The sequence below is a fragment of the Notolepis coatsorum genome, assembly GCF_963971535.1.
Source record: "Notolepis coatsorum genome assembly, chromosome: 6".
Taxonomy (NCBI): domain Eukaryota; kingdom Metazoa; phylum Chordata; class Actinopteri; order Aulopiformes; family Paralepididae; genus Notolepis; species Notolepis coatsorum.
The window spans coordinates 138,268,055-138,340,143 of NC_140170.1; the positions used below are offsets into that span (position 1 = coordinate 138,268,055).

The 72,089-nt window shown below is 43.2% G+C and overlaps 1 protein-coding gene across 1 annotated transcript; it reads right to left on the minus strand.

Annotated features, from left to right (window-relative positions):
* Window positions 1-14,307: 14,307 nt before the first annotated feature.
* On the minus strand, window positions 14,308-51,261 carry LOC311230043 (ubiquitin-conjugating enzyme E2 variant 1-like). The gene is made up of 4 exons (XM_084316179.1): window positions 51,174-51,261; window positions 47,555-47,700; window positions 36,225-36,350; window positions 14,308-16,170 (listed from the first exon to the last, which is right to left on the minus strand). Exons 1-4 carry the CDS (start codon window positions 51,193-51,195, stop codon window positions 16,024-16,026), a joined length of 441 nt encoding a protein of 146 aa, XP_084172305.1. The 5' UTR covers window positions 51,196-51,261; the 3' UTR covers window positions 14,308-16,023.
* Between the last annotated feature and the right edge of the window lie 20,828 nt (window positions 51,262-72,089).

A 72,089-nucleotide genomic window follows, 5' to 3' on the forward strand; every position in this document is an offset into this window, starting at 1 on the left:
GTGGTGCTTTGGAGAGAGGGAGCTGCTTAGCATTAATCCATCAAACATCCCCGGGGACACACATCAAATTACCACGAGCCGTCTGTGCATCCCCCCTCCCTGCACGAGCACCCACGCACGCACTCACATACACACACACACACACACGCTCTCATGCACAACCCAGTCACCCCCCCCTTTCTCCTCCTCCTCCTTTCACCCCCTCATCTCTCTGCTCACAGAGAAAGGGAGCAGACAATAGCAGTGCCAAAGCACGTGGGTGACACTACACACAACATCTTGTCCTCCATTGTCTTCTAATGAAGTAGTGAACACACTTTGCGCTACCCCGAAACAGCACAGCACCCCCCACCCCCACCTTGTGCTGCTTTTCACCATATTTCATCATCATCCATGGAATCCAGCTCATTACCGAAATGTAATGTCATGTTAAGCCGCGCTAACGTGGCCCAATTATGTAAATAAGAAAATGTATTTCTCTGTATATGTCAACGTACAGTGTACGTCATATGTAGGGCAAGGAGACGGTGTGTTACATGTTTCATTCTTAACGCGTTCTTTGTTTGTCTCAGTTGTAAACGTTGTGATTAATCCTTACGCACGGACTGCCTCGGAGGTTTTATACATTTCTGCATCGTTTCATGTGTTGTTGTTTATTTAATAGCTTCAAACACTGATTTCTCTCTCATCTTCGTTGCGTTTCAGTGTTCCGGCCGCGGTGGCTCAAGACTGCCATCTTTCATCGGCATCCCCTGCATGTTTCTGGCATTTTTACACCCCTCTTTAGAAACCCCAACCCCCCACCGCAGAATGCTCCTCTGGTAACAATAGTCTCCACACTGACTTCCGGCCCATCGGGCTGTGACATTTTGACCCCTGCGTATCACCGGGGTCACAGGGTCAAACCCTGGTGAGATGCAGTTTAAACCCAGGCCTGGAATGGCTCACTTATACAGATGGTCGCGGGGTACAGTTTGACTGGATCATAAAAAAACAAGAAACAATTATAATCTTACCGACAGATGTATAGGGGGATTCTCCATCAGCATGTCATTCTGAAGATAAATCCCCCCACTCATCTAGTCTCTATTCAAAACAACACAAATACATTGATATCACAAAGATTGTGAAAGTGTAAAGGAAATATAGCTCAATATAAGTTGATGTGATGCATCATGATGTGATATTAGTTACAATCAATGTGTTAGCAGCCTATTAATCTGAGAATCCTAGAAGCTCTTGCTAACCTATAAATCCTGCCCTACAAAGGCAAACAGCAGTAACTAACACATGCGTTTATTCATGATATTGCCTCTTATGGCAAGTTATTTACAGTATTTGTGTATTAGATATCTTGGCCCCATCTCATTCCATGAGTGTTATAAAGGAACATGTCAACATTATGGGAAATGTATAATGAAATTGACCTCTTCACTAGAGTCAGACAAGAAGATAGATACCAATTTCCTCTCTGTGCATTCAGAAGAAATCTATCCCCTTGCAAGCTAGCCTAGCTTAGCATAAATGAATGGAAGTGGATACGGACAACTAGCCTAGCGTATAACTCCGGTAGAAGTGTTTTTGGCCAAGAACTAGGCTAGCTGTATCTACTTCCATTCATTTGTGCTAAGCTAGGCTAGCTTGCAGCCTGATAGCTTTCTACTGAATGCACAGAGAGGAAATTGGTATCTATCTTCTTGTCTGACTCTGGAGAAGATGGGTAAGCACATTTCACATAATGTTGGTGTGTTCCTTTAAATTAGCAGTAACTGCAAAAACAGGAGAAAAACTACAGAAAACTGCAGTTTCAGAAGTTATTATTAGTGAAGGTGAAATGTCATCGCTATGGTTCAGATTTCATATCAACAACAATGAAATCAATGTAATACTGCTAACTACATGATATACTTCTCTACCAACAATACTTTTTGCAGGAGAGGTAACGTAATAAACTTTGAAGTAATTTCTCTCAGTTTCACTCCTGGCCCAGTTACTACTGTCTGCCTTTGTAGGACAGCGCACACATCAAATAAAAGCAGCTGCTTCTCTGTTCAGTCAGAACATAGATCTTTCCCAGGGAGTCAGCAACATTACAGAATACATACGCTCCATTGACATCACAGACAGCCAGTATTATAGCCCTGAAAACCAATAAGATGTTGTAACACCTGAAATACCATACAAAATCATTACGATGTCACTGAATGTCTGTAGGAATTAATTCCAATGCGCTCCAGTTTGATCTTCCAATATTCATCACTCAGTATTTTATTATTATTGTTTTTTATGTAATCTGTATGAATATGCTATGTTCAAGATATAATCCTGTACTCCATATTATAATATTGGGTAAAGATTTTAATTAATTGGACATTCAGAACATATGCATTACTCATTACTCATCTGAATGCATTATGCTTGTGAAATAACAGGGTCATAAATCATAATATTATGTATTTGAAATCTTTACTCTAGTCAAATTAAAGAAAATTATTATTGCTGAATCACAATATCGATTTTCAAAGATACAATGTTAAGAATATCTGTATTATTGTATATTGTGTATTGTGATGCCATCATATTGGGAGTCTTTTGGCAATTCCCACCCCTAATTACAATCAGGAGTACACACAATAAATGACCATGGATCAAAATTGGCTGCCTTACATGAGAATGTAGTCATTCTGGTCCCTATCAAAAACATTGGCTAATATGCATTACTGACATTGATTCGAAGAATACCGCATGGTATAACTGACTGATTAAACGCATAGTAAGTAGCCCTTATATGTAAACCAGACTCGCTATTTAGGCCTGTTTAGCTGTGATAAGTGAGATAATTTGTGCTAATCACATCCATGATTTGAGAGCCCTCTGAAAAACAAACGCAGCTCCCTTTCACCGTGGCGTCTTTTCAGTGCTTCCACTAAAGTCTCTCCCTCCCCAGAACCTGACAAAGAGGCAGCTGCAAGCCAGTGAATGAGAGTGATTGTCTTTGTTTCTTTTAATCAGCAGTTAGTTGAGCGAGAATAAGGAGAAATTCCCCCTCTTCAATCTGTGTGTTTCTTCAGAAGGAGTATAATTGTGGAGTTGACAGTAGGGAGGGATATACCGTTATATCGGTAGACAATCCATATCGGCTGATTATGGGCTTTAAAAGGTACAACCGGTATCAGCTGATCTGAGCTTTAAAATTTTAAAGCACAACCAGAATCGGCTGATGTGGGCTTTAAAAAATAGAATCGTTATCGATCCGATAACATTTGGTCAGATTTGTCATTCTTGTGACCTTTACACTGGCAGAGTTGAATGTGCTTCCAAGTGAACAAAGGAATAACACTGACAAGGACCTGAGTTTAAAGAACAAATAGATTTCACTTCCTTTCTTCTTTGACATCGTTGTGTCTTATATCTGTTACAAGGAGAGTGACACCACTTCATTATCTATCAGTATTGGCCTAAAAGAAAGCCCTATAAGTGATCCTTGAGTAGCCTACTTGAGAGAGGACTCACAATGTGTGTTCCAACACACATCACATCTATATTTCTTGCACACCTAGCTTGTGTGTGTGTGTGTGTGTGTGTGTGTGTGTGTGTGTGTGTGTGTGTGTGTGTGTGTGTGTGTGTGTGTGTGTGTGTGTGTGTGTGCGTGTGCGCGTGTGTGTGTGTGTAAATGGGCTTATGAATGACCCACCACAGATTTGTATCGTGGCAGACCCAAACGACAAAAATAAACAAAAAAACCTCCAAGTCAATTTGGAGGCGACTGCTTAAGCTCCCGAACAGGCAGCCGTGTCCACAGACCGTCATGTCAGTCTGCGCTGAGGAGGGGGGACGGGAGGTCGGCGGAGGAGATGAGAAAAGATGAGACGTCAGGTGTTGTGACTGACAGAGGACGGAGTGGGACTATGAGGGCGGGCATACAGGGATGCAGAAGTGGGGGAGGTTTGTCCAACTACAGTTTAATCTAGTCAGGCCTCAGTCCTGATAAAAGGGATTGTGTCCATCTCTCTCCCTTCCATTTTGGGGGTCATCAATCAAACGTGTCACTCGCTTCCCCTCCTCTCTCCCCATGCGTGGTGGTGGTGGTGTGCATGCCGTCCGTCCACAGGGTCTCCGGGGAGCAGCCAGGCGCGAGCTGCAGATGCCGTTCGAGATGGAAAGACCAGAATGATGATGATGAAGGGGGTAAAATGGTGGGCGGTGGATCACATGCCGGATGGTAGATGATGCTGTGAGACAACACAATAGGACAACAGGTGTACAGTACAGCACTGGTGTGAATTTCCTTAAATGAAATGAAATAAATCAGCAGAAGTACCGTACAGAAAACCACTCTCCCACTCAGAGAGTTGGACGACGTTCTGCTGTGTTTTTCCTCATGTGTTTCAGAGGCTGTGACATACAGGCGTAGAGACAGAGGTGTTTAGCAGGCTGTGACGTACAGGCGTAGAGACAGAGGTGTTTAGCAGGCTGTGACGTACAGGCGTAGAGACAGAGGTGTTTAGCAGGCTGTGACGTACAGGCGTAGAGACAGGTGTTTCAGAGACTGTGATGTACAGGCGTAGAGACAGAGGTGTTTCAGAGACTGTGATGTACAGGCGTAGAGACAGAGGTGTTTCAGAGACTGTGATGTACAGGCGTAGAGACAGAGGTGTTTAGCAGGCTGTGACGTACAGGCGTAGAGACAGAGGTGTTTAGCAGGCTGTGGCATACAGGCGTAGAGACAGAGGTGTTTAGCAGGCTGTGATGTACAGGCGTAGAGACAGAGGTGTTTAGCAGGCTGTGGCATACAGGCGTAGAGACAGAGGTGTTTAGCAGGCTGTGATGTACAGGCGTAGAGACAGAGTTGTTTAGCAGGCTGTGACGTACAGGCATAGAGACAGAGTTGTTTAGCAGGCTGTGACGTACAGGCATAGAGACAGAGTTGTTTAGCAGGCTGTGACGTACAGGCATAGAGACAGAGTTGTTTAGCAGGCTGTGACGTACAGGCGTAGAGACAGGTGTTTAGCAGGCTGTGACGTACAGGTGTAGAGACAGAGGTGTTAAGCAGGCTGTGGCATACAGGCATAGAGACAGAGTTGTTTAGCAGGTTGTGACATACAGGCGTAGAGACAGAGGTGTTTAGCAGGCTGTGACGTACAGGCGTAGAGACAGAGTTGTTTAGCAGGCTGTGACGTACAGGCGTAGAGACAGAGTTGTTTAGCAGGCTGTGATGTACAGGCGTAGAGACAGGTGTTTAGCAGGCTGTGACGTACAGGTGTAGAGACAGAGGTGTTAAGCAGGCTGTGGCATACAGGCATAGAGACAGAGTTGTTTAGCAGGTTGTGACATACAGGCGTAGAGACAGAGGTGTTTAGCAGGCTGTGATGTACAGGCGTAGAGACAGAGGTGTTTAGCAGGCTGTGATGTACAGGCGTAGAGACAGAGGTGTTTAGCAGGCTGTGATGTACAGGCGTAGAGACAGAGGTGTTTAGCAGGCTGTGACATACAGGCGTAGAGACAGAGGTGTTTCAGAGACTGTGATGTACAGGCGTAGAGACAGAGGTGTTTCAGAGACTGTGATGTACAGGCGTAGAGACAGAGGTGTTTCAGAGACTGTGATGTACAGGCATAGACAGAGGTGTTTCAGAGACTGTGATGTACAGGCGTAGAGACAGAGGTGTTTCAGAGACTGTGATGTACAGGCGTAGAGACAGAGGTGTTTCAGAGACTGTGATGTACAGGCGTAGAGACAGAGGTGTTTAGCAGGCTGTGACGTACAGGCGTAGAGACAGAGGTGTTTAGCAGGCTGTGACGTACAGGCGTAGAGGCAGAGGTGTTTCAGAGACTGTGACGTACAGGCGTAGAGACAGAGGTGTTTAGCAGGCTGTGGCATACAGGCGTAGAGACAGAGGTGTTTAGCAGGCTGTGATGTACAGGCGTAGAGACAGAGTTGTTTAGCAGGCTGTGACGTACAGGCATAGAGACAGAGTTGTTTAGCAGGCTGTGACGTACAGGCGTAGAGACAGAGGTGTTTAGCAGGCTGTGATGTACAGGCGTAGAGACAGGTATTTAGCAGGCTGTGACGTACAGGTGTAGAGACAGAGGTGTTAAGCAGGCTGTGGCATACAGGCATAGAGACAGAGTTGTTTAGCAGGTTGTGACATACAGGCATAGAGACAGAGGTGTTTAGCAGGCTGTGACGTACAGGCGTAGAGACAGAGTTGTTTAGCAGGCTGTGACGTACATGCGTAGAGACAGAGTTGTTTAGCAGGCTGTGATGTACAGGCGTAGAGACAGGTGTTTAGCAGGCTGTGACGTACAGGTGTAGAGACAGAGGTGTTAAGCAGGCTGTGGCATACAGGCATAGAGACAGAGTTGTTTAGCAGGTTGAGACATACAGGCGTAGAGACAGAGGTGTTTAGCAGGCTGTGATGTACAGGCGTAGAGACAGAGGTGTTTAGCAGGCTGTGATGTACAGGCGTAGCGACAGAGGTGTTTAGCAGGCTGTGATGTACAGGCGTAGAGACAGAGGTGTTTAGCAGGCTGTGATGTACAGGCGTAGAGACAGAGGTGTTTAGCAGGCTGTGATGTACAGGCGTAGCGACAGAGGTGTTTAGCAGGTTGTGATGTACAGGCGTAGAGACAGAGTTGTTTAGCAGGCTGTGACGTACAGGCGTAGAGGCAGAGTTGTTTAGCAGGCTGTGACGTACAGGCGTAGAGACAGAGGTGTTTAGCAGGCTGTGACGTACAGGCGTAGAGGCAGAGTTGTTTAGCAGGCTGTGACGTACAGGCGTAGAGACAGAGGTGTTTAGCAGGCTGTGACATACAGGCGTAGAGACAGCTCTGCGTAGGAGTTTCTGCAAACAAAACCCATGACGGTGAAAAAGGTATATGAATCCTTTGCTTTCAAGTATAAGTCGAGCGTAAGTGAAAGTAAAACAATCTGCCAGTCACAACTCTACTTGAGGAAAAACACAAATGTATTTGATATTGAATGTATGTCAAATGTAAAATTAAACATCATAACATGAATGTAAAATCGCACATTTTACATGACATCCTTGTATCTCATTATGAGCATCCACAGTGCTTGTTATACATTGACCTCTAGAGGTTATGTGGTGCGTTTGCCCTTGCTGACTCTATAACTTCCTGTTAAAGAGGAACATCACTCAAAGACAGTCTAAAACAGTTCAATCAATATGTGTGAACATGAGCTACTCTCTCTCCCAAAGCCAGAAACCAGAGAACTTGTGACGTCATCAAGTACAGTATATAAGTTTGGAGCTGCTCCATTGACTAAATGGGAGACTTTGTGGACCCACAGAACCTTTGTTTTATTTGTTATATCTACATGAGCTTTATTCTATAGTAGTGGTCTCAGTGCTGAAACAGAAAATGAACTCAGAACGTTCCCCTGGGTGCTCTCAGTGACATCTATCAAATATTTCCCAATGCATTGTCTATGGAGCAGCTTCAGACTTTACACCTGATGACATCACAAGTTAGAATTTTAGCACTTTTGGATTCAGGAGAGTTACTCATGTTCACTAATGTTTTTGTACCATCTTAGACCAGATGAAGAACGTGTATGAATTCTGAAATTCAAGGGTGTAGTTCCCCTTTAAAGTTAGCAGGCTCATTTCATCAACACATCACATGTTTTGTATGCAAAACATTTTCCTTAAATGTAGGACATTTCCTTTGACATGTAATGGAGTAGAAGTATACAGTTTCTTAAAATGGAAATACTAAAATATTGCTAAATGGTCTCCAAACCATACAATACATACAGTACCCCAAAAAAGCTCTAAGTTACTCTCCCTCTTTGCAAAAAGCAGTACTATCATCATACATTCATTATAGTATTAATAAATTTAAAAAACATAGACTAGGCCTAATACATAGGCTATTCTAAGCATGGAACATTTGTGATACATTCTCTGCTCTGTAGAAAGTGATCACACCGTGTTGTGCCTGGCGGTGCATTAGGGGAATAACCCTGTTCGGCTAAAAGTCCCAGTCCTGGTGTCCTTGGCACCTGATATTGATAAAGACCTCCACTGCACCGAGTGAATTAACTTCCCTGGGACACTTGCCTTGGACTTCGTCCCACCAATAATGCCGCATATTTTGGACCCGGGGCGTCCATCACTCAACCATCCTTATTCAATATACAATCAACTGATGGTGTCACACGGGGTGACATTGCCTCCACAAGTGTCATTCTGTGGCCTTGAGAGCACTTACACTAAATGGCTCTTTGCCAAATAGCCCTTCAGCACCGGCCAGTTCAATTGCACTGTCAAAGGGGGAATTACCTGCCGAGGGGGCCCCACATGGAGGAGCTCTACACTGAAAAGGACACCAGGAATCGTTTGGCTAATGTCCGCATTGAAGGGGGGGAAACGAAGGAGTGGAGAGTAATCGCTACATCTGCATTAGAGGGAAAAGGGTAAAAACGAGAGAAAGGGTCGTCAATTCAGTCTAATTGAGAGGCACGTGGCGAGCAGGACGGAGAGAAGGTGGGGGGGGCACTGAAGGGGAGGTTACAATGGGTGTGATAGGGGCCAGCTGTAAAGCTGTGACTACGCGCCGTGTGCTTGTAGTGGAGTGGAGTTGGATTGGGTTGGAGGGTGTGTGTGTGGGGAAGGGGGGGGGGGCACAGGGGAGAAGGTTGAGGGAGGGGGGGGGTCTCACCCCTTACAGTCTTTTGTCTCCTGGCCATCTGCTTGGGTTTCGTCATAGAATTATATAGAATTATATAGTGTGTGAGGAGGGATGGTGGTGGTGATGGTGGATGGGGGTCAGAGAATGGGAGAGGGGCTACATTCCGTCACCTTGCAGCCATGCGCGTCTCAGCTGGGCCTCCCCTGAGCTCAGGCCTGGAGACGGCAGACTCTGTGACAGGGAGGGAGATTTACAGTCCCCCAGTGACCCCCGCTGAAATTACTCTCTATTTACCCGACCACTCACTTTGGTTCATCAGCCATTTTGTTTCTGAATGGAAGGTAGGAAATACTTAAAGGGGCACTTCACCGGAAAAACAATGGTGGCTTATTTTGCACATAACCTCACACGTATCCCAAAACTAAACCGCTTTTCTATATATTCATTTTCTTTAAGTTATTGAGAGTTAAGAGTTTGAACAAGTCCTCCGGTGATGTCATCAGAGGACACTGAACCCTTTGTGTTGTGTAAATTACAACTCAATGAAATGATGTACAAATAGCAATAGGGATTGCAATAGGGATTGCTATTTTTCATGTCTATGATTTCATTGAGCTGTAATTAACAAAACACAAGGATTCAGTGTCCTCCGATGGCATCACTGAAGGACATATTCAAAATCATTAACTTGCAATAACTGTCAGACTAAATTAATGTTGCAAAACTGTTTAGTTTGGGGATATGTGGGAGATTATGTGCAAAATAAAACAACATTGTTTTTCCGATGAAGTGCCCCTTTAAATGTTGGCTAAACTGCCAGCTGGCTGGTTAGGGGGACACTGCTGTGACTATAACTTTTTTGGGAGATTTGTGAAGTGCTATCAATGCAAATAATTGATTATGACAGGAAGAGAACATGATCTAAATTCTACTACTGTTGAAATGTATTATATAAGAGATTAACATATCTCCTGTTATATCAAGAATTTGTAAGTAAGCATGCCCAGAATGTTAAAAACCATGTGCAAAGAATGTCTCATTTAGCTAATTGGCACCCTCACCACGGGTCTCTCTTTGACAAAATGTGTGTGTGAAAGTGTGTGTGAGTGGTATTGACCCCACGAGCAGATGGGACCATCCAAACGGCTCCTCTCCGGCCTGTACGCACACAGGGTGGAGCAGGAGAATGGGTGTGGGAGTGTGTGTGTCAGCAACCATCTGACACCTCCCTCGACCCGTCCGCACTCCTCCTGCAGTTTACATCTGAATGCAACAAATGGAGTGCAATCAGGCGATGGAGTTAATTATTGAGATGGTGCGTGACTACAGATGCCTCATATGATAATCAGGAGTTTGGTCTGTGTGGATAATGAACACATCAAGTTCATTCTAAAACTCAAGGCCTACAGCCTATGTCCATTTTGGGGTTGAAATGATCCCATGCTCAATAAGATGATTGCATCCATTTCTTCATAACCATAAGTACTAATGAATCGAATAATAACCTCAACAATATTCCATAGTGACCTGTTTTTCTGAGGCAAATATAACTGTAATAATCATAATTGAAAACCAAAATGTTCATCTAATCTACCAAAACGCAACAAAGGATGTTGAAATGGGTGGGTGGGGGTGCTGAGAGTTATCAAATGTAGGCTACTACTCAGTAAAGCACTGGGCCCTTGTTACGCAGAGCAGGGCAGGTGGGTCAGAGGAGGAACAGAGGTTGTTCACAATTATGCCGATTGAGTGACCAGGTTCTGTCATTCCTTTCACTGTATGATACAGTGAGGCTAATGGAGAACTGATCCATCACAGAAGATACAATTACAGTGATGGAGGGCTTGTCCATTTATTTTGCCACACACATTGCTGTCTGTGTGTGAGACAAGGGGGGACTGGGGACAGAATTCGTACTGTATGTATTCTGAAGACACTAGAGTTCTAATAACACTAGGGGGCATTGGGGACAGCGTTCCCTACCATAAATTATGTACTCTGAAGACAGTCCTAGTTAATGACTCTAAGGGGGATTAGAGTCTATTGCTACTATGTATGCATAATATATATGCTTATTACATGTATTTACTCTCTAACCCCTGTCCCTGTCTCTCTGTGAGTGGTTGTCTCGAGTGATGATGTGTTGATATACAGGTATACAGCCAGCCCTGGTCCCGCTCTGTTGGGCCTGTGAAGGTGGCGTGATGGTCAAGGTGGTGCAATCTTCCCTGCGCCGTCCTTGGTGTGGCTAACACTGTCGACAGCAACTACCACAGGCACGATGCCCTCTACATTGCCCTCAGTTGTCCTATGTTTTTATTCTTAGCTCTATTTATAAAAAAAAAAATCTTATGTTCCTTAGATACTATGTAGCCTATAGTATGTATATATATGTGCTTCATTACATGTATATATACATTCATTGCAATTATTCGCCTGTACTATTCTCAATCCATCCATCATCCATTGCGACACTATATTATCACAATATCCTGTTGGGGGATCCCCTTTGAACTGCCCATCTGAGGTTTCTCTCCTCCACGCCGCCTGTGGTGCTTTTCTTCCTAATGCTAGGTTTTTAGTGAGTCGTTCCTTATCTTCATTGGGGAAAGTCTGGGAGTGTCGCATATTTGGATTTCATGGTAATTTTTTGTTTTTGATCTATTGTGATTCTTGACTTGTACAGCCCATGGGGGCTATTCCATGTGATCTCGGGCTATACAAATACATTTGATTTATGGAGATTTCCTACCATAATAATGTACTCTGAAGACAGTCCTAGTTAATGACACTAGGGGGGACTGGGGACAGAGTTCCTACTGCATGTACTATGAAGACAGTCCCAAGTTAATGGGGACTGGGGACAGAGTTCCTATTATGTAATATGAAGACAGTCCTAGTTAATGACACTAGGGGGGACTGGGGACAGAGTTCCTACCATAATGTACTCTGAAGACAGTCCTAGTTAATGACACTAGGGGGGACTGGGGACAGAGTTCCTACCATATGTAATATGAAGACAGTCATAGTTAATGACACTAGGGACAGAGTTCCTACCATATGTAATATGAAGACAGTCCTAGTTAATGACACTAGGGACAGAGTTCCTACCATATGTAATATGAAGACAGTCCTAGTTAATGACACTAGGGGGGACTGGGGACAGAGTTCCTACCATAATGTACTCTGAAGACAGTCCTAGTTAATGACACTAGGGGGGACTGGGGACAGAGTTCCTACCATATGTAATATGAAGACAGTCCTAGTTAATGACACTAGGGGGGACTGGAGACAGAGTTCCTACCATATGTAATATGAACAGTCCTAGTTAATGACACTAGGGGGGACTGGGGAGAGTTCCTACCATATGTAATATGAAGACAGTCCTAGTTAATGACACTAGGGGGGACTGGGGACAGAGTTCCTACCATATGTAATATGAAGACAGTCCTAGTTAATGACACTAGGGGGGACTGGGGACAGAGTTAGCACCTTTTCACTGCCTATCCCTAGATTCTGAGCCCTAAATGCATTCATAGATGCCACCGGTTTTAAGAATTCACATTTGCTCTTCATGTGCCCCAGGACAGGTCAGTTAGTATTTGTGAATTCAGTCACACTGCTCTCTCCTAAAGTTAGACATCAGAGAGAAGCCTGCAATTGGTGATGTAAAATATGAGGCTGATCATAATGAATGGGGCTGTTTTTATGAGGTCAGAAAATGTTTGCATGAGATCTTACACCCAAATGAGGTTTATATTCTAGCATTGCTAGGTCTGAACCAGAATTTGGGAGTAAGAGATCACATGATTTGACATACCAGTTACATCACTGATTGGATGGTTCTCCACTGAGATCTGATTTCTAGCTTTAGTAGAGATCGGTGCGGGGCACAGGAAGTTACTTTAAATAACCGATACAGATTATTTATTCGATCCGTTACAGTACAGGCCACGTTAATATGGGCTCACTGCACAAATATGATTTAGTTAGAATCTATTCCAAGTAAAAAAATACAGTAAATTTAAACACTTTGCTTTTTGTCATGTTACAAGTTTCTCTTGGTATCAGACTAGACTCGTCTCCTTGTGTCGATACCTTGTTCTATCCTGGTATTGGCCCGATAACCAGTATTGGTATCAGTGCATTCCTAAACCATAATAGGCATTTGCTCAATACAAGTCTATAGTCTAGCAGCTCAAGTTAAAGGCCAGTGTTCCAAATGTAAATTGGGGAGCTCCACCGCCATGTTTTCATTCTCTAGTTGAATGATACTCAGCTCTCAATACAAGGACAAAATGTTAAATGAGCTTTTAATTATATTTGCTGTAATTTGGGGCTGTAAAATATTTGTTGGTAATGTTTGTAAACATTTGAGCAAAATAGATGTATATTCTGTTTGTTATTGGGTAAAAATTCCCATCTAGATTATACTCTTCCAAGAATGTACCGGTATGTGAATAACCCCACATTGATATATAAGTATTTTTAAAGAAAATTGGAACCATTGCAAATGTTTATGTCACCGATTGCCAAATGAACACCATTGCTTTTAAGGCCAGATGAAAGAACATTCAACGGCACTGAATCTAGCTTATTTCTGGCTCTCCTTGGGAGATGGAGACTAAGGGGCACCCAGCTGTCTTCCTTTGTGATGGATCTGCTGAGCTCCCTCAGGCGCAGGTCGCGTGCCTGGCTGCCTTTGTCCCGTCTCCCAGTAGAGAAGGGCTGGCGAGTCGAGGCAGAAGGAAACAGCAACAGCTGTTAAATGTGGACGAGAGCGCTGGTTTTCCCCATAGAGCTGCACCTTGCAGCCACTCTAGAGACGGGACAAGAGCAGTCCTGCTACCGGGCAGATAGGTCTTCCTGTGCCAGCTCACTTCATCACTGAAGGCACTTCCAAAAATGTATGGATGGGGGGGGGGGGGGGGGGGGGTCTTCTCTTTACTCCCTCCAAACATCCGTAGTGCTACATCCCTGCACCCTTTCAAATCCCAACTCAAAACTCACCTCTTCACCAAATTTATAAATGACTGCTTGATTACCCTCTTTTCTTTTTTACTTTGTTCCTCTGATCCCCTTCCCCTAGCTGCCCCCTACTGTTAAGCACCTTGAGTCTCCTGAAAGGCGCTATATAAATCCAAGATACTATTATTATTACTCGCTCAATTCACTCAGTGAAAATGTGACACACCAAACTAGTGAATGGGGTTAATGTTGCAGCCTGAGAAACCCTGAAATACTTATTTTCATGCACGTTAGAAGACATTGGAACCGGCTCCGAGGCCAGGGGTTATACCCAATCTAGCAGTTACTGCCAACACCCTCAACACCGTCTGCTGATTTGACAGAAGATACCAATATGTCGATATTCAAGGTACTGGTAAAAGAAATTAACTTTGCATTTCATCAGAACACATTCCGCTACATTGTAGACTGAGGTGTAGAATTTAATAATTTAAGACATTTAGATTGTATTCAATATTAACTCTGAGGAGACAAGGGGCATTAGTCTAGTTTTCCTGTTCATTATCCAGTATAGTTAATTGTTGATCTAATCCTTTTGGGAAAACTTCAGTCAGTAACACATTGCGTCAGTGGGTGGGTGGGAGGGGGCAACGAGTCAGTCACAAGAATCACGAGTCAAACATGCAAAAGTAATGACGTTTTAATTCAAATAAAACCATGCACAGGTCACCATCACCCCAACTAGATTCACACCCATTATAAAATAAACATCTAAAGCCATACATTGCATTCAGTGGGCATTCACTGTACGAGGGATGACCCCAGGGAGTTTAACACAGGTCAACCCTAAGATAAACCAAACAAAAACAAAGAAAAACCACATGAGCTCCTTTACTCCTCAACACAGGCCACAGGACAGTGGGGTTCCTGAACAGGTGCCAAGCACACAAGTTGAGCATTTTGAGAGAGAAAAAAATGAAAATTTAAAACACGCTCTTTGAAGAGAAACCATGAGGATTTTAAAACCCCCTCCCTCCCTCCCTCCCCAACCGGTTTGCTTTCTAATAATCAATCGCCATCAACAGAGCGCTATAAATCATATGGCACACAGAGGGACAAGTTTTGAGAACAGGAGTGATGTGCCGGAAGTGCCCCGTTTATACGTACATACGCCGCTGAATTGTCTAGTAGTAGTAGTAGTAGTAGTATTAAGTAGTACTTTATTCTCTATGTACCGTACAATGCGCTCATTTTAAAGAAGGCCCAGCTAATTCACATCGTCGGGATCGAGGGAAAAACCTGGTTACTCGATTTTGAGACCAACGCAGATGGGAGTCAAAAAGAAAGCTGAAGCGTTTGTTTTTCCAGGAGATTTGGTTTTGGAATACTTAGCGGTTGTGATGACTCTTCACACCTCGTAATTTGGGGACAATGAATGAGTGCTTTTTGACAAATTGTGAGCTGAATAAGTTTAAAGGTGCTGTGAGTGCTATTCCTTTGTTAAAATCTGTGTTAAATAGCTCTACATTCCGACAGCCATCACTGATATAGCGTGTTGGTCAGTAACAAGGGTCTCCCAGTCCCTCTGCTCTGCAGTAAACAGAAAATAAATTTTCTGGTACCCCGTTCCCACTTTATCCAATCAGGAGCGAGAACTCCACAAGTTGGGTGTGGGGAGCAGAAAAAAATACGGCAACTTGAGGCGAGATATAGGATATGCAATTGCTGAATGTTAATTAATATTTGATCTGCAATGCCTAGTTTTGACAGGAAGTTAGCCAAAAACGCCAATATCACTTACAGCACCTTTAACATCCGTATTTAAACGAGTGGGGGGCCATATGTTGCTCCTCGCTAGGATGCATGTACAGTACAGAGTTCTCGCCACCGGCCGTGGGGTTTGCAGAATCCAGCACACGCATACAGGAGGTACACTTAATAAGATCATTTATGTTATTTTACAATCTGGCTGTAGAACACAAGATAATAATAATAATAAAAAGAAAAAAGAAATATTAGTTTAAGATGTACAGTATTCTTTTGTACGGTAATGTCTGGTCTGCACGGTGAGCGTCGAGGGGGGCAAGTTGGGAGGGGGCGAGGTACAGGTGGCAGTTCACCTGTGCGTCCATCTCTGTCCAATGAGAAGCTCTCTCTAGAGAGAGGAAGTGACGTAGGACAGAGGGTGGGCGGGGCCTAGGGCTGCGCGTGAAAAGGGGAATTTTCAAGAGTCTTTGATAATAAGGGGCACACTGCGGTGTGTGTGTGTGTGTGTGTGCGTGCGTGTGTAGTTTGAAAATAGCAAGAATCAGCACATGTATTTATGATAATGGACGTGCATGGATATGGATGTGTATGTGTGTGTGTGTGTTGGTGAGGGATAGCAGCAGGGGCGGGGCCTCAGTTGCTATACACCTGGTTCTCTGGAGGCTGAGGGAGCTTCTGGTTCTCTTTAATCATCATTAGCCGTCTGAGCTCCTGAAGGACCACGCGGATACTGTACGTATTCTGCCACTTGGCCAACGCTCCCACTGCCCGCGTGTCCACCTGGGAGGGAGGGAGGGGAGGGGGGGAGGGGAGAGCAAGGAGGGGAGGGGTGTGAGAATCAAATCACTGCCAGCTGTCATTGTAGAGATATCAGTGCTGGCATCCTTTCATCCAAGATGCTTTTATTATTTAAATTTTTTTTAGATGCAAAGCAAACTCATAGACCGGCAACGTCAGTAACTCACTCCATCACTCACTTTCCACAGCTCATTCGTTCACTCCCGACTCGCGGTTAGCAACTCTGCCCCTAGTGGCGGCACATTGGGGTTATTTCAATATCCAACATCCAACTAACTCCAGTTGAAGACATTTAGCTGGTGCTCTGGGCAATGCAGTAGATTGAAGCGATAAATTCTTCATCTCCCGTCCGTCTGCTCACAGAACGATGGTATGGTACATGCCTACCTGTACCAGGATGCACTGCACACAGGCTTGACCCAGTGGCTTGAACACATCCGACTGGCAACACGGCCGGTAAACTAGTTACAGCCTTTCACAGCTCACCTGGGCTGGGGGCATGGAACCCTCTCGCTCATTAAAATGTAATCATCCTTATACATCACGTTAATTTCTTCATTCCTCTTTCAAAAGAAAACATCATTCAGATCCTTCTTTGCCAGACAGTAGTCCCAACATTATGACAAGGGGGACAATTTAGAAGAGTCAGCGGGCCATCGAGAAGAAGAGCCTTTCCCACAGGAACAACTGGAGAGCTCAGTCGAGCAAGTGGAAGAATCGTTTGGCAACACCGTTTGTAAACTAGTTAAAGGCTCTCTCGCTCAGCTAAGGCATGACAACTCTTGAGAGCCCTCATTAAAATGTAATCATCGTATATCACGTTAATTTCACCGGGAGGGGTAGATATGGTGTGTGTGAGAGAGAGAGACAGACGAAGATAGGGATGGGAGGCTCAACTTTATTTGCAGGAGGGCCACTTTGAAAAATGTATTGTATGTTGGGGGGTCGAGCCTAGTGACACATTGTATGCATGCTGCGACACTTTCTTTTAGGGGTGTCCGATATTATCGGCCGATATTGGCATTAAAATGTGATATCGGAAATGATCGGTATTCGGTTTTCAATTTATTATTATTATTTTTTTTACATTTATTTAACCTTTATTTACCCAGGCAAGCAAGTAAGAACAAATTCAGATTTGATTTATTGTCAAAAGTATGCATAATGTTGTGTTAATTCCACGACAAGAGATATGTAAGGGATAATGTATAGCTACGAGGTCATTGTCGCAAAATAATTGACCGACAGAGTTTAAAATACCGAGGCGCCTCGCCGACAATGACCAAGTATAGCTATACATTATCCCGCTTATTACATGGCTAACTTACTAACAATATACCTAATTCATTTAATCATTTTACACCATCGACTAGACGAGATCAAATGCAGACGCAGTTCTGTTCTGTCGCTCCCGCTGTCATCGCCGGCAGCTTGCACTGATTAGTGCAGCTATGCGGGCTTGATTACTCCAGCTGCGAAAAACAATAATCACCGGTGGTTATCGAAAAATAATTCACCGCTGTCGGGGGCTATTGACCAATCACAATCAAGCATTTCGGCGAATGTTAAAACGCCATGTAATAAGTAATGTTAATTAGTTACCTAAAATTATTCCTTTTTTTGGGGGGGAAACCCTGCATATATCGGTATCTGTTGATATCGGTATCGGAAATTAAGAGTTGGACAATATCGGTATAAAAGCCAATATCGAACATCCCTAATTTTTTTTTTTTTTTATCTTTCTTTCAAATTGTGACTTTATGGTTCAATATATGAACAAGGATATTTCAATTGCAATATCAGCTTTACATGTACGTAAAAATTAAAATAAAAAAATCCCATCTTTGTACAGAACTGCATGGTTCTAGCATACATTATGTTTGTAGCTGAACACTTATTGTTCCAATGAGTTGTTGAGTTGAGTTTATTTGATCTTGAACAATCAACCATATAAAAAACACAATAAAATGTATAAACTAAAGACATAAAATAAAAAAAATTAAAATGAAATCTTACATTCTTCATTAACACTTTGAGTGCCAGCCACGAGAAATCTCGTTATTGCTTTTATTAGCGATATCCATTCATTTTTCATCAATCTAGCCTCACGTTACCATTAGGACCGTCTATGAGCTCGAACAGGGAAAATACTGCCCCCTATCGTCTCCCGGATGGTAATGCACCCATTGGATTGGACTCAATGAAAATGTGTTTAAAAAAAACGGATTCCACATTTTACTTCTCAGGCATGCAACCCGAGCCGATCGGATTCATTGTGGACCCTCAGAACAGCATGGAATATGTGTTTAGAGTACCTAACGTTGGATCAATAAACGCGATTGATATTTGGAATGGCGATAGGGAATTGGAATAATCTTTTTGCAGAACATCTGATGTGAGGTCTTGGTAACATATATCTCAACGTGTCTGTGTGTGTGTGTGTGTGTGTGTGTGTGTGCGTGTATGACGTTAGCGCTGACCAGGAAATAGATAGATTTTTCAGCCCGCTTCTCTAGCGTGCATAAGTACACATATACTATCGATAATCTAGCTGGGTTTTTTTTTTATCTACTTTTTCTCCCATCCCAATTTCGTATTATCTAATTCTACCCTCCCCTGTCTCGAAACGTTGTTAGACCATGCCTCCCACTGGTCAGCTGCAATGTGGACCAAGCCTTGCATCACGTGTCCCCTCCGGTACACGAGGAGGCAGCTGTCGCATCTTTTCACCTGTACAGCGCGATCTTTCAGCGGCGAGGAGTAACGTGTGGGAGGCTCACGCTGCCCCTGTTGCTTCCTGATTCTGCTGTACAGGCGCACCAACCGACCTGTAGGAGTCGCTGTCCACAACGTCCGATCCCCACCCACCGGCTTTCCCACCCCCTAATACTGCCAATTGTATTAGTATGAACGACCAGCCAAGCCGGAAGCAACGCAGAGAGCTGGGCTCGAACCCAGCATCTCCTACGTTAGTGGCGAGCGCCTTTCCCACTGCGCCACTTAGCCGCCCAATCTAGCGTTTATTTGAAAACGATTCATAAATAGGCAGAAAAATCACAACGTGTTACTGTTTTGTGTATTCCACTAAAGAGCTATTATCACGGAATCTTTTTTTTCTTCTGGACATTTTCAAAAACTTCAGTTTTTCAAAACGGTATAAAACGGAAATGTACAGATGAACAAACAATCAGTTTCATACATGTTGACTGCAAGCACATCATTGATAAGCGACAGGCGTATTAGACAGCCAGGGGAGGAATGGCGAGTATATGATTTTTTTTACCAGCCAAACAGATTTTTACCAGCCATAAATAAATCGCTAATTGTGATAATTACTTCTTTGTATGTCTTCGTCTAAATTGATTTTCAATCATAGTAATAATCACACCGTGTCTCTACTCTTTAAAATATTTATTACCATAAAACATTAATAAGTGTCTCTACTCTTCACAATATTAGCATAAAACATATTAATCACAGTCTCTACTCTTCAAAATATTAGGATATCACATACAGTATTAACATGAAAGAGGGAACTATTCTGGACTGGGTTGGGCTTAACTGGGCAGTGAAAGATGCTGGGTTGGGCAGGGAAAGTTGGGCTGGTCTAGGTTGGACTGGGTTGGGCTGGACGCTCTTAATTTCGATACCGATATCAACCGATACCGATATATGCAGGGTTTCCCCCCAAAAAAACTGAATAATTTCAGGTAATTAATAATTTCACTGGATGCATTCAAAAGGCTTTCTAAATGTAAGCATTATCTGTGCAAAATATGATAATTAAAAAAGTAAAAATTAACATTACATATCTCTTGTTGTTGAATTAAACCAACATGCATACTTTTGACAATAAATAAAATAAGAATTGGTTCTTACTTGCTTGCCTGGGTAAATAAAGGTTAAATAAATGTTATAAAAAAAAAAAAAAAAAAAAAAAATGTTTTCCCCGATACAGATATTTTCCGATATCACATTTTACTGCCGATATCGGCCGATAATATCGGTCGGCCGATAATATCGGACATCCCTAATAATTATATATATGCTCTACAGTGCGAGCATTTCCCTCGTATTGCCCCTAATAATATGTGTGTGCAAACCGGAAAAATCATTTACTTGCAGTGTGCGAGACAGACGAGTGATTGTGAAGATTACAAAACAGCTCCGCTGTTAATAGTTCAGATTGAAACTGGACTGGGTGGAATGTTTGTTCCAAGGAGGAGGGAGGCGGGGCCCGCTGCGTGTTACAGGCACTTGAGAGGTGCTGCGATTCCTGCGAACACAGAGAGCGCTCTGCTCTCATCAAGCATTACACTGCTATCTTAACGTTAGCAAGCTAAGCATCTGCATAGCGCGACCTGTGTTCTGTGTAACGTTAAGTAACTTGTGTTCGGCGGGGAAAGACCATTCCATTTGTAACACAACTCCAAAAGAATAACATCCAAATCCGATCCCGATGCGCATTTCCTTCATTCCACAGCGCTGAGCGCGCAACGTATTTCATTGATCGATCTGGCCAGAGCCTATACTCACAAACGTTGCGTGTGTGGGGTTTTTCATCAATTTGAAACAAGCTTCTTGACTGTTGGAATTAGGGATGTTAAAAATAAAATATCTAATAATATTATTCAATATTAGACATTCGTTGATCCAGAGGCAACCGGTTATTATATCAAGACAACACCACAACTTGCCCTCACTCAGGGACAATAATATTTAATCTATTTAGATAAGAGTATGTATGTATTATTTACAGATAATTGAAGGTACCTCAAAACATGAAACCAAGCCATGATGTCACACATCGTGTGCGTGTGTGTGTTACTTGAACAATTGTCACTGTGCTCCTAAATTTCTGTGTGCTCCTAAATTTGTATTTAGATTTTATTTATTAACATTTTATTTAGGAGCACATGTGCTCCTTGGGAAAAAGGTTAGCGTAGAGCCCTATATATGGAGACATTAACATTACGTTATCAAACATAGGGACGAAGACTGTAAAAAAAGTGTCAACAATGTTTTATAATATTTATGTTAATTTTCATTATAAAAATTTTGTGCCCCCGAAATACAAAAAAAAGCCCCCGAAAAGCAATTAAGGGGGGCAAAAAAAGCCCTTGAAAAAACATGTTAATTTCTAGCCCTGAATCAAAGTGTTAAATGAGTTTGGGAAGGAGCAGAAGGAAGCAAATGCTTATCTCAGTGTTTCCCACAGGATTTTGTGAGACTGTGGTGGGTGAACCTCTGAGCCTCTAGGGGGGTCTGGGGGCATGTTCCCCCGGAATTGTATTTTTTTTTGTACATTTTAAAGTTAAATGCATCAATCTGGTGCACTTTGAGCAAAATAAAGAGGCCAGATCTATGATGAACGTTGTGCTCAAAACACAAAATCGAATAGAGCAGTGCTTCCCCAATCCTCTCCTCGAAGCACCCCAGCCGTTCCATGTATTTGTTAAATTCCACCACCAGCACACCTGATTCAACTTAACAAGCCCTTTATTAGTTGAATCAGGTGTGCTGGTGGTGGAATTTAACAAATACATGGAATGGCTGGGGTGCCTCGGAGGAGAGGTTTGAGAACCACTGAACTAGAGCAGTGTTTCTCAACTGGTGGGTCGCGACCCAAAAGTGGGTCGCGGGGCCATTTTGAGTGGGTCGCGGATGTGTGTGTAAAAAATAAATAAATAAATAAAATAAAAATTTTTTTTTTTTTTTTTTTTTCTCACTACCTATCTTTGTGAAAGTGGCTTCTCAGCTCTGGTCCAGCTGAAGACAAAGCGGGGGAACAGATTGGACATTGAGCATGACCTCAGAGTTGCTTTGTCTACCATCACCCCAGACTTTGAGACTCTTGTCAGGAGCAAACATCATCCCCAGTTATCCCATTAGTTCCCTGCATGTTAAGCTAAGAAGTCTGCTAAGAAGGATATATTATTTATTATTATTATTATTATTATTATTATTATTATTATTATTATTATTATTTTATTTCATTGTGTTTTTAGCCCTTAGTTGCACTTTTGTTGCAACCCCAGTTATCCCATTAGTTCCCCCAAACGTAGGTCTGTTATGTTAAGCTAAGAAATCTGCTAAGAAGCATATTATTTATTATTATTTTATTTCATTGGGGTTTTAGCCCTTAGTTGCACTTTTGTTGCAACCCCAGTTATCCCATTAGTTCCCCCAAACGTAGGTCTGTTATGTTAAGCTAAGAAATCTGCTAAGAAGCATATTATTTATTATTATTTTATTTCATTGGGTTTTTAGCCCTAGTTGCACTTTTATTGCAATCCCAGTTATCCCATTAGTTCCCCCAAACTTAGGTCTGTTATGTTAAGCTAAGAAGTCTGCTAAGAAGCATAATTATTTATTATTATTATTTAATTTCATTGGGTTTTTAGCCCTAGTTGCACTTTTGTTGCAACCCCAGTTATCCCATTAGGGGCGACAGTGGCTCGGAGGTAGAGCAGTCGTCTGGCAATCCGGAGGTTCCCGGTTCGATTCCTGCTCCTCCCAGGCAGCGTGTCGATGTGTCCTTGAGCAAGACACTTAACCCCTAATTGCTCCCGATGAGCAGGTTGGCACCTTGCATGGTTGCCTCCGCCATCGGTGTGTGAATGGGTAACATGTGAGTAACAAATTGTAAAGCGCTTTGGATAAAAGCGCTATATAAAAAAGCAGCCATTTACCATTAGTTCCCCCAAACTTAGGTCTGTTATGATAAGCTAAGAAGCATATTATTTATTATTATTTTATTTCATTGGGTTTTAGCCCTAGTTGCACTTTTGTTGCAAACTCAGTTATCCCATTAGTTCTCCCAAATTTAGGTATGTTATGTTAAGCTAAGAAATCTGCTAAGAAGCATATATTATTTATTATTCTTTTATTTCATTGGGTTTTTAGCAATAGTTGCACTTTTGTTGCACTTTTTTGTGTTTATTTCATGTTTTGAAAGATTGCGTATTACTGCAAATATTTTCTTTTTACATAAATCATAGTGGTTCAAAATTTTGGGTCGCGACTTAATGACTAAGGAAAATGTTGGGTCCCGAGGCTAGACCAGTTGAGAACCACTGAACTAGAGCATACATTTGAGCAATCAAAGAAATGAAGCAAAAGTTACAGTTACCTGTGTTGAACTGGTTTATTTTTTAGAAAATAAAAAAGATATACTAGATTACTATACTGCCAATACTACTGATACATCCCTATTGGCAAACTCTATATTATAAATAAATAAAAAAAATCAGTTCATTATAAAACTGTGGCGGTCCGCCAGTCTACTCTAGGTAATTAATGGGAAACACTGCTTATCTAGTCCTGCCCCTTCCTCGTTTTTTGTACTCAATGAGTTTTCCTATATCTATTTTTGAACTGTACAATGTTGTTGCTCATTTTTGTTTCTTCATCTAAGCCATTCCACAGGATTACACCACAAACTGAAATGAGGTTTTTGTGGTGATCCATCATGTATGTAGAGGTTTTTGTGGTGATCTATCATGTGTGTAGAGGTTTTTGTGGTGATCTATCATGTGTGTAGAGGTTTTTGTGGTGATCCATCATTTATGTAGAGGTTTTTGTGGTGATCTATCATGTATGTAGGTGTTTTTGGTGATCTATCATGTATGTATGTATGTAGAAGTGATTGATTGAAAACTTTATTAACTCATTCTGCGCCGGAGCTTAACACTTTGAGTGCCAGCAGGGGGCGCACGATTTAGTGCTTGACTGCCAGCGCTGTAGTCAACGCATAAACTATATCTTAAATTATGGCTATGTGTCTAATACGCCCGTCGCTTATCAATGACTTGTTTGCAGTAAACAGTCTAAACAGATTTTTTTTATCTGTACATTTCCGTTTTATACCATTTTGAAAAAAGCATGTTTTTTTTAACTTCCAAAAAAAATTAAAATCTGCAGGAAACGCTCTTTAGTGGAATACACAAAAAAATTTCGGCCTATTTATGAATAGTTTTCAAATAAACGCTAGATTATCGATAGTATATGTGTACTTATGCACGCTAGAGAAGCGGGCTGAAAGATCGATTATCCATTTCCTGATCAGCACACACACACACGGGACACGCTGAGATATGTGAAAAAAACTCTGATTACCCCAAGACTGGTAAAATTGATTCCTTACCTCAGATCAGATGTTCTCCAAAAAGTTTATTCCAATTCCTGATCACCATTCCAAATATCGATTGCGTTTATTGATCCAACGCTGGGTACTGGAAACACATATTCCACGCTGTTCTGAGGGTGGGCAATGAATGGGATCGTCTCCGGTTACATGCCTGATAAGTAAAATGTGGATTCCGGAGTCTTTTTTTCCCATCCATTTCATTCAGTCCAATCCAATGGGTGCAATACCATCCGGAGAGACAATAGGGGGCGGTATTTTCCCTGTTCGAGCTCAAAGCCAGTCCCAATGGTAACGTGAGGCTAGATTGATGAAAAATGAATGAAAATCGCTCATTTAAAAAAGAACAATTAAAACGAATTTCTCATCGTTGACTCGTTGGCACTAAACGCATGGCATGAAATAATGAGATTTCTCGTGGCTGGCACTCAATGTGTTAATGAGCGATATAGGTCTAGAACGCCACCACTTTAATCAATGGGGGGACTGCGAGATTTGCGAGTGCTTAAAATATATCTTAAATTATAGCTATGGGTCTAATACACCCGTCGATTATCAGTAAGTTGCTTCCAGTCAACATGTACAAAACGGATTGTTTTTTCATCTGTACATTTCCGTTTTGAATATGAATATAGTTTGTGATTCTGAGTAATTCCAGGAAAAGACGCAATAATAGCCCTTTAGTGGAATACACTAAACACGGTCATTTTTCACCCGATTGTCGAATCTTCCTGAAATCAACGCTAGATCATTATTATTATCCTTCCTTGTGCAAGAATGAAAATAGCCGTGGACCGCAAGGCTCCCCCAGTCGCCTCCTGCACTCAACGGCACACAGAGACAGCGTCGATCGGGGTAGAAATAAATATCAGATCAACGATCAAATGTATATATAGTGTTCTTACCTTGTATCTGATGTAATGCAAAAGAAATTATCCAATTATCGGATTGACTTATTCTCTTTTGAATTCCACAATGTTTTTGAAAAAAGTGTGGCTAGCTAGTAGCTACCTAACCAGTGATAGAAGTTATGTTGTTGTAGTGATAGCCTCAACATGAGACAACGGATGGACAGTCGAATAGTTGTGTCGTCGTCACGTTGTTACAGCAAGCCTCTTCCGTGTTTTGGTATAGTTGTGTTCACACTTGAATCGTTCCGTGCCCGTAAACTCGTTCCCCAGACAACCTTTTCAAGTGGTCCCGGCCACGGAATGGTTATCCGTTCCCGGGGACGGAATGCAGCGTTCACACTACATAACTTTTGGGGCAATCGAAAACAGCCCCGGGGTCCCTAGTGTGAAAGCACCCGTAGTCAAGGACAGCCTTGATGTAGAGTTATGTCAGTGTTTCCCTTATATGCATTCAGCAGCAGCTGAATTTAAGATTAACATTCTTAAAACAAGATTAAATTGACCAAAATCAAGAAAGAAATAAGCACAATTCAAGATAATTCTACTCAATATTGGACTTATTATACCAAATACAAGATATTTTCACTTGATACGATTTATTTTTTTGCAGTGTACAAATATGCAGCTACCTGGGCCTCCAGAGCACTTCTAGTGTCAGCGGACACACCAAAAACATTGTAGCAAATTCACACGCACATGACTCCATGAACATGAACATGAATAACCTCAAACAACAATCTCGAACAATTCTAAGGTAGTTTTAAGTTATTTCTCCGGCAGCGTGCGCACGCACAAATATGAATTCCGGCAGCGTGCGTGCAGCACAGCACTGCTGTTGATTTTTTTTTCAGGGGAAACACTGCATGTATAGATGGTTTCATTGAGATTCTGTTGCTAGGGAACAGTTGGGAGTGGGACCCAAATGTCTTTCCCCTCAACTATTGCATCAGCTAACATTGCAACAGGAAATAAACGTTGAGTCCTTTTAGAATGTTTATCTCGTCACTTTGAAACCATCTATAGTGCCTGGAATCATTCCAAATTAAACTAAAAAGGAAAACGAATGCCAAAGGCTTTTAGACTGGCCAAAAGCCAGAGTGATAGTGAAGCTGCCTGCCTAACCGATAAAGCGCAGTTGTAAAATACCAGATGATAACATGATACAATTCCTCTTGATACTAGCAGTGTCATCTAAAACATCTTTCCCAATTTATTGTCTATGGAGCAGCTTCAGACTGTATACCTGATGACATCACAAATCTTTTTTGTTTTAGCACTCTTGTCCAAATTCTTAAATTGGGCGTAGTTCCCTTTTAAATATCCCATCATCCCTGAAGGTCCTCCCAGCCCAATCCACTACGCAATCTAGTAACTTCCTTTTAGCTACTCTCACCAGCAGTCACTTCAACAGGACTTGCATAGTTTCACTCACTCACATTTCACTTGCATTTGTGACTAAAAATAAATGTGTGTGAACCAGAAGAATTATTCAGGAGGCAGGAGCAAATGTGTGAGTAAAGATTACATTCTACAAGCTGACAGTTCAATTATCTTTTCCCACCTGTTGCAAATAGGTCAGTGGCTGCATTGAGCAAAACATTTATTTACTCGACTTTTATATTAGAGGTACCCAAACAAATGATAATCCTAGATGTAAGGTCACAAAGCACCCTACGATGTGCAGTTCATTCCCAGACATTAAAGAAAACCTTCGCTTTAGCTATGATGGGGAAGATGAGCACAGAAAGAGTGGATGAATGTCACTGAGCTTACATTCCTTGGGCCTAAAAAAAAATAATGGTTTGTTTCCGGTTGCCAGAAAAAGAAAATCTCTTTTTAATTTTTATTTAAAAAAAGAAAAATTGAATAAAGAAATCTTAGTCAAACCTTTAGTATTATGGATATTAAACATGATGGCAGAGTACATGCATCCATGTTGTTGTAAACATTTTAATTAAATAAAGAAATTCCCTATCCATAGTCGCCATGGGAAAGAATAAAATAAACAATTAAATAAAATAAATTCCCTACCTACCCATGGCCTTAACCGACAACCAACAGGAAACAAACTATATTTTTTGTTATGCCTCAGGGTGTGTGTCTTGGATGGGGATGTGGTGGGGATTGACGTGGTGGAGATTGATGTGTGGGGGTGGGGTGTTTGGAAAACTGACTGTTCCGGGGAGGGGGGTTCACATACCTTCAAGCAACTGAAGTATTGGTATTAAATTCCTCAGTCTAAAGAGATGACCTTGCCCCTGGCAAGCCTTCTAGTGATCCATTGTTAAAGCGCCTCCGAGTGAATCTCTTCCAGTAATGAAGAACACTTTTATCTCAGTTTTTGGATGAATCCCACTCATGAGAAACAACTACGGTAATATGTGATTCTTCTTGCAGGGAGTGCAGAAACATCTGCACTCCCATCACAGATAGCTGATAAATGACATTATTAAATGTAGCGTAATACTAAAACAAACTAAAAGCTCAAGGACTCTTATAGGAGCCAAAGCACTCATGAGTTATACCTTATTTCTATTGGCTTAGTTGCCTACACTGTTAAAGTCTACATTTCATAATACAATGGGGCTTAGCTGTATATTTAGGTTATTGTATTATTATATGAATGTTTATATGTTTATTTTTATAACCTTACATTGAAACGGCATTAGGAATATTGATTGGATTTAGATAAAGTAATTGAGCCGTCTTATTTGTCATAGGGCCCAACAAAAATAATGGTTTGGTTCCGGTTGCCGACCGACCCTGCCGATTTAGGTGCGACCCAATTTATTTTATGAGTTTAAAAATAAAAAAAAATATTAAATTTTTTTTTTCATAATGAAGTTTCATAAAAATCTTAGTCAACCTTTAGTATTATGGATATTAAACATGCTGGCAGAGTACATGCATCCATGTTGTTGTAAACATTTTAATTAAATAAAGAAATTCCCTATCCATAGTCGCCATGGGAAAGAATAAAATAAAAAATAAAATAAAATAAATTCCCTACCTACCCATGGCCTTAACTGACAACCAACAAGAAACAAACTATATTTTTTGTTATGCCTTGGCAAGTTATCTCCTTCCTAGGTAATAAATAAGCTAAATGCATAATCATCCGCAACAATATTAATGAATTTAATGAGCCTCCTTTGATATATTCCTGTCATAATGCATCAGAAACAGATGGGAAACACTAAAGGCTAAGTTACAACAGGTTAACCTCTTAACACTTTCAGTGCCGTTCACGTAGATCTTTTTTTTTTTTTAATTTTTTTTATTATTGCAAAACAAAACTTATTAAAAGTCAGTACTCAACACACAATGTATAATGAAACTTTCAGTAAAGGTGGTTAAAATATATGCAAGTACAGAAACAGGATAAAACAAAAATAGTCAATAATAACATTTTAACCGTATACCGTGTATATCCAGCGAAGTTACAATTATATAAATGTTAGTATATAATATACCCCGAATACCTATTTTCTAAAACCCTACACACATATGCTCCAGCTCAAATCCCCCCCTCCCGGACCCCCTCTTGGATAGTACCTCCATTATCCCTCACTCCTAACCAGACATCACCATTATAGGCTAGCTTTTATTCTCTCCACCACTTCTAACCACATTAACATTTTGGATTCATTGAGCCCTAGAATTCTTGCTGTTGATATTTCTTGATATATCACATCAAGATATGTAAGAAACCACACTTTCCGGCACATTTTTTCCGGTTGAAACCAACGTGATGCAATCAGTTTTTTAGCTACTGTGATACCCGATAAAACCAATCTTTTTAGTTGTGGGTTCACTGCAAACTCAAAAACATCATTCAATAGCAATACCGCGGGGTGTACAGGTATATTCCAAAATACGAGTATTGATAATTGTTGGGACACATCTTCCCAGAATGCCTTAACTGGTGGGCAGTCCCAATACATGTGCATAAATGTTCCTTCGTCCCCATTTGTACATTGGGAGCATTTGGAGTTTTGTATAAGCCCCATTTTGCACAGCCTTATAGGAGTCAAGTATGTCCTGTGAATATAGTTCAGATTGATTTGTTGATGATCCGGGTTCCTTGATGTAAGTCGGACATTTGCCCAGGCTCCTTGCCAATCAAAGTCATTTTCCAGGTCTGGTATATCCCTCCTCCAGACATTGTCTAGTTGAAGGGTTTCGTACGAGAACGTTAGTAATTGTGAATAAAAACCTGATACAAAACCTCCCAATGTATTTCTGTCATAGAAAAATTTGTGGTATCTGTGGTGTTCAATTGGTATGTGTAATGGAACACCGTGAGATCTCATACAAAGTTTTAACTGTATGTAAAAAAGCCATGTGGACTCGGTGAGGTTAAACTTTATGCATATTTCGACATAACTACAGAGGCCCTTGTTATTAAAAATATCCCCTAATGAGTGTATGCCTCTTTCTTCCCATACAGGGAATCTTATAGGTCGTTTTCCCATTAAGAGAGCATTGTTATTGAATATGGGAGTGTGGTTATGCCATACTTGATCGTTAGGAAATTTCCTTTGAGTTTCCCGCCATGTCCTGATTGCATGGGTTATTATTGGGCCAAATTCTCGCTCACAATGCTTGATTGAAAGTTTAGTGTATGCTATGTCTTTCAATCTCTGTGGGGCTACTATGTTTTCTTCTAATTTTCTCCAAGATACCAAAGCCTCGGGGTCAAACCATATCTTCTTCAATGGTCTTAATGTGAAGGCATTAAAATATTGTAAAAAATCTGGGACTGCCATGCCACCGTCTGCTTTACTTCTCTGTGCGGTGGATCTTTTTATGCGAGGTGGTTTGTTATTCCAAATAAATTTGTATGTGGAGGTTTGTAATCTTTTCCAGTAGCCCTCTGGAGGAGGTAACGGAAGCATTGAGCTGAAGAAATTGATTCTTGGTAATACATCCATCTTAACTATTGATACCCTTGCCTGTACTGAGTTTTTAAGTTTTGCCCACCTGTCCAGGTCGTCCTTGATTTTGTTCTGTATTTTTGTGTAATTGTGCTTCACTGTTTGTCTTATGGTGGGGAATATTTCCACTCCCACCGTTCACGTAGATCTACGGTTCTGTCGTCCGATCGTTGAGTGCCGGAAACGTAGATATACGTTTCTGTCACGGTATTTCTTTTATTATCCATATCCATTCATAATTCAGCGGGGCACCTTGTGCATACTGTTCCGAGTGTGTCTAAGCTGGCAGACGGTATTATACCGCCCTCTAACACCTTCGGCCAGTAATGCACCCGGTTAGAAACTGGTTCGTTTATTTTCTATACCGAGCTGCGGCGTGGGGGCGGGTCCTAAACACTCTGGCAAAACACACACTTATAGGGATGGCTTGGACAACTGACCCCGCCCGCCCGTTGAAGAGCAATGCCCAATAACGTCGGAGGCACAATCGCTGTGGATAACTGGAATGGCGATGAGATTATTGGATTATTTTCTTTACTTCAGAGACCAGGTAAGGACACTATATATAAAAGCTTGCGTTGATCTGATATTTATTTCTACTGCGATTGAAGCTATATGTGTTTATGTGTCTGGCTGTTCTGCCGTTGGGATGCAGGAGGGGAGGGGGGGGGGGGGGTGTGCCGGTCTAAACCACATTGCATGCGTGCACCACAAAGGATAATAGTTAGGGATGCCCCGATCACGTTTTTTGCCACCGATACCGATCACCGATCGTCTTGAGCCATATCGGCCGATACCGATCCGATATCGATCGTTTTTGATTACAAAAATATATAATTATTTTATATATATATATATATATATATATATATATATATATATAATAGAATTATACTTGTTGTTGTATTGTTTGCGAGACATCGCCACCACGCAACAAGTCAAAATGCTCACTATCTGCAAACAGCTCCACTGTCTGTGTGTATACTCTGCTTTGGTCAAATCACATTCAGCGTGGGGCCTGCGAGTGCTGGGGCTGACGTTCTGCAGATGGATACTAATGAGTCAGAGCGATAGTTCAACAGGGTCTGAAACGTGTTATGAAGCACGATAGCTAATTAGCCAATGTTCAGCTGCAAAAACGAATAATGTCAATTATGTTATAAGACATTGATATCAGGAGCTATCTGTAGCTACTGCTAGCCGGCTAGATGACGTTAGACAATGCATCATGTATTAAAATAAAGTGAACTATTTAGCTCACTAACGTGAGCTACCTAGCTAACGGAGGTTTCATGCTGGTGCATCCCTGATTCCCTATAATTCTTAAACTGAAATGCGCATTTGTTGATATCAGGAGCTATCAGTAGCTAGCCAGTTAGACAACGCCTCATCATGTATTAAACTAAAGTGAATAGTTGACTGTAGTTTTGTTTAAACAGTAACGCTAGCTCGGTAGCTAACGTTAGCTCACGGGCGATAGCTAGTTAGCCAACGCTAGCCAGCGCTTGCGAAAACGAATGCCAAACTGTCACGTTGATAGCAGGAGCCATCAGTAGCTAGATAACATTAGACAACGCCTCGTGTATTTAACTAAAGTGAATAGATGACTGGGCCATTTTGTTTAATGCTTCAGTTATGTTGAAAGAGGAGCTCTGCGGTGCTCGAAGGGTTTGTTTGTTGACATGAGATGGGTCTCGTCTGGGAGGGGGAGAAGGAGGAGGAGCAGCAAGACGCGCAGCAGCAGAGTGTGGCTGTGAGCGAGTGAGAACTCCGCAGAGAATTGGATCATGTTTTCCGTGTCATCGATCGGTTTTGACGATCGGCGAAAATAAAGCATTATCACTGATCGCATATTTATACTGATTATGGGCCGATAACGATCGGTGGCCGATCGATCGGGGCATCCCTAATAATAGTGATGATCTAGCATTGATTTCAGGAAGATCCGATAATCAGGCGAAAAACGTGTTTATTGAATTACACAAATGCAGTTTTTGTGTCTTTTCCCTGGAATTGCTCAGAAGCGGCCGGACTATGTTCATATTCAAAATGGTATCAAACGGAAATGTACGGATGAAAAAATAATCTGTTTTTTGCACGTTGACCAGAAGTAGCTCAATGAGACTCGGGGGCGTTATTAGACCCATAGCGATACTATAAAATATAGGTTTAGTTCTACAAACTACAACTACGTTTACATGGGGTTAATGGGCGGCACGGAAGTGGTCACTTCCCGGAAGGGGCGTGGCACTCATTGTGTTAAAGGGGAACTATCTTATAAATGGCCTTTTTGAGTGTTTAGCATTGTTTCCTAGCTATGTGAACTTATATTAATATGATCTATGTCTCAAAATTCTCATATTGGCGCATTCTTCCAATTCTCCTCTCACAATATTCACCCTCACTGAACTGAGTCGTTTGAAAATGTGCCTATATGTGATGTCATATAGTCACTGCTGCATGTTAATGTTGAGATAGACGACGACGCTCCGCAGTGGTTTAGGTGCCCAGCCTCAAAACAGCTCGAGATCTTGAGGTAGAAAAATGCTGTTTTTGAGGACTTGATTAGAAATACAAAACAATGAATAAAAAAAATATATATATTACAGAGGTGTTCCATAGACTCACAGGAATTGTGTAAACGTGCCCAAATAGTGAAAGAAATAGTAAAATAGTTCCCCTTTAAGCCCCAGCCATATTTTCAGAAAGGTTGCCTAAAAATACATACCTAAGTAAATGGAAGACTCCACTTCTACAAGGCAATTTGCATGTTCTTGGTATCTAGGGACATCTATGGATCTCAAGGAATGTATTCCCAGTGTCAGAAATATTGTGTCCGTTACTAGGCTTGAGTAAATTGTAATGAACCAAAAGGAGAATATCAATTTTCTTTTTTCCATCTTTGACGGTGAATAACACCATGCGTGACAAATTATTCAGCACCTTCTTGAGATCAAGTGTACAAATGAATAAAGGGCAGATGATTTACAGGGGGTTTTGTAGATAGTAGATACAGTACCGAATTTTGCCATTCGGACACATGCTATTTTAAATATGAATATAGAATATCAGGCCTTATTATAGTCATTATTATGTGTCACACATCTATGGATCGGGCCAAATCTCCTCTTTCCAATAGCAGAGTTAAATCTGGAGGCGCCCCTGACAGGGCAGCAAAGTCTGGGAATGAAATCTGTAAGTACAGTTACTTTTTTGTAATGTAAATAGCACCGCCATTTTTCATCAGTTTGAGATGCGTTTTTATTTTTTTACAGAAAGGTAAAGAAACGAACTACGTTCTATTTTATGGCAATAACGTTCAGGTTTGTTCGACTCGTGAGATATGATCCCGAAAATAACGTTAAAAAGAAAAAGTTCAAGCTGGAAGTCAGATGATTGACAGGGGCTGCTGGCGTGAGCTGGGAAGTGGTTTTATGAAATTCGAAAGCCCATCGAAAGCCCTGGGTCTCTTCTTTCATAGGACTACACACACGTATGACAGCCTTTATTTCCGTCTAATTCATCCGGTTTTCGCCGGGATGCGCATATATTTATGAACTCATATTTAGCTAATAACACTTAAAATCATTGGTAAACAAACGTAGTGCTGAAAATATACACTTTTACGGCTGTTTTGATAGCGTTAGGGTCTTTACTCTAGGCTACATTTGAAAAGAAAAACGCTACATAAATTAATACGGACTGTATTGATCTATTTATGGCGTGAAATTATTATCGGTCCGATACCGGACCATTCGGGCTTAACACTTTCAGCGACAGCCGTTTTATCCATCCTTGCAGTCAATGGGCCACGCTTTAAAAGATAGGGATTTTCACTGTGCGTTGCGGTGTTTGCAGGGCTATATCTCAGGGATTAAAGATTTTTTTCAGGCCAAGTCATATTCTTATTTTAACCTCGACTGTATATTTTTATTTAACAGCATTCGCGTTTTAAGGGAACTACCGGTAGATTATTTTGAACATCTTTTCTATTGCCAGTTTGCTTTTACGTAATATCAATGCGGTTTTCAATTAATTAAATACAACTTTTTGCAAGGGTTGACTCTGACTTTGTCATACAAATAATCAACATACAGTAACTTTTCAGTGGACGTTTTTCAGCTGATTTTGCATGACAGTGCCTGCTTCAGAAAAGATTTCTCACTATCAGGCTAAATCCAAACTTCGATTTGATCTTGATCTTGATCAGGCCATTTCAACTAGCTATTTCTAATGCTTGCTGCACATTAAGACACTCGTATAGGCTAATTTGCTTGTGTGACGTTTATAGACGTAGGCTATAGTTAGGCCTAATAACGTCGGCTTGTGTGCCCATTTGTGAGCTCCCGCACAGGCGTGATGGAATTCAAGTTCAAGTTTTTATTCATCACATAGGCAGGCTACACATGGAGTAGGCTACAACATGGCAGTGAGATTCATTGTTCTTGTATGCTCTCTCTCATATTATTGTTATAGGCTATTGTCAAGTAAGGAAGTACATTATTTTCAATCGTGGCTTTAATTCGTGGCCTTAAAGGAACACTCCAACATTTTGATAAACACACTTACTGATATTTATCTTGCCCACTTACTGATATTTATCTTCCCCAGAGTCAAGACGAGAAGATTGCTATCAATTTCCTCTCTGCTTCAGTTCTGGAGTTGCTGCTAAGTAGTATTTCTTACATTTTGATGGAAGCTAACTGCTTCCTACTGCTTCCAGTCATTGTGCTAAGCTAGGCTAGCTATGCACCTGGACCTCTCTCTGGGGCTACTGGACACTGAAACTGTTATCAATCTTCTTGTCTGACAAAAGATTTTCCATAACATTAGAGTGTTCCTTTAACTCATTCTGCGCCAAAGACGAGTACACTCGTTATTGCCGTCCAACCGTGGAGCGCCAACAAAGAGTAAACTCGTTTTCATGATGGTTATTTCGTTTATTCGCTATATCCATTCATAATTCATGGCTGCAGCCTCTGCAGACCCTGTCTGAGCTGGCTGATGGTCAACACAGCCCTCTACTGCCTTGCGGAGCTATTGCACTTCATTGGAAACGGTCTGGTGTGTTTTCGAGGGCCATTTCATGTATGCACGAGAAGATATAATAATGATAATCTAGCATTGATTTCAGGAAGATTCGCTAATCAGGCGAAAAATGACAACGTGATAAGTGTATTCCACTAAAACACTATTATCGCGTCTTTTCCTGGGATTACTAAGAATCACCAAAACTATAATGATGATGTGATAAGAACCAGATTCAATAAGCAGAACCACAATCGATCAAATCCAAACAATACCCAACCCTACTGAAAGTGACTGTACGAACAGTTTTCACTGTGCTTCTAAATGTCTTTCTGTACTCCTAATCTTTTTTCCATTTAAGAGCACATGTGGTCCTTGGGAGGGGAAGTAAGCATCAAGCCCTGTTCAACCTGCCTTCCAACGGTTAATGTTAGCTAGCTAAAAATACTTTATGGGTAATCCTATTCCGAATCCGAATAAATAACACTGCACCTATTAGACCTATTTCAATGTTTTAAAACAATTAAAACAAGATGTATGCATATGCCAACTCATGCTGGTCCTTCAAGTTATATTGTTTTATAGCTGAAATCCACACACAGGACAGGGTTGTTCCTTTAGGAAAACGAGGGGCCTCAATTTCAGATGGTATGTTTGTATCCGATTCTGTACAGAGGGAATAACATACCTCTGGGAAGTATGATCCTAAAATAAATTCTATACTTGTCAATCAACTGAAATTGCAGCTTTTAAATCATCCATGATTTTCAGATAGGTAATTTACTTCTCTGTTAACAGTATATGTTGTCGGTACCCCTGAGATGGCTTCCATAGAATTGTTTATAATGTTGAAAACCGATGTCCGTAACAACATCAAACAATATATGGCAGCCATTTTACGGAGTTAGCATCCAAGCCACGACTGTTCTATTAATTCCAGTTGAACACAATAATAAATTATAATAATCATTCATCCATTTTTACCAAGTTAAGGAAAGAGACGTAGAAACTTACCACGCCATTTGAGTTGTGCACGCCGTTCAGGTTGATCTTGGTCACAAAGCGGACAAAAGGGGCACTATCTGGGTACTTGGGTCCACATTCCACCTTCAAACTGTATATCCTGTTCTCATAGTTTGTCTGCAAAAACAAGAGGGGGGCCAATTAGCCCACAGAGTGTGCCTTACTGTCCAGAACATGATATTATCCCTCTCCAGGAACTGTAATCGGTCACCAAATACTGCAGTGACTCGTTTGCTGGCTGTTCTCCACAGTAACTGTACAGTAAGTGTATTTTTAGCTGTGACCAGCAGCTCTATAGGTTGCTCTGTCGGTCCACAAAAATGTTCCCACCCTCTAGTGGCCACAGGTTGCCATTTTCTTTGCTAGTGCAAATTTGTGCTCGTTTCTCCAAAACTCAAGGTATTCCAACTTTATAACTTCCTTGATTGAAACCTGCCAGGTTATTTCGGCGGTTTAACTATTTTGTCAGTGAAAGAGAGATGGTGAGGTGAAGGAGAGGCAGGCGGCAGTGAAAGAGATGGCGAGGTGAAGGAGAGGCAGGCGGCAGTGAAAGAGAGATGGTGAGGTGAAGGAGAGGCAGGCGACAGTGAAAGAGATGGTGAGGTGAAGGAGAGGCAGGCGGCAGTGAAAGAGATGGTGAGGTGAAGGAGAGGCAGGCGACAGTGAAAGAGATGGTGAGGTGAAGGAGAGGCAGGCGGCAGTGAAAGAAAGATGGCGAGGTGAAGGAGAGGCAGGCAGCAGTGAAAGAGATGGCGAGGTGAAGGAGAGGCAGGCGGCAGTGAAAGAGAGATGGTGAGGTGAAGGAGAGGCAGGCGGCAGTGAAAGAGAGATGGCGAGGTGAAGGAGAGGCAGGCGGCAGTGAAAGATGGTGAGGTGAAGGAGAGGCGGGCGGCAGTGAAAGAGATGGCGAGGTGAAGGAGAGGCAGGCGGCAGTGAAAGAGATGGCGAGGTGAAGGAGAGACAGGCGGCAGTGAAAAAGAGATGGCGAGGTGAAGGAGAGGCAGGCGGCAGTGAAAGAGATGGTGAGGTGAAGGAGAGGCAGGCAGCAGTGAAAGAGAGATGGCGAGGTGAAGGAGAGGCGGGCGGCAGTGAAAGAGATGGCGAGGTGAAGGAGAGGCAGGCAGCAGTGAAAGAGATGGCGAGGTGAAGGAGAGGCGGGCGGCAGTGAAAGAGATGGCGAGGTGAAGGAGAGGCAGGCAGCAGTGAAAGAGAGATGGCGAGGTGAAGGAGGCAGGCGGCAGTGAAAGAGATGGCGAGGTGAAGGAGAGGCGGGCGGCAGTGAAAGAGATGGTGAGGTGAAGGAGAGGCAGGCGGCAGTGAAAGAGATGGCGAGGTGAAGGAGAGGCAGGCGGCAGTGAAAGAGATGGTGAGGTGAAGGAGAGGCAGGCAGCAGTGAAAGAGATGGCGAGGTGAAGGAGAGGCGGGCGGCAGTGAAAAAGAGATGGCGAGGTGAAGGAGAGGCAGGCGGCAGTGAAAGAGATGGTGAGGTGAAGGAGAGGCGGGCGGCAGTGAAAGAGATGGCGAGGTGAAGGAGAGGCGGGCAGCAGTGAAAGAGAGATGGCGAGGTGAAGGAGAGGCAGGCGACAGTGAAAGAGATGGCGAGGTGAAGGAGAGGCGGGCGGCAGTGAAAGAGATGGCGAGGTGAAGGAGAGGCAGGCGGCAGTGAAAGAGATGGCGAGGTGAAGGAGAGGCGGGCGGCAGTGAAAGAGATGGCGAGGTGAAGGAGAGGCGGGCAGCAGTGAAAGAGAGATGGCGAGGTGAAGGAGAGGCAGGCGACAGTGAAAGAGATGGCGAGGTGAAGGAGAGGCGGGCGGCAGTGAAAGAGATGGCGAGGTGAAGGAGAGGCAGGCGGCAGTGAAAGAGATGGCGAGGTGAAGGAGAGGCAGGCGGCAGTGAAAGAGATGGTGAGGTGAAGGAGGCAGGCAGCAGTGAAAGAGATGGCGAGGTGAAGGAGAGGCGGGCGGCAGTGAAAAAGAGATGGCGAGGTGAAGGAGAGGGAGGGAGCAGTGAAAGAGATGGCGAGGTGAAGGAGAGGCGGGCGGCAGTGAAAGAGATGGCGAGGTGAAGGAGAGGCGGGCAGCAGTGAAAGAGAGATGGCGAGGTGAAGGAGAGGCAGGCGACAGTGAAAGAGATGGCGAGGTGAAGGAGAGGCGGGCGGCAGTGAAAGAGATGGCGAGGTGAAGGAGAGGCAGGCGGCAGTGAAAGAGATGGCGAGGTGAAGGAGAGGCAGGCGGCAGTGAAAGAGATGGCGAGGTGAAGGAGAGGCGGGCGGCAGTGAAAGAGAGATGGCGAGGTGAAGGAGAGGCAGGCGGCAGTGAAAGAGATGGCGAGGTGAAGGAGAGGCGGGCGGCAGTGAAAGAGATGGCGAGGTGAAGGAGAGGCGGGCGGCAGTGAAAGAGATGGCGAGGTGAAGGAGAGGCGGGCGGTTAATTTGAATCGGGTGCTACTGAAGCGAACCGCCATGGAGATCGCGGTTCTCAGCTTCACGAATGAAGTGAACAGATTCTGCCTGTACCTGAATTCCTCCAAACACTTGCTCACTGAACCGTTCCCAAAGAATCATTGAATGATGGATTGTTACCGCATGAGGCTACCTGTGAGCCGAACGGTTGGCATGGCTCTGATTGAGTTGCCTGGCTCTTAACATTAATGAGCCTATCCCAAAGACCTGCGGAAGACAGGTTCTGGGGTTTATGGATACAGCTGATGATATCGAACAACTGTAACAGGATGTAAGGATGCAAGACCCAAATCAGTTTGCACTGCAGTATAGATCAAGTAAACAAAAATAATAATTATTAGCCTCCTTTAGACTTATGACCGAAAGCTATTTTAATAACAAAGACTGGTCAGGATTTGGCTGATGCCTATTGTAGAAAATATTATGGTTTTTGATATATTAATTACCTGTTATTATAGACTATTTGGTTTATCTTTGTTAAATGGTGCTTTGTTCTTCGGTTAATTAGTTTGGCAGGAGGGGGTGAGGGTAGTCTGTAGCGCCACAAGCCATGAAATTATAATTTAAAAGAAGATTAATCTATTCTGAATACACTCACTACTCCTGAGATAATCAAGTCTGTTAAAAAAGTCAAGTATTCCCATCACTAATACAATAGCCACCATTTTAAACTATAGATCAGAATAAAAAATATATTGAAGACCTGGTGCAGGGGGCATTTGTGCTGATCAAAGTCCATGACGTTTCCATTGCATACAGCACCATCTCCATGTCAACGTTTAATCAAATGTTTAATGTTTTTCCCTGGATAACCAATTTTTGTGTTTTGGGTCTTGATTTGGCTACAGGTGTGTTTTTGCCTGGTCATACTGTAAAAAGTAATCAGCCAGCAGCTCAGCTAGATGTTACAGTTCCACTCCTGGAAAACACGACTTCACATTCACATGACTTTCCATTAGCGCAGGAACCCTGCTGGTGGATCCCTGTGAGGCAAGACAACAGCATGTTTCAAGCCTGGTTTAGAGTCCCAGGCCTATGGTGCTCCACCTTATCTGTGGTTCTGGGCTGACTAGTGTATGCATTCAGACCAGTAGGGTCTGCAGGCAGTCATGAATCTCAGCCTTCAGCCTGTAGGCTGACAGCCATGTGACTAATGTGCCACAGCAGGCTTATTCCAAGCTGGCCTGACATATGAGAACTCCTGCTCAGAGCAACCTTGGTCCCTAGTTTAGCATGTAACATGTTTTTGTGAGTGAAAATGGGACAATTCCTTGACTTGCCCAACAGATATTGACATGGTGCATATTCTCTAAAAGCAATTATTTTAAGCCCACATTGAACAGAAGGGGCACCATATGAACCGAATCAATGATGGTGGATATAATTGAACTACACAGCCTAGGTCCGTTTTAAGATAAGCAAGGTTTCCATCATTCCATTATGCTTCTAATTATCAAAAGACTTAAGTGTAATTTGCACACAGTTAAAAGACAGGAGTTATAGCTGCGCTCGCAGTGTAATTGCAGCGTCCGGGGTTCGAATCCGGCCCGGGGACCTATGCTGGCCTAACAGCGTTCGAGACAGGGGAGGGTAGAATTGGACAATACGAAATTGGGATGGGAGAAAAAGTAGATGAAAATAAAAATAAAAAATCAGGAGTTATATACATCAAGGTGACAAGGTTCGCAATCCAAATTATTTGACTCAGGAGTGGCCAACAGTTTGGACATGGAGAGCCAGGGGCCAAGGCAGAACTTGGGTGAAAGCCCACGGCCAAAGAATGTGCCCTGCGGCCCGGGATGTTGTTAATTTATAAAAGCAAGTGTTAGTGCCTCATATGGAATGTGTTTCTTAATTACATGCCATATATTTTTTTTTATCCACTTTTTCTTCCATTTTCTATATTTTTCTCCCATCCCAATTTCATATCATCCAATTCAACCCTCCCCTGTCACGAACGCCGTTTCTTGCCTCCCACAAGCCGGCTGCAATGTGGACTAAGTCATACATAGCACAAGTCCCCTCCGGTACTTGAGGTAACAGCAGTCGCATCTTTTCACCTGCGCAGCTCGATCTCTCAGTGGCGAGGAGTAACGCGTGGGAGGCTCACGCTGCCCCTGACACTTCCTGATTCTACTGCGCAGGCGCACCAACCGACCTGTAGGAGTCGCTGTCCACAACGCCCGATCCCCACCCATCAGTTTCCCACCCCCTAATACGGCCAATGTGTATTAGTACGGACGACCAGCTAAACTGAAAGCAATGAGCGCTGGGCTCGAACAGGCAAGCCCAGCGTCTCCGTCATTCGTGGCGAGCGCCTTGCCCACTACGCCACGTAGCCGCCCGCAATTACATGCCATATATTAAAGGTGGTCATTTTAAAATCACTCCTCAAATATAATTGGATGGCATCATCATAGACCAAGTAGGTTATTTTACCATTCTTTGAAGCCACAAAAAGAATGTTGTGGATGGACGCTACTTTAGGCAGCCCTGATTTAGACTATTCATAGTATTTGATTGCAGACATCTTGATCGCAAAAAACAGGGGATTGTAATGAAATAACAGGCATTAAATGACAAACATGGCAACATTGTATGGCAAAAAAAACATCATGGGAATATTTTGAATACAACATGAATTTCACCAGACTAGATATCCAACAGAGTTTTCTTCCTTTTCTTTTTAAGCCATTTGAATTGTAAAAGCAAAAATTACATTTGACTGAAAGAAAATAATGCAGCGCCTCCATCGCGGCTGACTTCCTGTCAACAGGTTGTACGGTTACTTAATGGACGCGACAGCACTTTAATTTCTTAGTGGAATGAAAATAAAACATAGGCCTATTGTTCAACCTGAAAAGAGTGAATAATTGAATAACATCTGTGTGGCAATGAGTTGGGCACCCGGCGAGTGATCCAAAAAGCCTGTTTGGAAATATTTCAGTTTCGGTCATTGTGGAAACTCAAGACAAAGTTGTATGAAAAGCTATGTAGGCTACAGATGACCTACTATTCCACCACTAGGGCACATCTCAAAAACATGCACCCAAATTATTTTGGCCAGATGTCTAGAGTAACTCCATTCATAAATATAGAATAATGAATAGATAGGAAGTAAGTGCCCTTCTTCCAAGGTTTTAACATCTACCTCAATGGGGGACTTAATGAGGCTTGTTGCCACGGAGGATCCTTACATCCATCAGTGGGATGGGCTGAGATAATGTGCAGGTGGTGGCAGTTCAATATGTTTTAAGAACAAACGGCTTTGGTTGTTGGAAGAAGTCATCATAAAACATTATATGTGGAGATCTGTTCATGATTCTATTTTCAGCCTACTCATTTAGCAAGGCTATTTCTTTACCATTAGCCGCTATTCTGTAACTTATAGATTAAAACAAGTATGAAACCGCGAAGGTCCATGGCACGACTAGGCGCAGCCACTTGGTGGCATCAATGTGAAAGTAGGTAGTTGCACTTGGTAGCTAATGCTAGCAAGCTGTCAATAGCAGCTACTTATGCAGGATATCATCCCTACTGTGTTATTATCCAAAGTGTTCATAAATCCCTCTGGCATTTTGTGTTCTGTTCAAGCCAATCCTGTGTAGCCAGTGAATATCACCAGTAAATATGCGCCTTTGTAAGATCACAATTTGTAGGAACTTAAATGTGTAACTGACAAATGTATTGATATTTTCCCTGTCTGTTATCTGAACCGTTCATGAATCCTTCTAGTATTGTGTGCACTATTGCAAAGGAATGCTATGCTCTTTATTTAAACACATTCGAGGCCATTGGGGCCCGTCTAATCCCACTCTAATATATGAGGCCAGCTTTTCATTACAAGTTTTCTGTGCGTGAGGTTGTTTGTAGAGCTAAATCTATATTTTATATTATTGCTATGTATCCATTGTCATTGTCAATTGACAGTATAAACCTTCCCTTCAATATGCCATAAAGAAAAAAAAAATTCATCAATCCATTCCCGTTTTATAGCGTCGTGAATATGAACTATATAGCGCAATGGTCTGGGGTAATTCCTGCAAAGCTAGTTATAGGGCGCTAAGCTAATAACGTTTAATCGATTGCCGTTTCGGCCCTACACAAGCTAGAGTTAAAAATCTAAATGCATATGATCTGTATCATGTCCCACCATGAATGCATGAAAGGGGGGGGGGCGGGGGAAGTCTTTTCTGATTATTGATTACCAATAACGGCATTCGTTATTGCAACATCATACGCTGACCGGGTGGATGGCTATGAGAACAAGGCCCGATCAGACTGAAATTTACGTCAAATCGCTCTTACCTGTGGCCGGTTGGATTCCAAAAAGAATTTCCCAGTTATTTGATTGCCATCTGGTAGATCAATATGTCCATTGGCTGATGCTATATTCCTTTACTGCATACTGAATTCGGCGTCGCAAAAGGTATTCCAGGCGAGCTGGTAAAGCCATAGCTTTAGGCTAACAGAAAAGCTAACCCAGAGCGATAAGAAAGTGACACCCGGTCTGCAACAGGGGAAACTGCATTATCGAGACAGCGCCAATACCAGGATCTGGCCGGTACTGCACTTTCGGAGTCCCGATATGCCGTTTCCAGCCAAAATACAGCTCTGTGACATTGAGTAGGATATTAAAATGGAATAAAAGCAAAACAGAGTTTACAACGTATATATACGTGGTTGGCCTTCAAAGGATGGCGCCCAATCACGTATATATACGTGGTTGGCCGCAAATCGGTTAAGCTTCAGATTGCATATGTTTTTTTTTATCCACTTTTTCTCCTTATTTTTCTCCCATTCCAATTTTGCCTCACCATTTCTCCCTTCAATTCTCCCCTCCCCTGTCTCGAACGTTGCTAGACTATGCCTCCCACTGGTCGGCTGCAGTGAGGACCAAGCCTTGCATCACGTGTCCCCTCCGGTACACGAGGAGGCAGCTGTCGCATCTTTTCACCTGAACAGCGCAATCCCTCAGTGGCGAGGAGTAACGGGTGGGAGGCTCACGCTGCCCCCGATACTTCCCGATTCTGCTGTACAGGAGCACCAACCGACCTGTAGGAGTCGCTGTCCACAACGTCCAATCCCCACCCACCGGCTTTCCCACCCTCTAACACTGCCAATTGTGTTAGTATGAACGACCGGCCAAGCCGGTAGCAACGCAGAGAGCTGGGCTCGATACCAGCATCTCCTGCGTTAGTGGCGAGTGCCTTGCCCACTGCGCCACTCAGCCGCCCAGCTTCAGATTGCATATGTGAATGCATAACATGTAGTGCTCAAGAGAAAATCAAAAGGCAAGTGATGCAACCAATGGTCCAAAAGTGCTTCTAACCAGTGGCCCATCATGAGGGAGAGATGTGTCATGCAGGTCCTCATGGTTTGATGACTTCCCGGTCCGTGTTTATCACAGCTCAAAGTCTGTCATTGTATTGGTTTGCCCTCTTGTGGACATAATACACAATAACAAAGTTGGTCAAATTCTGACATGCAATTCAACAGTTAAAGTTATAATATTATATAATCATAATATTCAAAAATATATATTCAAAAATAATTATGTTTTTCTTAAAAAGGAATAAAATGTTTGGCCAATGACTGAAATAAGTCCAACTTCCTTTGTTTGACAGGCAGTTAGCTTAACACTTTCAGCGCCAGCCATTATCTCCATTCAATGGGCCACGCTTTAAAAGATAGGCATTTTCACTGTGCGTCACAATGTTTGCAGAGCTATATCTATATTCTATATAGCTATGGAGACAATAATATGGCTCATTTGACATTCACTATCTCTCGTCCAAGTATACGTTTGCGTGTTATCCCGTGGTGAATATTGTATAGTTTCAGAGTGATCCTGGCTAATTCCTGGAAGCTGTGTTATGGAGCGCTATGTGAGTTTTGCTAAAGGCATTTGCGTTGCTCGCCTGGACACGTTACTATTTCCAAATCAAAGGTATATAATAGGTATTATGTTTCATCATGAATGCATCAAAAAGGTCATTTTTTGATGCTCTGATCGCCAGCAACAGCATTTATTTTTTAGTACTACATACGTTGATCGTTGCGATCGATGTGAAATCATTGTTGGATCAAAGTAGGATTGATGTCATATAGTCCTTACCTTTACTAGGAGGTATTAGGGATTGGCGTGAGTAATCGATTACTCGTAGCTATGAGAAAATCGATCTTAAATTATTAATAATTTTTATGAGAAATTAAAAAAAAATTCAAATTACATATTTGTTTCACATGTATGTGTAAGAATAAGATTATAACTGTTTGTTGGTTTCCTTAACACATTGTGCGCCATAAACGGCGTAACCGTTATTGCCCGCCATGCGTTGAACGCCAACAACGGCGTAAATTGTTTTTGGGATCAATATTTCATTTTTTCGCCATGGCATTCATAATTCATCCAGCCTCCCTCCGGACTGCAGCGGCACCCTGTCTGAGATTGCAACGCCTCAATACCGCCACCTGGTGGATGGTCGGGTGAGTTACACTCACGGCAAACCGGAAGTGGCGGTCGGTGCATCGAGGAAATCCCTCCGGCAGTCATATCTTGTTACGGGACTCCAGACAAACACTCGAGTGCATTTGGATCGCTTTCGAAACGCAATAATCAATATGATTTCGGTTATTATTGCGCCATACAAACCGGAAATGGATCTAGGAGATCAGCGTCAAATAATTGGGATCTTTTTCCTCCAGTCTCATATGCGAACGGTAAGAGGACACTAACGTTATTTTCAGCCCGATTGTCCATTTCCTTGTTTGCAATCAGTCTGATCAATATATCAACCCATACTAAATAAAGCTGTTACTGACAATCAAGGAATTATAAACGACCCCCCCCCCCCTTTCCTTCATGCATGAAGCATAATGTACAGTATACCGATCATATACATTTGAATTTTTTTTTATATAGCGTGTATAGGAAAGAAACGCCAATCGACAATCTATCATATGCGTCAGCGCCTATAACTAGCGTTTTTGGAATTACAGCAGAAAAGCTTAAAAACATACTTATATTCTCGAAGGTATTAACACAACAATGTATGAATGAAAAAATATAACGTTCCCACATCCGGAACGATAGATAATCGATGTTGAATGGGCCATACTAGTAATGTCAATATAGCAATACAATTTAAAAAGTTATAGCCCTGCAAAGAAGGTAAACATCTCCATAGGGTTACAGTGCTGGCAGACTGGGTGCAATGATGGGCACAATGCCCGGCGCCCAATGTGTTAAACATATACGTGAATAAACAAAATTAAGTAAAAAAAAAGAAAATAATAATAATACCGTAAATCCTCAAATATAGGACGGGTCTTCTATTTACCTCAGCTGCAAAGAGCACCAGGCCTTAGAGAGAGGCTTATATAAGAGGCAGGCCTTAATTTCTAAAAATGACACTCATGGACATAATCCCTTCATTTTCAGACTTTTATTGCATTATTATTATTATTATTATTATTATTATTATTATTAAATACGTACATTGTCTGTCTACATTTATTTAGACTAGCATTGGTATTTAAATATTGAGTGCAGTTGAGTAATTGTGGGATTAACGTAATTCACACTGAAGTTGGAACTGTCTAACTGACGATTTAGCGTGTGGTACCTACCTTCTCGACTTCCTCAGTCGAATCGAGTTGAATCAATAACAGGCAATAGCTTTAGCTACTAACGTTATCATAGCATCATGATCTGTAATGTGTCAACTGGACAACGCCAGCCTCTCCTGCCAACGCCATATAGATAGCGAACGTTAACGTTTGCAAACGAAGTCAACGTCATCCAGCTGACACCACAGATCTAGATATTATGACAACGTTAGCTAGCGCTAAAGCTAACGCCAACCAGAGGGAAACGTTAATGTACGGTAGTCAGTGTAGCGGGAGGCAGCACTTGATTATTGGCAAGAGTTTCTCATTCTATATCACCGCACAAAAAATAAAAAATAAACTTTTTTTTGCGACCTTATATTGGAGAGAGACCGGCCTTTATTTGTCTGCATGCATCAAACCCTCGGCCATTATAAGAGGCCCGTCCTTTAATCGAGTACCCTCCACTATTAGAGGATTTACGGTATATATATATTTTTTTTTTTTTCCTTTTAGAGTAATACACCATCACTGGAGTATAGCATGCGATCAATCGATCTGGATTTTTTTCTTTAAAATGCCCATCCCTAGGAGGTATCCCAGAAAGAATATTCCAATTGTCTGATCGCGATTTCCAGTATTGATGTCCATCGAGTCTCTGACATGAACTGGCACAAAATATGCATGAAGTGTGCTGAACGCGTTCCAAAGTGCTCGGATGAAGGGATTTACTTGCCTGAGTCCAAATTCTCCGCCCGGACTATATATAATGTATTAACAGTGTGAAATAAGGTTTCAAAGGGTGGGCAATACTGCCACCTAGCAGGATTCGGCCGGCATTGCTCTCTTGGCGTCTCAGAATGAGTCCCAATGATACACCGAGGTCCGTGAAACTGGATAGAATAAAAAAATCTAATAAAAGAAAAAAATATGAAAATCCGAGTATACTCAGGTTTTCGGGGGTCCTGGTGCTCAACGCATGGCGAGATAACACGACTATAGTCATGGTTGGCCGTGAATGAGTTAAGATTGAGGGAAATTGTATAGACCAATCATTGAAGCTCACACATCAAGTCATCCCCGTGCGCACGGCGTCGTTGTGACACAAAATCTTCAGCGACTATGCTCAATAGCACCAATTTAATCAACTAGTGGTCAAAAACTCCATTGGATACCTTTAAAATCAATCAGTTCATCATAATAAAGACTTCAGCTGTATGATCATGAGTGGACAGGTTGGCCCTCTCACCCTGGGAGGCCCTAGGATCATTCCGTTCCAGCGAGTCAGCGTCATGTCGTCATCGTCCTCCAGGCCCCAGCTCACAGTGCCGTCCCCTACTCCCTTCTGGCCCTCCTCCAGCTCCTCCAACAGTCGGAAGTTGCGGGGAACTTTGACTTCACACAAAATACAGGTCATAACTAGGGATGCACCGACACTGGTATGGGATATGGGTCCAATACCAGGTTAAAATAGGGTATACAATTATCAGAGAATGTCACCAATACTAAAATCAGATAGCATGGAAAATGTAATATGCCAGGAAATGTTCAATAGAAAATAAAATTATAATAAAGTGACTTGATTTTAGGGCTGTCTTAAATACTTCGAAGCTTCGTTCGATGGGCATCGAATATGGAGAGAAAAAAAAAATATATATATATTTTTTTTTTTTGCAAAATCAACTCTGCCTCTCTTTGTTAACTACAACAAGCAATGCCGTTTGTTATTTAAGATGAGGTCGGACTCTGCACTGACAGATTTGTGTTCATTGTGCTGCTTTTATAAAGCCTCAAATGACGGCTTACAATATTTCATGGAAGCAAAGTGTTTAGTTTGGCTAAGATTTAAAAAGGTTCCAACTTTACAGCACTGACAAAGTTGAACAAAGTGCTGTACAAGTCCCACAAGATAATTTTTTTGTAGCAATAAAAAAAAATTCCCCCCGAAGCTTCGAATTAAAATCGAATCTCGGCCCCGAAGCTTCGAATTCCAAAAAAATATTCGAAGGTCAGCCCTACTTGATTTCCTGCATTTTTGGCCCATAGATGCATGTTAGATGTCTCTAAGTAATGGGAGAATATTAATTAGCCTATATGTCAAATAATTTTGTCCAATGAAAAGCAATGAATGGCATCAGATTCAGCACTCTGTATTGATCAATACTAAAAGTTTAGGATTCTGAAAGGTAGAAATTGGCATCAGTACTGCATCCTAATAACACGTTTTTTGGGGGGTGACACACACAGTTCTCATGTAGAGCCAAATCAAAAGCTGCTCCAGTGAGTTGGAGGTGTTGAGTCAAGAGTTAGGCTACACAGAAAAGCAGTGTGATGAAACAAAGAAAGCTTTCTTGCGCATCAGCTAAATAGATAGTACATACATACATGTGACACTGACGTTGTAGAGCCGTAAAATATTAACTTTGAGTTCTCACATCCATTATTTTTAGGGCTTGCTAACAGGTCAGAACCAGGATTTAAAAAGGTGCACCTTTCAATCGTTTGGGACGAGTACCATGTACTCAACCATGTAGGCCTACCATGTAACTAATGTGAAATAATAAGCATGCAATACAATGACTCCAGTCTACACAGTCTGCATTGCCGGCCCATCAAGAGTGTGTAGACTTACTTAACCAATAAATGGTGTAATAATTCCATGTAATTTGCAGAGATGGCAAGGCACGACGGCTGTGTGTGAGAGGTGCGTGTGTTTGTAGCAAGGCAGGCCCATGGATTCTCTATGTAGGCCTATTTAATGTATTCTGGGGTACAGTGAGGGAAAGTCACCATTTCTATAAACACGCGTGCAAAAAAAAATTCCAACGCTATTTTTCTCCCTACGTCTGAGGCTGCTCCACACAGCCGGTGTTAACATGGGGCCTGTTTACATGGGTGCCGACGTGAAGTTGATGCCATTAAGCACCGGTTCTGCTACGCTTTTGCTTACAGTGTGTTTCGGGGTTTAGAGTTCACACAAACATTTAAATATGAGCCCCATTTATGTAGCAACCATAGATATATGAATTTTTCTTTTCTTACGTATTTTACATAAGACTTGTGAAAACTGATTTGTCTGACATTGATATTTCAGGGGGTTTTGTGATCAAAATAGCATATCTATACACTATGATGATCATATTAGGCTAGTTGTATCCCTTCGCTCAAGTTGTAGTATAGAAGTACACACAGCATCCAGATTTCTTTGCTTCAAGTCACAAAGCATTTATCATGAATTACATTGATAATATCAACACTAAGCCATTGGTTGATAAGGTTTCAGATTGGCTGCCCACCATATTAATTGTAATGTTAATCTGCCAAAAAAGAAAAATTTTACATAATTTCTTAGATGGGGAAATGTGTTGTATTGTACCCAACCCTTGTACGGAATGCCTCCCATTACTGTGGGTGGTTATTGTCATCTCCCTAGTTTTAACAACACATGTATGTGTTGTATGTGAGACTGCCGCACAATAATAGCTACAACTAGATGCTTGTATTTGTCAGCTTGTCCATTCGTCAATTATTTAAAATAAATAATAATTAATCTTAAAAGTGTGTAAGGGCTGCTCAGCACAGGGTCAGTCAGTAGCATTGTCAAAGCACGACTGAGCAGGGTAAAAGCCCTGCTAATCGATTGCTGGCTCTATTTAATTTGAGATTGTGTGTGGTGCACATCAGCAGACACACACACCACCTCTTAGACCTATGGATAGTATACCTGCATCTTTAATGATGCCAGGTAATCAACTTGGAAGTGGAAGTGGCTACACTGGCTCGCATTTCGTTTTACACCATAGCTTTTGCTGTGGTCAGAATTTTCATGCAAAATAAGGGCCTTGTCAAGCCTAGCATTATGTCAATGAAGCTTGATTAAAGACCAAAAAATCCCCCAAAGAGACTATGAATGATTTTCCCATCTGGAGCGACCAGACAATGTAAATAAATGTTTCCTTTTGGGGATATGAAACTGATCCAAGATCCGTGTCAATAAATGGACAGCTATTGCATTTTGCACAAAATGAATGCCAAGTAACTGATAAATAGAGGGCTGGGCTCCAAGTAAGATTATATTATGAACTGTACATTCTGACTGTTTGGATGTTGTTGAAATAACTTATGAGCTCTTTTGACAGCTCTCAAACATGTTTGACCACGCCTATCTGATAACATGATTATGTGAAGCTAAACACGCAAAAAGTTATCTGGCTACAAAGTGGTATGTTTTAGTGCGTACAATTCAATGTTGGCATTGGCAATGATATGCTGCATGTGTCACAACATGCATTCACGATCAGCTAACAAGACGTTAATCAACATTTGTTTCCAGTAATCGAGTAGTTAATAGCTAGATATGCGCCTAGCCACGTTAAACTACCATCAGCTAATGTTATGCATTCTTTCTCAAATACCATGACTCTGCAGTTGTTGGACAGCTAGCTTGGCCAACCAAGCTAACATATTAGCTAGCCTTCTAACATAAGCTAACCACGACAGTGAATGTCTTGCGAGCTGAATAACAAAATAACAAAAACGAAACAAACTCAAAACGAGCCAAGTGGTTTTCTTTGCTATAACTTATCGCTCTCTCGGATAACGCTAGCGAGCAAGCTAGTTAGATAACGCGAGGCTGCTGCAGACACTGGGCCAGCTCGGCTCTGAAGCTAACTTAGCCATGATGTTAATGCTAGTTAGCGTCCACGTTTTTCTTTCGAACAGTATTTTGTTACCGTTCCACGACAACGTGTTTTGTCCACTGGCTTATTTATCACAAATACCAACTACGAGGTTTTGTTTGGAAATCTGTTATATCTCGGTTAAATCAACTAATAATTACAATCAATGCGAATGTACAATCGGTTTACCTGATCCGACGGCGACCGCCATCTTTGTCACTGCTTAACGACGGGAGCGTGCACGCAGTCTGTTCCTTCTGCGACTCGTGTCAGTCAAAACAAAAGCAGAGATTCTGCATATTGGTTCAGGCCTAGTAGAAATGTTGTTGTTTTATTTTGTTCTTAAACCGTTAATTTTATTTTCTCTTGTAAAACCTCATTGTTTCACCTGCCCCCCATATCGTTTCATTGGGAAATAACAAGGCTAACACAGTGCCAGGCTTTCCCTGATTTGAAAGTTGGGTCACCAAAACTAAAATGATATAGTAATAATATCGTTAGTTATTTTAAAAGGAAAACCATTGTCATGGATTGTACACCATGAAATACATCCTGGTAGCCATACAGTTGTTGTCAGAGGGCTCAAAACGAACCTTGATTATGTCCCCCAGAAGAATAGAATACAGGTTTTTGCCATTGATTGATTGATTGATTGATTGAAAACTTTATTAACAAATTGCAGAATGGGTACAGTAGGGCCTACAGTACAGCTCAATACATACAATTGTTAAGGGGATGCAGACCAGAGAAAGACTTTCGTCTTGTTTACATCAGGTTCCCCCATTTTCAATTCATCATAACATACATGATGAGTTGATGACATACAGATAGACAGTACTGCTACATCTATACATTTATGACATACCAGATTTGCAAATACAGTACTGTTTGTGATACAAAAATAGTCCAGAAAAGAGAGTATACATTTGACGTAGAAACTGTACATTGGAGGAGGTTGGGTGGGGGGGGACTGTACATTGGAGGTGGGTGGGGTAAGGGACACTGTACAAGCAAAACTGTACATTGGAATATTGACAAAACCATACTTGGTAATTTACTGTACATTGGAGGGGGTTGGGTTAGGACATTTACAGGGGCCAGTTTCGAATTGCAGTCTCCCGTAGGTATTATTTTAAAGTGTTTTTGAAAGTGGGTAGTGATTCACATTCCTTTACAGCTTTGGGTAGGGCGTTCCACATTGATGTGGCATAATTGCGAAACGTGTTTAGTCCCTTGTTTGAGCCGAATCTGGGTTTAACATGATTTGTGGAGCTCCCTCTGGTGTTGTGATCGTGGTATTCACTGACCTTTGGGAAGTATTTTGACATGTACATGGGTACCTTGGTCGTGTAGTGTATCTTGTAGACCAGGCCCATTGCAAGTTGCTGTACTCTGTACTCTGTCGTCTACTCTAAGCCATCCTAGGTTGTCAAAGTGGGCAGGGGTGAGGTGGGTTCTAGGAGTAAGGTCAAGCAGTAGTCTGACCAGTTTGTTTTGAGATGTTTGTAATTTTGTTTTTAGCGCCTTTGAGGTGCTTTGGTACCATGAGGTGCAAGCATAGTCGTAGTACCCTTGAATGAGTGCTCCTGCCAGAGTCTTCAGGGTATTCTTGTTTACCAGTGAGGAGATCCGGTACAAGAATCGAGTTCGTTGGTTGACTTTTTTTATTACATTGGATGCCATTTTGTCACAGGAAAGATTTGCCTCTAGGATGGAACCCAGGTAGGTAATTTCTTCTTTCACCCACTGTAACTGAGAATGAATGAATGAATGAAAACTTTATTTAACAGATTGCAGAATGGGTACAATACAGTACGGCTCAATACATACAATTGTTAAGGGGATGCAGACCCGAGAAAGACGTTTGTCTTGTTTCCATCAGGGTCCCCCATTTTCAATTCATATAGACATTTATGACATACACAACATACATGACATTTATGGCATAGGGACATATAGGTATTTAGTACTGATACATTTGTGACATAAACGGTATTCAAATATACAGTACTGTTACCCCTAGATCCTGACAGAGTATATACATATGATGGGGAGGGGACTGTACATTAGGGGGGGGTGGGTGGGTGGGAGAGAAATATACATACGGCGGGGAGGGAATATATACATGCGGTGGGGAGGAGACTGTCTATTAGGAGGTGGTGGGGGTTTTGGGCATTTACGGTGGCCAGTTTCGAATTGCAGCCTCCCGTAGGTGCTCTTTAAGAGCGGTTTTGAATGTGGGCAGGGATTCACATTCCTTTACAGCTTTGGGTAGGGTGTTCCACATTGTTGTGGCATAATTGCGAAACGTGTTTAGTCCCTTGTTTGAGCCGAATCTGGGTTTAACATGATTTGTTGAGCTTCCTCTGGTGTAGTGGTTGTGGTATTCACTGACCTTTGTGAAGTATTTTGACATGTACATGGGCACCCCGGTCGTATAGTGTATCTTGTAGACCAGGCCCATTGCAAGTTGCTGTACTCTGTTGTCTACTCTAAGCCATCCTAGGTTGTCAAAGTGGGCAGGGGTGAGGTGGGTTCTGGGGTTCAGGTCAAGTAGTAGTCTGACCAGTTTGTTTTGTGATGTTTGTAATTTTGTTTTAAGCGCCTTTGAGGTGCTTTGGTACCATGAGGTGCACGCATAGTCATAGTACCCTTGAACGAGTGCTCCTGCCAGAGTCTTCAGGGTATTCTTGTTTACCAGAGAGGAGATCCGGTACAAGAATCTAGTTCGTTGGTTGACTTTTTTTATTACATTGGATGCCATTTTGTCACAGGAAAGATTTGCCTCTAGGATGGAACCCAGGTAGGTAATTTTGTCTTTCCTTGTGACAATATTGTCACCCACTGTAACTGAGAAGCCGTCGGTCTTGCTGAGTTTGTTATTTGAACCGAAGAGAATGGACTCTGTTTTGCCCATGTGTAATGATAGTTTGTTATCAGCGAGCCATATGCAGATTTTGCCTAGTTCCGAGCTGAGGGTTTTTTCAACCTGTAACTTGTTCTTGTCAGAGACCAGCAGGGCCGAGTCGTCCGCAAACAGGAACCAGTTGCAGTCACAAGCTGACGACATGTAATTTGCATAAATTAGGAACAGTAGCGGTCCTAGTATGCTTCCTTGTGAAACACCACAGCTCACTGGGGGGGGGGGGGGGGGTACCATTTACCTCCACCATCTGTTCTCTCCCCTCTAGGTAGGATTGCATCCAGCTCACTGATAGACTATCAAAACCAATTGCTTTTAGCTTGTCAATCAGAATGGAGTGATTGCCAGTGTCAAAGGCCTTTTGTAGATCCAGCATGACCATGCCGCAGTATTTGCCCGCGTCCACCTCTTGTTTGATGTGGTCGTTCAAATAGAGAAGGCATGCGTCAGTGGAGTGGGATGTTCTGAAGCCAGATTGGAATTCGTAGATTAGATTTTTTTCCACAAGGTACTTTTCGACCTGTTTGTATAAAAAGAATTCCATGACTTTCGAGATGGAGGTAAGAATAGAAACAGGGGGTAGTTGCCTGGGTCCAATTTGCTGCCCTTTTTGTTCAGGGGGGTTACTCTCACAATTTCGAAGTCTTTGGGTACGTGTCCCTGTTTTATGGATAGGTTTATCATGTGTGTGATGACTGGGGTGATGGCGGCTCCTGAGTCTGAGGAATTTGGAGGGGATATTGTCATGGCCAGTGGCCTTGTTAGGTTGGAGGGTCCTCAGCTGTTGTTACCATTTCTAGTTTGAAATCGTCTTTGCGGGCCCCTAGGTTGTTGTAGTAGGCTTAGGCTATGATGTGTTCTACCCCAAAAAGCCCTGAGTGGGAGTGTAGTTTATTTACCAGTGTTGTGGCTATGTTTGTGAAGAAAATATTTAAGTAATTGGCCACATCCAGCTTGTCTGCGATGAGCGTGTTATCTGTCTTTATGTTTAAGTTTGAAAATCTGGTTTAATTTTACTGCATCCTAGTTGATTATTGAGTAATTTCCAAAGTTCACAGGGTTTATTTTTGTTTTCCTCATTGATGAAATTCTTTTTTGGCAGTTTTATCATGGAGTTTATGTCATTTCTTAGTCTGTTTCTTTGCAGTTTGAGTTATATTTCGTATTTGCATCGCGTCCCGCTCTGAGCCTTACGAGATACTTCTATCTCCTGTGATACTTAATGTATCTCCCACGAATAAAAACACATGCACCCCACCTGTATGGGGCCCCGCCCCTTATGGTGGCACCACCCATATAACCATGACTCTGGTCATGAAACACCCTTCCTCTGTTTTCGTCCCAGCGTATTGGATGCGTGCACCATACGAGTCTAGCGGAATGAAAAGATTAAGGAAGATTAATAATGTTGAGGGCTTACCGGAGAGTTGTTTTTCCCTGGATTCTCCGGAGCTTGTTTCGGCGACACATGAGACCTGTGCTGGTGGTTCCTCGGTTGACGGCGACGGACCGAGGGGCAGCGTACAAGGTTTGGCTAACGGGTCGGCTTGTACAAAGGTGAGGTCTGTGTCAGTAGGCATCAATGTCGGTGTTGGTCGTGCTGTGGAGTATGTTTCGGCACCAGGGCCGGGGCGGCTTGGCGATCGTTCCACTGTAGTGGGCGATGTCTTGGCGATCCTGGAACATGCTGTTGACGCTAATGCTAATGCTATTGCTAATGCTAATGCTACTACTGCTTCTTCTGCTAACGCTGATGTTGACGCTGGAATGTCTAATAATCCCCGCCGCGGGATTCCGCTTTTCCCTCCTCTTGCCAGCTTCATTGATGAAGGTCAGTCGGTGGTGGGTGGGGGGGGGTTCGCTGAGCTCTATTTACCTTTTTTGCGGGTGAAGGGGCTGACGACGGGGTGCAGCCCGGGGGTACCTTGGCTAAGTAGCCAGGTAGCTTCTTTTTTGTGCCCAGGCGGGGATGAACGACGTTCCGCCCGGCCGTTGCTTGATAGCATGTCGGCTCGGAGGGTGGCAGTATGGACGAATGAGTGGTATACTGCTGCAGGATGGCATTTAGCGGCGGCCAGTGTTGTGGCTCAGCTGGCTACTTTCCTATCCAAGATGGCGTCGGGTTGTAGGTCTTTGGGTCCAACCGACACTATGAACGTGATTCATGTTTGTGGTGTTATAGAGATCTTGACTCAGTCGCAAGCTATAACTGCGGGGAGGATTCGGATGCTATCAACTTTGGTTGTTAGGCATGTTTGGTTGGAGCAGTCTCCTCTTGGGGAAGAGGATAGGTTTTCTCTCCTCACGACTCCTTTTTCCACAGATAGTCTTTTTGGGCGTTCTGTGGAGGCGCAGGCGGTTTTTGATTCGGGTCCTACACCGCCTCACGCTGTACAGCCAGGGGTGGGAGCACGGTCTCGTCAACGACTGTGGCGAGATCCTCGACAGGCGGCCATGTTTCCCCCGCCAGTGGTGCCCTGGTTGGAGAATCGACAGGGTATCGCAAGGCCGACAGTCTTGGCGGCCGAGGGATCGGCCATTTTGGGTGATTTCGGGGTTGGTAAACCACCCAGTCGTCATTTTGCCGCAAGCAGCCCGCTCCCCGTTCAGTCCGCTTTCTGTTACCCTCAGAAGCGGGGCTCTGAGTGTTCTCCTTTGGCTGCGGGCCGCGAACCTTCTTTGAAGCGTATGCGGCCCCATTCTTCACTTCTCATGGAGACAGGGGCTGACACCCAGTTGATGGCTGAGCCTGGGTCTGTCCGTGAGAATGTTCCGTCGTCGTGTGGTTCCTACACCGCAGGTTGTGGGTGGGTGGAACCTGGTGTTACAGCTGCCACTAGCTCCAGTGGTCAGCAGGGGGACTCGGTGCCTCTTCTGTTGAATGCTCAGCAGGGGTTACCCCGGCTTCGCCCTCGCCAGGCGGGGTATCGCGCTGTTGCCTCCCACTCCCGTCAAACCGGCAGTGGTCTGCAAAGGAGAGGCTGGCGTGATTTGAGTGGTAGCAATATCACTGCAGGGCTTCGGCGTGTAGGAGCCCATGGGGTCCTCAGGCCTTGCGTGTCTGGCTGCGGAACGACTCCTCAGCGTGTGCTGGAGGGGTGTTCAGGGGGTGAGTGTGTGTCCACAAGTTTGATGACCGCTCCTCCCGTATCAAACCGGCCCTTTCTGTCGGGGTCCCCCCTTGGGTGCTTTGCACGACGGGGGGGACCGGGCCAATTATCTGCTGTTCCTTGCGGCCCAGCGTCAGTTGACGGCGGGGGCGCTGTGGGATTATATTCACATATGGCGACGGGAATGTCCCTTGAATCGGTGGATGAGGAGAACGTTAGAGGCGGGGCTGGTTTTGCAGTTTGCGCGGCCCCATCCTCCGTTCTCAGGTTTGGTGCCGACCCTATTGTTAGGGTCGGGCGCGGTGACAGCCCTGGCCGACGAGATCCAATCTCTGTTGGCGAAGCAGGCCGTCGTTGTGGTCCCGAGAGAGGACGCAATGTCAGGCATCTACTCCCGTTATTTTCTGGTGCCCAAGAAAACTGGGGGGGTCAGACCTATACTGAATCTGTCCATGTTCAATCGGTTGATTGTAGTGAGACCGTTCAGGATGTTGACCGTCCGACTCCTTCTGCTTGCTGTCAGGAGGGGGGACTGGTTCACCTCCATAGACCTAAAGGATGCGTATTTTCACATACCCATTTTCCCTCCTCACAGGAAGTTCCTACGGTTCCTGTTTCAGGGCGTAGCGTACGAGTACCACAGAATGCCATTCGGTTATTCTCTGGCTCCCCGCACATTCACCAAGTGCGTGGCGGCTGCTCTGGGGCCTTTACGTCGTCGGGGGATACGAGTTCTGTTCTATCTCGACGACATTCTGCTCCTCAGCCGTTCAGAGGAGGTTGCCAGGTCTCATACTCGACTGGTGGTGGAATTCCTCACCAGCCTGGGTTTAGCTGTGAATTGGAAGAAGAGTACCCCTCTTCCCAGTCAACAGGTGGAGTACTTGGGCTTGACATTGAGGTCGAAGCCCATGCTTGCGACCCTCTCGGAGCAGCGTCGGGGGGATCTCCGTCACGCGCTCGGGGGTTTCCGTCTGGGAGTCGCGGTTTACGCGGGCAGGTGGCGTGCGTTCCAAGAATGGTGTAAGGGGGGGGGGCTGGGACCCAGTCTCCTGCCCCCTGGATGCTGTTCTGGGTTATCTCCAGTCTCTTCTTGGTAGGCTGTCGGCTTCGACAGTGAGGGTATATGCGGCAGCTATATCCTCCTGTCATGAGGGTTTTGAGGGGACTGTTTTGTTCAGCCACCCTCTTGTGAAGCGTTTCCTGCTTGGCGCTCGACGCGTTAAGCCGGTGCAACGCTCCTTGGCTCCGACTTGGGATCTTCAATTGGTCCTCGGTCGGTTGTCCTTGGCCCCGTTTGAGCCGCTCGAGCAGGCGCCGTTGGGACGGCTGTCTTTCAAGACCGCGTTCCTGCTGGCTGTCACTTCCGCTAAACGCGTGGGTGAGCTCTGTGCTCTCTCGGTACGTCCAGAGTGCCTGTCTTTTCGGACCGATTGCGGTGCCACTCTGCGACCTAATCCTGCTTTCGTGCCTAAGAATATCCGGAGTTCCTTCCGCTCCCGGGATATTGTGGTTCAGGCTTTTCGTCCTCCTCCTCACACTAGTGAGTTAGATGCGGGCCTTCACCTGTCATGTCCAGTCCGTGCTTTGGGGATTTACCTCAGCCGTACTCAGGACTTCAGGGTTACCGACCAGCTTTTTGTCTGTTACGGTGGGGCTCGTGCTGGTAAGGCACTGTCGAAGCAGCGCCTGTCCCATTGGTTGTGCGAGGGTATTGCCCTCTGCTACACGTTGGCTGGGCAGGATCCCCCTGGGGGCGTCAGGGCGCACTCCACTCGTGGGGTGGCTGCCTCTGCCGCTCTCCTGGGTGGGGCCTCGGTGGAGGACATCTGTGCTGCAGCTTCATGGTCCTCACCGGGCCCCTTTGTAAGGTTTTACCTCATGGACATGACCGGGGGTTCTGTCTCCCAGGCGGTTCTGGGGTCTGTGGCCTTTCCTGCTTCCCGTCCTTTGGTCGGGTAGCAGGAGTGTATGGGTATGGGCCACAGTGTGTTGAGTCACACGTGGTTCCGCCTGTACGGTGTGTTCAAGGGGTTCTAGCTCCCTCTTGTTCGCATTCAGGTGGAGTTGACTGCGCCCCCCCTTCGTTAGGAAGGATGGGGTGACAGGGCTCCCCGCACCCCTAGATGTGGGCTTACGGGTCCTTAGGGGGTACATCTGTCGGGTCTCGCGCCCGCTCTTCCCCATTATCTCGTAAGGCTCAGAGCGGGACGCGATGCAAATACGAAATATAACGATAGGTTATGTAGATAACCTAGTTATATTAGTATTGGCTGAGCGTCCCGCTCTGCGCGCCCTGAGTTCCCTCTTGAGGGATCTTTTTCTGGGACGGGTTTTTGGCGAGGAAGGGTGTTTCATGACCAGAGTCATGGTTATATGGGTGGTGCCACCATAAGGGGCGGGGCCCCATACAGGTGGGGTGCATGTGTTTTTATTCGTGGGAGATACATTAAGTATCACAGGAGATAGAAGTATCTCGTAAGGCTCAGAGCGGGACGCTCAGCCAATACTAATATAACTAGGTTATCTACATAACCTATCGTTCATTCATGTGGGCTTGGAGTTCACTGCTCGAGCTTTTGGTAAGCTTTGACTGACTTTTACGAAACTCAGAGCATTTTTTGTCTCTGGTTTTCATAGTGGTCAATATTTCGGAGTGCATCACGGCTCAGCACGATTTTTTACCCTGGTGGTTCTTAGGGGGGCCATGTCGTTTAGTATTGTTGAGAATTTGGTTTTGAAACCAAGCCATGTTTCTTAAACTAGTGTACCACTGAGCTCAGTGGCGTAACTTTGTTCCTAGCGGTGGGGGGGACATATTAGGGGGCGTGGTCAGTGACGTCGCATGGGGGGGGGGGGGGGGGGGTAGGGGGTGCGCCCCCCCCTTCCCCAATTTTTTTTCTAATACCAGGTGTGCAATACGCATTTTCCCAGGCGGTGGCGCCTCTTGTAAGAGGTGGTCATCGTGGAGCCAGGGCTTGTCCAGCTGCACGTCCGCTAATTTAATATAATGATACTAGTGAAAAATGTTTAACTCTGTCAAAATAAACGAGCTGCATAGGCATAATAAACTGTAAGCGACATATACATGTTTGCACTGTCTTTTTTCTATTATAAAGTGCCTCTCGAGACTCGGGTGCATAACACATAACAGATCAGTCATTTGATTGTAATGCAGGTGCTCGCATTATAAATCGAATGTATTATTATTATTATAACACATGAACAGATCAGTAGAGTGGACATTTGATTTGCAATGAGTTTGTATCTTGTTTGCAAATCTTGCAAATGATTATGTCTTGCTGATGGACTCTGTAAACACGCATTTGTCATGTCTTATGAACCACGATTATTTTCAAGAGAAACAAACAGGAAACACACCTTGGCTCGGCTGACGACCCAAGCTATTATTATGCAAAGACGAGTACTGTAGCGAGTGGGTACTTGGCCCGTGCAGCCGTCAGGGCAAGAATGCGACCCCCATCTACTGCTCTTTGCATAATAATACTAGGACAGGTAGTTGACTCAGCTCAGAGACAATCAGCAATTTTCTGTGTGTGGTCCTAGTGCTGGCCGCGCGGTCGCCGCGGTCGTCCGTTTATTATCCATGTATTTGGACGGTAAAACGTGGGGGGTACAATAACTGCATTCTGAAAACATGCCGGGGACACTTTCCGATGTCCCCGGCGTAAGTTACGCCCCTGACTGAGCTCTTCTGACCAGTCCAGGCAACTCCAGTTCGTTAAAGGCCTCGCTAGAGTAGGTTTTGAGGTCTCTAGATGTGACTGTTTTGTGACAGCCGGCCTTTTGTTTTAGCTTTTTGCGGGTACAGAATATCATATAACGATCGCTTAACCCGCATGCTATAACCCCTTTATTGGAGATCTTGGACTTGTCAGAGGTCAGAATGAGGTCAATGGTAGTCCGTGTTGATTCACATACACGTGTGGGTTGGGAGATTAGCTGGCTGAAGCCGTGCAGATCACAAAACCTACTGAAGGACTTGAAGACGGGGCATCTTTTCGTTGGATATCCACGTTCCAGTCTCCAATAAGAATTTTCTCTATATGCTCAACTCCAGCTAAACACCCGTTAAGTGTGTCATAAAAGCCACTATGATTTGGAGGTCTGTAGATTGAGCCAACTAGTACGGATTTCGCCCTTTCAAACAGGATTTCAACCCATACAGTTTCAATTGATTCATGATTCAGGTCAGTTCTGTTAATGAATTTGGTGTCTTTATGTATATACATGCAGACACCACCTCCATGCTTGTTCCTATCATTCCTGATTATTGAGTAGTTTTCTAATTCTATCTCAGGGTCCATTACAGAATCATCCTATTACCTACTATGCTAATATGCACTTAATATGTAACACTCAAGTTCAACACTGTTTGACGAACAATGTTACTTACCCTTAGCTTCCAGAGTTGTACCCTTCCTGCTGACTTGTTGTACAGAACTTGTAAGTCACTTTGGATAAAAGCGTCAGCTAAATGAAATGTAAATGTGAATGTATGTGAAGAAGGCTATTGCTGCTCATGGTTGTTGGTGCTAACATCACTTGTTCTGTGTCACTATTAGTTCATGGTTCTCCATGGCTCTGGTTCTCCACACCTGACTTCATGCCTGTAATTAGAGGAGGAAGAAAGAGAGTAGACAGGGAGTGACAGAGTGTGACACATACATACCTTATTAATCATAGATAGGTAGCATATTGTTTTACAGTGCTGCTAGGCAGATACTTATGGCTTATCAAGGATAACTACAAGGTAACTACAACTTGTGAAAAGTAGCTACCGGGGTTTGGTTGATGATGAGGAGCCACTGCAAGAAGAAGAAGTAGGGGAGAATGGCTGCTCTCGCTCTACAGGCTCTACCACAGGGCCAGGCTCTGTCATAGAGAGAGAGGTGTTGTTACGGTTTCACCTGCACAAGCCTCTCTGTCTCCCTCACACACCCCCGTGTCTCTAACCCTGTGTCTGTCCCATTCACTCCTTGCACTTCGGCGCAGCTGATAATCATCACGCTGATGGATGGAGACTCCGCACCTGCAGTCTAATCAACACACCATCTACAAGAAGACCAGGATCTTGGTTGGAAAACAACCTATAAGATTCCCTAGATGGGAAAAGCAAGGCATACACTCATTAGGAGATGTTTTCAACAAACAGGGTTTTTGTAGTTATGATGAAATACGCAAAAAATTTAATCTCACCAAGTCCACATATTATTTTTACGCACAGTTATTGGCATGTTTGAAGGCTCACGGTGTTCCATTAAGGATACCAATTGTACACCACAGATACCACAAATTCTTCTATGAAAGAGAGACATCGAGAGGTTTGTTTCAGATTTTTATCATCAATTACTAACATCCTCATATAAAACCCTCCATCTAGACTCAGTCTGGAGGAGGGATATACCAGACCTGGAGATAGATTTTGACTGGCAAGAAGCCTGGGCAAATGTTCGACTTGCATCAAGGAACCCGGACCATCAACAAATCAATCTTAACTATATTCACAGGACATATTTAACTCCTATAAGACTGAACAAAATGGGTCTTAAACAAGACCCCAAATGCTCCTTATGTACAAATGGGGACGAGGGGACATTTATGCACATGTACTGGGACTGCCCACCAGTTAAGATATTCTGGAAAGAAGTGACCCAACAATTATCAAATCTCTTAACTCTGAATATACCTGTACACCCCTCTGTATTACTGCTGAATGATGTCTTTCAGTGTGCAGTACATCCACAGCTAAAGAGATTGGTTTTATCTGGTATCACAGTGGCTAAAAAGCTGATAGCATCACGATGGTTTCAACCGGAAAAAATGTGCCGGAAGGTCTGGATTCTTATCTCGATGTGATTTATCAAGACATATCTACAGCAAGAATTTTGGGTCTCAATGAATCCAAAATGACAATGTGGTTAGAAGTGGTGGAGAGAATAAAAGCTAGCATATAAAGGTAGTGTCTGGTAGGAACAAGTTATAATGGATGGATTATCCAATGGGGGGTCCGGGAGGGGGGGGTACGAGCTAGAGCATATGTGTGTAGGGTACTAGATAACAGGTATTAGGGGTATATCCTGTATAAGACATTTAACTAAATGGTGATTTCATTGGATATGCACTGTTAATTAATGCTTGTATATCTTATCGTGTGTTGTCATGTTTGTTTAAAAAATAATAAAAAAATAAAATACAAAAAAATAAAAAATAAAATAAAGAAGACCAGGATCTCCATGCATCAGCGTCAGATCTTCATTTATTGACGGCCTGGCAAGTATCTTGACATTACCTCTATTGCTTATGCTTTTTTCATCATCATGTTAACCTTACTCCTGTTGTGTTTTTTTCGTGTCTCCACCCGTTCCATGATTTTTGACGTCTCATGTTTTCCCCCTGTGCTTCCCCTAATTCTTCATTTGAAAACGTACCTGTCTCTCTCTCCGTTATCCTCACAGCTTCAACCCCCTGCTTCCCACACACCGCACTGGAGTGTGCTAACTTTTTGCAACGTATTATTATTAAATGCCCTTCGGGGTTGAACTTTCCTCTGTCTCCCGTGTTGTGCATTTGAACCTACCTGTAACTGGTTCCTAACAGGTGGCTCTACCACAGGGCCAGGCTCTGTCATAGAGAAAGAGGTGGCTCTACCACAGGGCCAGGCTCTGTCACAGAGAGAGGTGGCTCTAGCACAGGGCCAGGCTCTGTCACAGAGAGAGGTGGCTCTACCTCAGGGCCAGGCTCTGTCATAGAGAGAGGTGGCTCTACCTCAGAGCCAGGCTCTGTCATAGAGAGAGAGGTGGCTCTACCTCAGGGCCAGGCTCTGTCATAGAGAGAGGTGGCTCTAGCACAGGCCCAGGCTCTGTCACAGAGAGAGGTGGCTCTACCTCAGGGCCAGGCTCTGTCATAGAGAGAGAGGTGGCTCTACCTCAGGGCCAGGCTCTGTCATAGAGAGAGAGAGAGGTGGCTCTACCACAGGCCCAGGCTCTGTCATAGAGAGAGAGAGAGGTGGCTCTACCACAGGCCCAGGCTCTGTCATAGAGAGAGGTGGCTCTACCACAGGGCCAGGCTCTGTCATAGAGAGAGAGGTGGCTCTACCTCAGGGCCAGGCTCTGTCATAGAGAGAGAGAGAGGTGGCTCTACCTCAGGGCCAGGCTCTGTCATAGAGAGAGAGGTGGCTCTACCACAGGGCCCTGTCATAAGGCGTGTTTGAGATTGGCGAGGCGGACGCAGATCTGCGCAGTTTTTACTACGGCCTTGCCAAGCACATTGCATGGCGGTTAGAATGTTGTCTGACTTGCTCTGGAAATCTGACTAGGCGAGCCACGGAAATCTCACGGGAGCGAGCCATGCACAGCCTTCAGAGCGAGGCGGCACAGTACCTCTCACCCGACTGCTCGACGCAAATGCATGATGGGAAACGACTTGCTATCTCTGCGCAAAGCGCCTATTGGCTCAGAAAAGTTGTCAGTCACCAGCCACAAGAGGAAGTTATGAGACGTTTGATTGATTGATTGAAAACTTTATTAAACGATTGCAGAATTGGTACAATACAGTACGGGACCCGTCTATCCCCTCTATCAGATAGATTTATTATTATTATTATTATTATTGGATACAGGAGTTTGGGTACCAAGAGCTTCTTCAAGTCGATTCTACAGACGGACTGTTTCCATCATCGGAATTAAATAATTATAATGATAATAAATACGACAATTACGTTTTGCATTTATAGTCATGACTCAATGAGCAATCTGAGCATTACCGCTCTATGTACAGTACTTCTCTAAGCCGTCTGGCTCACAGTTAACCGACTAGAATAGATGAACGAATTCCATATAAATCTATAGTTCATTAACGATGCAGCAGCTGATACTGTATACACACACACACATACACTGCTGAATAATTCTGTTTTGCCTCAATATATACTGTATATATAATTCTGTTTTGCCTCTATAGAGTCAGTCATAGAGAGAGAGGTGGCTCTACCACAGGGCCAGGCTCTGTCATAGAGAGAGAGGTGGCTCTACCTCAGGGCCAGGCTCTTTCATAGAGAGAGGTGGCTCTACCACAGGGCCAGGCTCTGTCAGAGAGAGGTGGATCTGTTGAAGCACCACTCCATAGACACACAAGAAGACGGGGTTGAAGTGGCACATTCGTAAATGGGATGGAAATGAACAGTAGTGATTTTCCAAATGCATGTATATTTTGGCTGTGGCTGTCAATTCGGGACTCAACACATCATAGTCTGGCAAACACTGCTCGTGATTGGATGCCTACAGACTGGGGTGGAACCACAGCTGGCTTCCTTCCAATCGTCAATCAAACAAAAGTCCCCTCTGCACAAAAAGCACCTCTAAAAATAGGAGAGCCACAGCCACCAATTCTTCCAGAGGTGAGCTTTTTAGTTAATCAATACACGTATGCCATCTACTGGACAATATGAATAATGACAGATTGGTGCCTCAAAAATCAGTCATCTACAATAAAAAAATATATATGTTTTTATTTTATTTATCTTATTTTCCAAGACTCAGGGTCCCCGTTTGGAAAGGGTAGCCGACACGTTTAGTCTCCTACACAGCCGAGTCAGCTCTGATCATATTCATATGCTAGGTCAAAGTGTCAAACACATGGCATATCAAATAAAGCCGACATGGCAGTGTAATAGGAGACTAGGGTCCTTGTAGCTTGTGAGCCTTTTAATTTCTCTGTTGCTGTGGTACTTTTGGGGTCACATAGCAGCCCTGGAACAGTGAAGGCTTGCTTGGTCTGATTCTGCTGGGCCCCTTGAGGGCTCCCATGACCTTTGGGCCTCCAAACAATTTAGACTAGAGAATAGCCCTCATATCTGACCAGCTTTGAAATCCCTAATACCATGGGCCTAGTTGCATTGTTTTTACCACTGATAGCTGCAAGGAGTTTATGTCTATTTCCACCTATTTGGTGTTTCTGGTATCTATTGAAAGCTAAAATTGGATACCATTATACTATAATATTGGAGAGCCTACATTAGGCAATCTATTCAGCGACTGTAAGGAAATGTGCCATGATGAACAAATTCAAATGTCTGTTTATCAAGTCACATTGTCATAAGATGTTTGAAAACAACATTAGAGGACATCTAACATGTAAACATGTTGTAGTCAAATTATATTCTGTTGAATTATACTCTGCTGATACAAAGTAAGTCTTCTTTAAAGTCTTTGAAAAATATTGCCTAATACCTTGTAGATTTCACCTAGATCCAGACCCTAAATCGCTAGTCGCACCTACCTTACTGAGCTTATTTGGCCTAAAGGCAGGCCCGGACTGGCCATCGGGAGCACCGGGAGTTTTCCCGGTGGCCTGGCCTGCACAGATAAAAATATTATTATTATTATATTATATATTTCTTTTATTATTATTATTTTTAAAAAAATGTGCCAGGCCATTGTTTCTAGTTGTGGCGGCGGCGCCACCAGGTGGGTGTGGAACAACCAGGATTTCACTGTCTGCTACAGAGTTGGAGAACTATCTGACTCTCTCTCCCTCACCGGACACATGCACACACAATGGAGCCGTGCTGCCGCTTGTGATTGGTGGAGGCGGGACCAGGCGATACAACTGATTGACCGTGGAGGCGGCGAATGGAATGGCAGATGGCACACTCCCAAAAGGAGTTGTTAAATCTGACATTACAAAAAACAATATGTGGTGGTTATGATTGGGGCTGAAGTTGAATAAACAATTTATGAAAGAGAGTCAAAATAATTCCAAGATAATTCAAAGATTACACACCTTTGCCACATTGGCTACAAACATAATCAAAAAAAAATAAGAATCTGATCAGACACAAGGGTTAAGTTGTTGTTCCCTTTCTAATTTCCTCAAAAACATCTAGTCTAGTTAATGTGATCAATATTATTTGACAATTGATGCTTTTTGTTGGAAATTTCAGTCAGTGAGCTCATACTTTGAGCTCATTTTATAGTTAAAATGATTGAGACAACGCAATCTTCTGTCTTCGTTGTGCATGCATGCGTGTGCTCACCACACGCGATACATGTGTCACTATTCTGGCAGTGGCTACTGTTATTATGGTATTGTAATGAAAGGTCTGTTATTTAATGTTTGTGTAAAGGGCTATTTTAACTGTTGATGGGTAGTGCATCAGTAAAGTGAATATGGTATTGTGCTCTTGCCTTGTTTGAATAGGTGGAGAGAGTGGTTAACTGTATTATAATAGTAAATAGAAAAATATGTTGTGCTCTTGCTTTTTTCTTTTTGAAGGTGGAGAGAGTACCATTGCTAGTGCCACAACCGTTTTATTTGAGGTTCATAACAGTACATTGTACTAAGCAATTGTTGGCTCATTAGTTTGTGATTCACATGCACTAAAATTCACCAGAATGCAGGAAATTAAGTCTTTGTAACTAAGATTTTCCGGGTGGGGGACCCCCAGACCCCCCACTTAAAAAGTGGCCTGATTGGGGCTATATTTCGCGCTATATCTCCCGGTATGAATTATTTCCCCAGTCCGGCCCTGCCTAAAGGGGAATAAAATAAAAAAAATAATTAAAATTAAATAAGTTTAAAATGGAGTTTTAGACCCCTAGCCCTATTTCCTACTCATCCAGCTTTGTGTGCACAGTGGAGTAAGGCTCATCACTTATTTTAGGGGTTGTCCAGACAGATTAGTGGCCCTAGAAGTATAAGAAGAGGATGGGTCACACAACCCCAAAGTTCTCACAGAAGTTATTCAGCACTGGGAGAATGCTACTTTTTACAATACAATTAGTCTCCCAGTAGTACCAGGGATAACGTTTTCAAACATCCCTATGATGACACAGATTCCTGCTTCTTCTTCTAATTCCTGTTGCTTATCCACGTTAAAATATGATGCCGCTGATTTATACCATCATATAGAATGAATTGGAAAATATAGGAACATTTACTGTGAAAGGGTTCAGGATGTTGTTGCATTTAAGATGTTTGGGTTCAGGGAACAGTTCATAACTGGCAATAAAAATGCATGAAATAGTTTACTGAGGGAGAAAAGGTAGATACGTTTTCATGGACCATATTGTGGCCACCTTCACGATAGAGAGAGAGAGAGAGAGAGAGAGATTTGATAAAGTACTTTATTTTGTACTGTATCAAAAACCTTTACAACAAGCTTTTAAAAGACTTTACATCTTCAAGATAAAAAAAAACAATACACAACAATAAAAAAAAAAAAATAATTTCACATATTCATAATGTTGTTAAACACCAATTCATCATCAATGACATCACAAATCACATTTCCATAACACCATTCCTGAGCAAAAGCCTCCAAATTGCCCATAGCTTTATAAAACCTAAACTCCAGTCAGACTCTAGCCTTCACATTACAGCACCACACTAATACTGCATCCTGGTCCGGTTTATCTTCCACTCTGTTTCTCCTGTTTACATAGAATGCAAGCTTAGCTTCCCCCACCAGAAAATTAAGCAGTTGCCATTTTTACTTATTTTCTTTTTTATATCCTGCTCAAAAAATATAACCAATAACAGAGAAGGTTTCACCAAAATGCCTGAAAACGTCAGTGAGCAGCTCAAATAGCCCTAAAAGCCTGTTACACTCTAAAAATGCATGAAAAACAGTCTCAGTTAACCCACAGAAAGGACATTTATTATCCACCTCTGGGTTGACGATAGAAACAAAAGCGTTCACTGCCACAGCACCATGCAGAATCCTCCACTGAAGGTCTGCCGTTTGTTTTTTTAAAGGAGGTTTGTATAAAACCCTCCACACAGGTTGAGTGTCACTACCTGCACACAGCCTGCTCCCCCATACAGTGTCCACTCTGTTATTTAGCCATTTCTTATTAATTATTTTGACACAGTTTCTGTACCATGATTTCCTATCCATTTTGTATAATGTTGAGTCCTTTATAGAAAGTAGAGGACCAGACATTTCTCCCAGTACAGGGCTCAGGTAGACATTTGGAAACTCATCCTGTTTGTCCGGTTTTAATGCTCCATTGCTGTATAAGCTAAGCATGCCCAGCTCCTCGACAGTCAAACTCTGTCTCCAGAGATCCAGCATCCTTGTTGCATAGCGCTGCGACCTCAGGCCCAATAAAGAGCACACAGCCTGAGCATCTTTTAACTCTGGTCCTGCTGTGTCTGCCAGTTGTCTCAGGCGTACCACTTCGGCAGCACACAGCAGTCCAGTCAGCCCAGGGCTTGCACAGTTGCTTATGTACATTCTTGCACCGTGAGGACTTTCTCAGCTTGGAACCAGACTCCAGTAACACAAGACATCTTGGTCATTACGGACCACTTTACGAAATACGCAATAGCGATCCCTACCACAAATCAAAAAGCGTGGACAGTCGCTAAATGCCTATGGGACCACTTCATTGTCCACTATGGTATCCCGGAGAAGCTCCACAGCGACCAAGGTGCGGATTTCCAGTCCCGCACAATTAGAGAGCTGTGTGAGCTAGCCGGCATCAAAAAGATACGAACTACCCCGTACCATCCAAGGGGAAACCCAGTTGAACGCTTCAACAGGACCCTGCTTAATATGCTGGGCACCCTGGAGAATCAGAAGAAAAGCCATTGGCGAGACTACGTCAAACCTCTAGTACACGCCTACAACTGTACTAAGAATGACACTACTGGATTCACCCCGTATGAGCTGATGTTCGGGCGACAGCCAAGGTTGCCTGTGGACATAGCCTTCAACTTACCTGTCAACTACCAGCCAGGCTCACACTCGCAGTACGTCCGCAGTCTGAGATCCCACCTTGAAGCAAGTTACAGAGTAGCTACAGAAAATGCAAAGGAGACGGCGGACCGCAACAAAGCAAGATTCGACAAACGAGTTGTTGAGTCTACCCTGCAGGAAGGTGACAGGGTTCTCGTCAGAAACGTCCGCATCAGAGGCAAGCACAAGCTAGCAGACCGGTGGGAAGCAGATATCTACATTGTAGTGAAACAAACTGGAAATGTCCCAGTCTATGTAGTGAGACCTGAAACCAGAGATGTTCCACTACGAACGCTCCACCGAGACCTACTGCTACCTTGCGGATTCCTTCCTACTACCCCTGAGGAAGATGGACCTACTGTAAAAGACAAACCTAAGCGACCAAGAACTCGACAGAGCCCAAGAGAATAAAGCTCGAATGAATCAGAGGGAGAAGACCCAGATGATGACTATCTTGATCTCACTTATCACTATGACCATGGAGGTCTAGTGGTGAAAACACAGCCCTTTCCAGTGCCCACTGTCGAGCAAGACCCCTCAGACGCAGTCATTCTTCCTGAGGGAGCTCCAGGGACAACTGATGACCCGACGACACTGAACAAGACTATCCCACCCGCAGTGAGACCTACTGAAGGCAGTTTATCTGACCCAGATACAGCGGATCGGGAAAAATACTTACCTGACATAGATCAGGAAGAGAACAACCTACCTGAAAAGACCTTACCAGTTATGAGTTCAGAGGAGAACAATATTAACATGAATGAACCAGAAACCGAACCAGATGGACAGGAGAATGTCCAAGACAATGTGGAAAGAGAAGAGGAAAGAGATGTCAGAGATGGACAGGAGAATGTCCAAGACGATGTGGAAAAAGAAAAGGAAAGAGATGTCAGAGATGAACCCCCAAGAAGGTCGACAAGACATAGAGAACCTCCAAAAGTCCTGACTTATCCCTGACTAGGAAACCCACTAGTAACGATAATCCAGTCACTATTCCAGAGTCTAAGCTCAGTAATCACAGACTCTTTAGATGACTCCGACTCCCAAGAACCCCATAGGATTGTGATGATGTAGTCCTGGGATAATATGCACAGGGACGTGCATTAGGATAAAAGGGGAGGATGTAACCCAGGTTTCAGATTCATAACTATTTAGTCATAGGAACATAAATAGTTAATGCCATTGAATAAGAACATAAATAGTTAATGTTATTATGTAAGAACATAAGTAGTTAATATTATTGGGTACCAAGTCCTTTGAATTACAGCACTGCCCTTTAATTTACTTCATGACGCGAGATAGATATCACGACAGCCACGCCTTGCCTTACGGCAGGTGAGTCTGCACCACGCAGATGAGATTATAGATTGACGGAGACTGACGCAGCTGAATGCTGCTGGATACTGAAATGAACTAGCGAGACGAAATAGCATGATAAAAACACTTATCAAACAGTTATAAAAGAATCCCCCAGTTGCAAAACCGAAGAAGCGTTGCAGTTAAAGTAGCCTGCGGTTTTGGCCAGGTTTTTAGGTTTTCCCAGCACCCCGTTCCACCCTGGAAGCAGTTCCAGACCACCCATCACCACGTGTGCCCACGCGGGGACGAGGCGGTGTGCCGGACCGATACAAGATGGCGAGCCAACCCACTGAACCTCTGATATAGCTCAAGGCTAATGCCAGCCTGATGTGAATACCCCTGTTGCTCAACTCCTGTTACCTCAACAGTCCGGTAGGATTGAACTGATTGAACTTGAATCATAAGAACTTCCACGGATTGAACTGACCTATATCCTTTTCTGATACACAAACTGATTGAACAAGAATACAAGGACATTCCAAGGGCTTCGACCCCGTTCACCTTTTGTTATTTTGATATTGTGTTTTGTATTTGATTTGATTTAATTTGATATATGGGTACTGATATTCTCCTATAAGAAGGGAAACTTAAAGGGTAAATACACCCAGTAAGATACTTGAACCACTGGTAAGATACCTGAACTACTGATGTTCTCTTGTAAAGACGAGTTAAAGGGTCAATGTACCCAATAAGATACTTGAATCCCATTGATGACATTGATTATAGTTGAATCACTGATGGTTCTCCTGTAAAGAAAGATGGTTTAAAGGGTAATTTCACCTAATAAGGTATTTGCATTCCCATAACCTGGAATATTCCTATTGGTACTTTTGTTGTGTTACACCTTCAAAGGAAGAGTTTAAAGGAGCATTTCACCTAATAAGGTATTTGCATTCCCTGCACATTTAAAGGTTTAAATTAATATGTTTAAACATTTACCTATTGAAATG

What these genes read in the sequence shown, in the direction of transcription:
- LOC311230043 (XM_084316179.1), bottom strand. Translation starts at nt 51,195, where the DNA reads ATGGCGGTCGCCGTCGGATCAG. An exon ending in GGCGGTCGCCGTCGGATCAG is followed by an intron (nt 47,701 to 51,173) that starts GTAAACCGATTG and finishes TTTTGTGTGAAG; the next exon opens with TCAAAGTTCCCCGCAACTTC. An exon ending in TGATCCTAGGGCCTCCCAGG is followed by an intron (nt 36,351 to 47,554) that starts GTGAGAGGGCCA and finishes TTGTTTTTGCAG; the next exon opens with ACAAACTATGAGAACAGGAT.